Raw genomic sequence first — 68,321 nt, 5'->3', positions numbered from 1 at the left:
CTCAAGTCTAGTTCATGTTACAGGACTAATGCTTACAGGCTGAACTTGTGTGCAAAATTCACTTAAGCCACTGTCTTACTTACAGGGATAGTCCACAATCCTGCACTACAAAGGCCTTAGCGTGCTAGAGTGTGGAACTTAGACAAATTACTTTCAAGTTTTTTTTGTTGTTGTCCAGCCCAATTAATTATAGCTAGGACACTGGAAATCTGGCATTTAGATGTTTTAGTAAAGCAAATTATCTACACACACACACACACACACACACACACACACACACACACACACGCACACACACACACACACATATATATATATATATATATATATATATATATATATATATATATATATATATATTTTTTTTTTTTTTTTTTTTTTTTTTTTTCTCAAACTTGACTTTTGACCCCTATTTTGAAGTTACTGAACTCTGCCTTTGTATTGTTTGCAAAAAAAATAAAAATAAAAATTGAGGAGTCATGCCAAGGCAAAAGGCAGTAACTTCCATATTACCAATATTTGTTTTCTGATCACCATTTACAAAATCATTGTAGTAAAACATTTATAAAATCTAGTGATCATGGCATTTATTTTGGATGATTTACAATAGAGGGAATGCATGTGACGTCACCGTCAGCTGGAGCAACTGCGATTTGACCTACTGAGTGGCAAAAAGACTGAGAGGCAGCATTGGTTTACAGTGTGAATGCAGCGAAAACACTGAGTTGAACACAGTGTTGAACTTGGAATCCACTCACCGCTCGAGTGTTTGTTCAGGCGCTGAGTTCAGTTAACAAGCTGGTCTCTGTAAGTGCAGACATTGTGAAAATAAGAGATTCATTGTATACCAGCTTCACTGCGGAACTTTGTGAGATTGCTTTTATTGAATGAGTGACAGCTTTTAGTGATTATAAAGGGAGCACTCTTTGCACGCTGTCTGGGCAATATATTTTTTTTATTTTTTATTAATAGGTCTATAATATATTTAGAATTTGAATAAAAGTTTTGTTTTCCATTCGTGACAAGCGGTCACATAGACACTTCAATACACTGACCCATCCGCATATATATACCGGGATTCACTCAAAAAATGTGACAACTTACAGTTATAAACATAAATGTCAAAATCAGGCTCATAAAAATGTCAGGAAAACACGATTCCTGGCTGCATTTAATTATCCGTGGATCACCGAATCTGTGGTAAGTTGTAAGGACCACTATATCGAGCCCAAACGTTAGTTTAAACTGATAATCGTTTGCTCAACTCACATTTTCCTCTATTAACTCCAGTCATGCAGCAGCTCTTCTGCCACTAAACCCTGGCTGAGGGGGTGTGTTCCGGCGGGAAAGTGACGTTGATGCATTCCCTCTATTACTTATAGCCATCGTCGTATTACTATCATGTGCTTTGGTTGCATTCTGATGCCGTTTTTAAGACATTAGACATGACACAATACCTAGTAAAGAGTATCTTTAATTTGTGTGCAGCAAAACTTACAGGATGACTGCTAGGTGACACTGAATTATATGAATAAATACAAGATTAGCATATTTTTAATGAGTAAACATTTGGATATATAATACAAAGATATAACAGATAGAACAAAAACAGAAAAAATCATGTTCTAGTTTAAAATGCATGGGATTGGAATAAGAGATACATAGTTTGTGGATTGTCAAGTCTTAAGTTTGGCTATCACACTCTAATGACAGCACTGACTGGATTGGATTGGCCAATCATAGGGTACAACAGAGTAATTATTTATTGAAATGTTTTGAATGTTTGTATCTAGAACAAAAGGATACAATAGACTACATAGCTAAATTTCTTTTATATCGATTTGAATAAAAATACTAAAATGACGACTTTTGGATTGATGTGAACGCTAAGTACACATGAAAGCATTGAATTGTACCTATGTATGACTTGCAATAATGCGGGTGAATACATGGGGTTGAAAACATGGCACAACTCTTGTTTGTTCCAGAACTTATTTATTTATAGATCTTTTTCACAATAATACATTTTCAGTATTTGCACTAAAGAAGATTCCCCCTTTGAATTTTTGTAGCTTCTCTAGCACAACGCAAATGGGACGGTTATAATATGCATATGTAAAATAACATCATCATAATCATTAAACATCATATAAATCAGAACTATCTAATGTTACTGAATGAAATGTGGACCCTAGATGAGCTACAGGACTGTGCAAGCATTAGGAGTGTTGTTGGACTATCTATGTTTGTTTGGGCCCTGGCATGTCTATGTTTGTCTACTATCTTTGTTTGATCATCGGTCTGAATCTGATCTGGATACAGTTTTTTCACCAAAAAAAAAAAAACGTGAAAAAAATGAAAAGAAAAAAAGAATTTGCAGCTTTTTGTTCAAAATTTTGTTGTTCTTATGAAACTTACCCATATTCAAGTGTTGATTAAAAAAAGGAATGAATAAAGCTAGAATTAATATATATATATATATATATATATATATATATATATATATATATATATATATATATATATATATATATATACATGTGTGTGTGTGTGTGTGTGTATTTAAAAGAAGAGGGCCAGTTCTTTATTTTAATATATTGCATGCTAAGATATTCATTAAACAAAATATTCTTGGGGGCTATTCAATTTTTGTGAAAATTGTCAGAAACCCTGGCAACTTTAAAAAAAAAACGCTGGTGGGAAAAGAGTTGAGACATAATTTTCTTGAAAAAAACAATGGATTTGACTAACAATATTTATCCACATGATAAAAGAGGTATTGAATGTCTCAGATGTAAGAGAAAGAGAAATAAAGTCAAACCAAAAATTATTTACACACCAGATGTATTTTTGACTAGTGGGTGCAGGACACTATAGTTCATTTATGTAACTAAGTATAGCAAAATAAAGTATGTGACATATTACAGCCCAAAATTCTTCATACAGTGAACTAACAGTAAAATGTATAAATCTAATTGTGTACTTAAATTTAACAGCTGACAACTGATTGGTTGAATGTAATCCATTACATACCTTTCTATCAAAGTTATCTGACATGATCAAGATTAATTGGTTCTGACAGAGTTCTTGTCATATTGTATTGCCATTTTCTAAACTATAACGAATAAATGATAATGTGTTAATATATTGAAGATATATAATAAATAATAAATAAATGTCTGAATAAATTTTGATTTGGCGGTATATCTGATGCAATAAAGCCAATCTCCCTGTATCTCTTGCTACAATATAAAGCTGTTAGCAGTGAAATCATTTTAGTAACCAAATTACCCTGCTTTTGCTGCTAATTATTCATTATATTTATTTTATATAAGTTACATGCGTCATGCATTAAGCATTTATATTTTGACAATTAATTTTCAGGCTTTAATTTAAATTAGTATAAAGCTTTCAAATATATGAAGCTTTTAAAATAGCTAAACTTACTTGTTTTCTTTTAAGCTTATTGTGCCTATATACAATTTAAAATTAAATCAGTTGTAAATAAAAACCCGTCGGTGTTGCTGTTTTTATTGTTTTTGGCATATGCCTAACAACGGCCAGCAGCCATATCACCCTGTAGCCAAAGAAGGTATTCCACTGAAGCTAAGCAGAGTTGAGCTGGGCTGTGTTTCCATCGAATGCTTAAGTTGATCATAGGACAATTGTCACCAATGGTCTCTACGATCAACTTAGGCTTACGATGCTTTAGGGAAACGTAGCCTTGGTCAGTGAGCCCGATCTCATGAAAATACATGTAAATAGAACGAGTGTGCAATCTCGTGGAATGTATATGCCACAACTCATTTTGGCATGCATATGATACGCACTTTATGGCGTATTATACGTACGAACCACCCACCCCACCACCCCCAACCTACCCAAGAGTGTGTCATATGCATGCCATAAAGTGTGTATCATATTTATGCAAAAAACTGTGTAGCATATGCACGCCAAAACTCATTTTGGCGTATACATCTCACGAGATTTCACTCTCGTACTATTGATACACATTACCATGTGATCATGTTGGGTCAGTACCTGGATGGGAGACCTTCTGGGAAAACTAGGTAGCTGCTCGAAGATTTGTTGGTGAGGCCAGCAGAGGGTGCTCACTCTGTGGTTCGTGTGGCTCTTAGCGCATCAATATAGTGATGGGGATTAGAGTTTAGATTCTCTGCCCGAGCCCGAACCTGACCCGAACCGACCCGCAGGCCGGGTCGGGCTGAGATTTCCCTGCACTATCCTGGGGTTGGGTAGGGCCGGGCCTGTGATCAAGCGTTTGTTTTTTTTAATCATTAGCCTACTTTACTAGTCTAATTGGGTGGGCAGAAAGCTATGCTATAATCAGAAATTATATATATATATTTAGCAAAGTAAGAACTAATACAACAACTAAGAAACAAATTTGTAGGCTACAAAGTTGCACAAGTCAGAATTAGTGTAAAAATGCGTCTTAAACTCACAGCTCGAGCCTCGAGCAGTGATGGAGCGCAGCATTATAAACAGAAACACTCTGTGTCAAGAGCTGCTCGCGTCAACACTGCACTTGCTTAATTAAATATCTTTGAATCGTTTCGTTTAAAAGTGGTCATTTCAAGCTTTCTATACGCATATTTCTCATGTCTGTGAGGCGAGAAGCCTGCTGAGTTTCGGTTTATTTATGAGACGCGCGCTCCAGTTCATGAGCAATGAAAACAATCACTCCCACGACTACACCTCACGATTATAGTCTGCTATTTGCTTTTTATTTATTAAATCCAGGCAATTGGCCTAAGAAACCTTTTTTTAAATTAAGATACAACTAAATATAACCACCAAAATCATTTCTGACCCACTCGCATCTTTTCACTCATCATAATCAGATGAAATGTAAAAATAATATTATAATATTTAAACATAAATATGAAGGAAAAACACAATGTTTAATGGCTACAACAAAGTAAGCTACAGATAAAGGTCTGAGCTGGATTTAAGCAAACATCAGTTTACCGGTGAGCGGATCATGAGCGCGCGCCTGCGGTATTGAGCGGAGTCAAGTCAACTTTATTTATAGCCTATAGTGCTTTTACAATGAGCACAAAGTGTTAAACATGAAAATATTGCAACAAAATGTTATTCGGCTGTACAGTCACTGAGGAGAAAACTGAAAACTAAATGTAGTTTTATCATGAGCCTCACCAGTCCGTTTCGCTGCGCTTTGCTCATTACAGGCTCGTTCTCGTCAAAACGCCCACGTATTGAACAATGGTCGGGTTTAAATCGGGCTAGGGCTCATAATTACAGTTAATGTGTCGGGCCAGGCCGGGCCGGGCTCGGACACAACGTTCACGGGCTCGGGTAGGGTCGGGCTTGATTTTTTGAGCCCGATCTAACCTCTAATGGGGATACAACACTGTCAAAAAGCACAGTCCTTTAAATGAGATGTTAAACCGAAGTCCTGAATCTCTGTGGTTATTAAAAACTAATTTCCAGGATATATGTCACGGAGTGACTTAATGTGGCGGAACCTAAAATGGCGGAAATTGTCCGCCCGGACCGTTGTCCATGAAACACGCGACTAGTTCCGGTAACTCCGGGCAACTGAAAGGGAGGATTATTAAGAACAGGTGTGCGAATGGACGTGGCGATTGATGGTTGGACAATTTCGAGAAAAGGAGGCATATAAATAAGGTAACCGGAGAACAGGGAAGGGTGAAGTTGATTCCGGCAAATGGGGGCGGGGGGGTGAAGTTTATTCCGGCGACCGCGGTGGGTGAGACGGAGCGATCGGTGAGTAGGAGGGACGTCTTGAGGCGGATGGTACAGACTGGGCGAAGTGAGAACAGAGTACTGGGCTGAAGAAAACATGGAGACTTCCTGTTAGTGGCCAATGGCGTAAAGACGTGACTCCGGGGGCTCCTGCAGAAACTTTTTATAAAGACTATCAGGGTATTTTTTACCGACGCGGTGTGTACATATTTTGAGACCATAAAGCTTTTTTGATTGTATGAAGTGCCGACATGCCTCCGAAACCCAGAAATACAGACAACCAGACGGCACCGAGAACGCGGCCTAATGCAGGGGCTACATCCCCGGCCCAGCGTGATCCTGTCGGACCGCCGCCTCGCGACGCAGATGGCGTCGGTACCGCCGACACCGTCACAGTTCCAAATTTGGCTTTTGTGGACTTTAAGGCCGAACTTCTTATTGCTCTCCGAGAAGAGATGGTAGGCATTTTCAAGTCTGAGTTGCAGATAGCTATGACTGAACACTTATCCCAAATAAAGTCAGAATTACAAAATGTGAAAACGGAGCTGACGGCTAACCTAGCCGCTACAAAGTCTGACGTGGGTGAGCTAAGGGGGACTGTGATTGAGATGGAGGAATCGCTGTCAACTTGCACAGACGATGTGGCATACCTCAAAAGTAAAGTGGAGAGCCTGTCGAATAAAGTTCTGGCTCTTGAAAATAAATGTGACGATCTAGAAGGTAGATCCCGCCGCAATAACATCCGTATAATCGGGCTATCTGAGCAATGTGGCGCGATTACCGCGGCATCTGCCTCCGCTCTGCTTAAGGAAGCGCTTAAACTGGATAAAGCGCCTCTTATTGATCGTGCTCATCGGTCCTTAAACCCCAAGCCCAAACCCGGAGAGCGGCCACGTCCCATAATCGCACGTTTACATTATTACGCAGATTGTGCCGACATCCTTCAACATGCCAGGGCCCAGCAGCGGATCAAGATTGGGGACTCTACAATCTCCATCTTCCCGGATCACACAGCCCGGAGGGCGAGAGCACGCGCTGCCTTTAATGACGTTAGGAGGCAACTCAGGGACATTCCAGGTGTACGGTACGGTCTGATATATCCTGCTCTCCTCTGGATCACAACGAGTGGAGGTTTAACAAAGGATTTCACATCCCCTGGAGAGGCTGCTGTTTTTATCAAAACCCTTAAATAGCTATAGCTGATTCTGAGTGCCATCTGCCTACAAAATGACTTTGAGCGTTCATGTAACATCAAAGCGAATCTGACTTTGAGACATAAGTAACAGTGGCACCAACATTTTATTGTCTTGATAAGCAAATATCTTTCTCAGGATCACACAAGTTATATTGTTCTAGTTGAATGTATACCCTGTAATTTAAGGTACTTTTTTTCACTATTGTGCGGGAGCTCCTGTTGAGTTTGGAGAAGTATGAAGAGGACTGTTAGGGCTAATACACGGAGTTTAGCTGTTCTGCTATTGACTCCTAGTGGAGTCTGCACCGGTATCCTATCGTTTGGGGATGGGGTAATAGTAGGTGCGGGGGAGGGGGGTTTGGGTTTATCCACTATTTCTGCCTTGTTCTTGTTCCTTCCTTTTTTTTTTTTTTTTTTTTTTTTTTTCTCTTTCCCCTCTGTGTTGGAGGTCAAATTGTGGTTGCAATTCCGGTTATGATATAAACCAAACATGACAAGTACTAAAGCTTTAAATGCGAGATTTATCAGTTGGAATATCAAGGGTTTAGGGAGTGCTGTCAAACGCTCAAAGGTCTTCTCTCACTTAAAGCGCTTAAAGCCTGATATTGTTTTTTTGCAGGAAACACACATGCGAAATAACGATCAGACACGGTTGAGATGTCCCTGGGTTGCGGAGGTATTCCATTCCAGCTTTAATTCTAAGGCCAGAGGGGTTGCCATTCTGATTAGCAAATCAGTTCCATTTACACAGACCAAAATCATTTCTGACAAGGACGGCAGGTATTTGATCATTTTAGGCACTATATACCAGATTCCAGTTCTACTTATCAACGTATATGCACCAAATTTTGACAATCCTGGTTTTTTTAATAATCTGTTTAAGAAACTACCATCATTAAATGATGTATTTTTTATATTTGGCGGGGACATGAATTGTGCTGTGAATTCTCAGCTAGACCGTTCTAAAGTCAGCTTAAATCAGTCACAAATGGCTAGAACTCTCAGTAGCTTTATGTCCAACAACGGCTACATTGACCCCTGGAGGGTTCGTAATCCTACCGACAAACAATACTCCTTTTATTCACATGTGCACCAGACATTTTCCCGTATCGATTATTTTTTTATTGATACCAGACTGATGCCCAAAGTGACAGATATTCGTTATCATCCTATCATTATTTCAGATCACTTGCCTTTAACCTTGGACATTCAGTTCTCGTCTGAATCTCCTTACTACACCCACTGGAGATTTAACATATCTCTTTTGTCTGATGTCAAATTCCATAAATTTATCATAAGTACTATTGAGGATTTTATATCTCTCAACCAATCCGAATCGGAACCCATTTCTAAGACACTCCTGTGGGAATCTCTAAAGGCCTACTTACGGGGTCAGATTATTTCATATTCTGCTCATTTGAAGAAATTAAGAATGTCAACTATTCAGAAATTATCAGATGATCTGGAGTCTGTGGATCGACAGCTTGCCACTTCCACGTCTCCTGATTTATTAAAGCGGCGTGTAGTGCTGAAAACAGAGTTAGAATTGATTACAACTAATGAAGCAGAGCGGTTACTTCTACACTCTCGGGCCAAATACTACGAATATGGAGACAAATCTGGAAGATTATTAGCTCACCAAATGCGCCGACAAGCAGCCTCACGTTTAATACCCCGTGTCAGAGATGAGTCGGGGACGCTGGTGGAGGAACCCGACCTTATTAATTCAGTATTTTCATCCTTTTACAAATCTTTGTATAGTTCTGAAATTCCATCGGACTTGACTGATATGGATGCGTTTTTGCAAGATCTAGACTTTCCGGATATGAGCACAGATGCAATTGATCAATTGGACTCTCCACTGACCACGCAAGAACTTTCATTGGCTCTACAAAATATGCAAAATAATAAGGCACCTGGGCCAGATGGGTTCCCTGTTGAATTCTTCAAGGCATTCCACAATCAACTCATTCCGCTGTTACATGGTGTTTATGTAGAATCTCTGTCAAATGGCTCTCTTCCTTTCACTTTAAGACGGGCTTCTATTAGTGTTCTTTTGAAAAAGGGCAAGGATCCCGAACTTTGTACTTCTTATAGACCTATCTCTTTGATGAATGTAGATACCAAGGTTCTCGCGAAAGCTTTGGCACGTCGTCTAGAGAAAGTGCTTCCAACAATTATATCTCAAGAGCAGACAGGCTTCATAAAAGGACGTCAGCTTTTTTATAATGTCCGTACATTATTAAATGTTATCTATACGAAAGGAGCTGCTGCCACTCCAGAAGTTGTAATCTCTGCTGACGCAGAAAAGGCGTTCGATAGAGTGGAATGGAGTTACTTGTTCGCAGTTTTGAGGAAATTTGGTTTTGGTAACGTTTTTATATCATGGATACGCCTTCTCTATACATTACCTTCCGTCAGTATTACAACTAATAACTTTCAATCTAGTTCTTTCCCTTTGAATCGTGGCTGCAGACAGGGTTGCCCTCTTTCTCCCCTTCTCTTTGCCCTTGCAATAGAACCTTTGTCCATTTATTTGAGATCGTTCCCCATTTTTAAGGGCATTACGCGTTCCCTTGTTGAATTCAAACTTTCTTTATATGCTGATGATCTGCTACTATATGTCACAAATCCAGTGGGGTCGTGCCCTGTTATTCTTTCTTTTTTTCATAGATTCGGTTCGTTTTCAGGATACAAGATCAATGTCTCGAAGAGCGAATGCTACCCGGTCAATGACCTAGCAATACAGCTTTCTCAATCTGATATTCCCTTCAAACTGAGTCCTTCAGGATTTAAGTATCTGGGGGTTCATGTGGCCAGGTCCTATAAGTCTCTTTATGCTGTAAACTTTTCTCCCTTATTGACTGAGATTAAGGCCGATTTCCAAAGATGGGGGCCCCTCCCTCTTTCCCTGATTGGTAGAATTAACGTGGTAAAAATGAATGTCCTCCCAAAACTACTGTTTCTTTTCCAGTGCATACCTATATTTTTATCTAAAAGTTTTTTCAAAAGCATTGATTCAATTATATCTCAATTTTTGTGGAATGGTAAGACACCTAGAGTTACGCTAAAAGTACTTCAGAATTGTAAATTTAACGGCGGCCTCTCTCTACCAAATTTCAAAGTTTATTATTGGGCTACAAATATAAGTAAAACTATGTTCTGGCTAGAACTGGTCAACATACCTTGGTGTCAGCTGGAAACACAATCATGTCCTTCATCCTCTTTAATGGCGATACTGGCTGGCGCGGCCTCAGTCAACCCCTCTGGCTTTACCAGCAACCCAGTGGTCATTTCCACATTAAAGATATGGTTTCAGTTTAGGAAGCATTTTAAATTTCTTACTCCTGCCATATCAAGTCCACTGTTGAGGAACTATGCGTTCAAACCTGCACTTACTGACTCTAATTTCACTCTATGGCATGATAAGGGTCTGAAATGTTTTAAGGATTTTTATAAAGACGGGGTTTTTTGTTCTTTTACAGATTTGATTAACGAGTTCAGCCTCCCACCTTCGCATCTTTTTAGGTATTTTCAAATTAGGAACTGTGTAAAATCTTTATTTTCTAACTTTCCACAACTTCCTCCGGAGCAGACATGGGACAGTCTTTTAAGATTGAATTGTTCACAAAGATCTTTAATTTCAAAAGTGTATGGTATTATCCAGTCCTATGATGATCATCTAACCACAAGGACGAGGGAGGCATGGGAGAAAGAGCTTGGTTTGGCCTTTGAGGTTGACTGGTGGGACTGTGTTTTAAATGGCATTCACAAAGCCTCAATCTGTGCCCGCTTGACCTTAATACAATTTAAAGTGGTGTTCAGATGTCACTTTTCTAAAACCCGACTTTCACAAATTTTCCCTAATATAGTTGATGTCTGTGACAAATGTTCTGGCTCGCCCTGTAATCTTGCACATATGTTTTTCTTCTGCCCAACTCTAGAAAATATATGGCAAACTTATTTCGACACAATGTCTAAAGTGCTCCTTAAGACCATTGATATCTCTCCGCATATAGCCATTTTTGGTACTCCTCAAGAATACCACCGCTTTTCTTCAGTGCAGTTGGAGGTCCTGGCTTTCACTTCTTTGATAGTGAGACGCCATCTCCTTCTTAACTGGAAAGCAACAATTGCCCCGTCCAACACACTTTGGATCACTGATGTCATGTCCTTTCTAAAACTGGAAAAAATAAGATACTCCAAACAAGGGAATCTCGCCAAATTTTACAATAAGTGGCAACCATTTATGCAATTTTTCCAGACTAACTAGGCTTCACTCCAACACACCCCTTTTTTTTTTTTTTTTTTTTTTTTTTTTAACTGATTATTATTTTATTTAATTATTATTATTTGTTTTGTTTGTGTTTTTTATTTTTATCCTTTTTTTAATTTTTGTTTTTCTTTTTTTCTTTCATCTTTAAAAAAAAAAAAAAAAGTTGTACGCAAGTATGTTTGTTATTGTTATCCAAGTGCTGTCATTGTCCTTTGTGTGCATACCAATAAATATATGAAACAGAAAACATGGAGCTAAGTGTTTGAAGCATTCGTTGTTGAAACAACTGTGTTGATATGTATTATTGCTGCCTTGAAGAGATTGTTTACATTGAGAAGTCATTGGGAACGTATTGAAAAGAGGAAGGAGTGTGCTGAAAGGTCGTGGTCTTGACGTTTTCATATGGTCATCCTCTGCACTGACCCTTTCTACTATCCAGGACTTATTTCCCGGCCCAACGTGGTGATCCTGACCCTAATTCACCGTGAGTGTGTGTGGAGTACAGTGGGTGAGTCTTTTTTTGATGTGTGTCCACCTGAAGAATTATAGTGTTGTGCTGTGCAAACGTTGTCAGCGATCCCTCCCCAGGTCGAAGAGAAAGCCCTGCATTAGAGGAAGCGCTAAAGCCGACATCTGTCTAACTACGGAGCTGTGAGTTGTATCTACCCAAGTGGACCGCCTGTATATTCACTTGTACGTCCCAAGGCTAAGAGCCCAGTGTACCGCCTGTATACCCACCTGTAAGCCCAAAGCTAAGAGCCCAGGCCGGAGCGGACCGCCACTTAGCGCGAGTCCCGCTCCTCCCCCAGTTTCCACCCCGAGGAGGTCCCAGAAACACGCCAATGACCAGACAGACGAGGACAGGTAAGTTAAAAACAATGTTTATTAATTTAAAAAGAGATTTATAGGAAAGGGGGGGAAGGGATACTAAAAGAGGGGGAACCAGCCCTCTAGGACTGGGGCCTTGGGATCTGAGTCGCTTCTGACTCTCCGGATCTTCCCAGCTCTCTCTCTTCTTTGTACAAGCCTAGGCTTACAGGTGAGTATACAGGCGGTACACTGGGCTCTTGGCTTTAGAATCTGAGTCACTTTTGACTCTCACCGGATCTTCCCAGCTCTCTCTCTTCTTCGTACGAGCCTTGGCTTACAGGTGAATATACAGACGGTACACTGGGCTCTTAGCTTCAGGCATACGGGTGAGTATACAGACGGTACACTGGGCTCTTAGCTTTGAGCATACAGGTGAGTATACAGGCGGTACACTGGGCTCTTAGCTTTGGGCATACAGGTGAGTATACAGGCGGTACACTGGGCTCTTAGCTTTAGACGTGCAGGTGAGTATACAGGCGGTACACTGGGCTCTTAGCTTTGGGCGTACAGGTGAACATACAGGCGGTACACTGGGCTCTTAGCTTTGGGCATACAGGTGAGGCTCTTAGCTTTGGGCATACAGGTGAGTATACAGGCGGTACACTGGGCTCTTAGCTTTGGGCGTACAGGTGGGTATACAGGCGGTACACTGGGCTCTTAGCTTTGGGCATACAGGTGAGTATACAGGTGGTACACTGGGCTCTTGGCTTTGGGCATACAGGTGAGTATACCGGCGGTCCACTTGGGTAGATACAACTCACAGCTCCGTAGTTAGACAGACGTCGGTTTTAGCGCTTCCTCTAATGCAGGGCTTTCTCTTCGACCTGGGGAGGGATCGCTGACAACGTTTGCACAGCACAACACTATAATTCTTCAGGTGGACACACATCAAAAAAAGACTCACCCACTGTACTCCACACACACTCACGGTGAATTAGGGTCAGGATCACCACGTTGGGCCGGGAAATAAGTCCTGGATAGTAGAAAGGGTCAGTGCAGAGGATGACCATATGAAAACGTCTAGACCACGACCTTTCAGCACACTCCTTCCTCTTTTCAATACGTTCCCAATGACTTCTCAATGTAAACAATCTCTTCAAGGCAGCAATAATACATATCAACACAGTTGTTTCAACAACGAATGCTTCAAACACTTAGCTCCATGTTTTCTTCAGCCCAGTACTCTGTTCTCACTTCGCCCAGTCTGTACCATCCACCTCAAGAGGTCCCTCCTACTCACCGATCGCTCCGTCTCACCCACCGCGGTCGCCGGAATAAACTTCACCCCCCCCCGCCCCCGTTTGCCGGAATCAACTTCACTGTTCTCCGGTTACCTTATTTATATGCCTCCTTTTCTCTAAATTGTCCAACCATCAATCGCCACGTCCATTCGCACACCTGTTCTTAATAATCCTCCCTTTCAGTTGCCCGGAGTTACCGGAACTAGTCGCGTGTTTCATGGACAACGGTCCGGGCGGACAATTTCCGCCATTTTAGGTTCCGCCACATTAAGTCACTCCGTGACATCCTCCCCCGCCAAACCGTTCTAGTCCCTAGAACGGGAATCACCTGCCTAGTCGTCGTATCGACTTTACGGGCCTCGCCCGGAATAATTCTTCCCAGCACTCCGAGATTACGTTCATGCCCAGAAGGGCTCGATGGGTCCCCAAACAATGATCCTGGACAATGACTACCCCCTTCTGGGGCACGGTGATCTCATGGATCTTCAGATCAGTCAATAGGTACCTAATGTAGGGGATGTCCAACCCATTCGCTCCCTTCAATGTCAGCCAAGGGGCCTCAGTTTCCTGCATACTTCGTCTTCCAAACAACTCCTTCGACAGGCTCTCCGAAAACAGGGTGACTTGAGATCCGGTATCTACTAGACACTGTACCTTAGTACCACATACCTGGACCTCCATCACAGGGCTTTGCCCAATCAATCTATCCTTCGAGCCAGTTACTGGAGATGGGTCATCTAAAGGGGTCCCGACCACTCGACCCACAGTGGCCGGTTGACCTAAAAACCCCCTTCTGAGCTTCGTCGGGAGCCACACTGCCGGCTGTAGTGTCCGGGCTCACCACAACGGTTGCAAATGGGTCGTCCTTGTTCGTCCCACTCAAATCGAGGGTGGGCAGGCCGGCTTAGTTGCCTCCCTAGGTCTCGGCCTCCACCTGAATAGGCTCGCTCCCGAGGGGCAGGCTTTACCTCCTGTCTTAATGCGCCTAGCCGCAACTCCTCCAGGAGCGTCTTGGACAGCGCTGTCATTTGCTCGCGGACGTCTTGTAGGAGCTCCATCCGTAAGGTCTGTTTCCACTCTACTCCCTCAGGGGCTACTGCGGCTGCTGCTGCTCCACTTACGGCCGCACACACTGGGGGATCAACAACTTCCGCCTGGTCCGATTCCAGAGCCACCGCTTCCTTCTTTAACTCCTCAAAGGTCATCTCTGGATCTCGTCGAAACTGCACTCGCAGGCTCTGTCGCACCGGGCCTTCTCTTAGCCCTAGCAAGAATTGATCCCGCAACAGAGTTTCTCCCTCTCCCAACCCGTGGTCGCGTCTTCCTTGCAACCGGGTGAACTGCTCTCGCAGTCCGAGCGCATAGGCTCGGATGGGCTGCCGAGGGCCCTGTTTGCAATTAAAGAACTGTGCTCGGAGGACGGATACAGGCGTGGTGTCTCCATATCGTTCGGTCAGAAAGTTAAACACAGACTGTGCGGTGGCTCGGACGGCTTCTGGGGCGGCCTGGACTTCTCGTCGGCCTTCCCCCTCTAGGGAGTTCAACACAAACCGTTGATATTGGGACGCACTTAACCCTTGGATTCCGGCCAGATACTCTATCTGGGCTTTCCACTCAGACAATCTCACCTCTGACTCTGCTCCGCCATACTTCTGGATCCAGGGGGTGCCCATGAACACGGGCATGACTCGGAGTGGGGCCTCAGGTACCTCGTCGTCGGCCATTGGGGAATTTCGGTCGCTCAACTCGAGGTGGAATCCTGCCGACTACGCCAAATTCTGTCACAGGCCGGAGCGGACCGCCACTTAGCGCGAGTCCCGCTCCTCCCCCAGTTTCCACCCCGAGGAGGTCCCAGAAACACGCCAATGACCAGACAGACGAGGACAGGTAAGTTAAAAACAATGTTTATTAATTTAAAAAGAGATTTATAGGAAAGGGGGAGAAGGGATACTAAAAGAGGGGGAACCAGCCCTCTAGGACTGGGGCCTTGGGATCTGAGTCGCTTCTGACTCTCCGGATCTTCCCAGCTCTCTCTCTTCTTTGTACAAGCCTAGGCTTACAGGTGAGTATACAGGCGGTACACTGGGCTCTTGGCTTTAGAATCTGAGTCACTTCTGACTCTCACCGGATCTTACCAGCTCTCTCTCTTCTTCGTACGAGCCTTGGCTTACAGGTGAATATACAGACAGTACACTGGGCTCTTAGCTTCAGGCATACGGGTGAGTATACAGACGGTACACTGGGCTCTTAGCTTTGAGCATACAGGTGAGTATACAGGCGGTACACTGGGCTCTTAGCTTTGGGCATACAGGTGAGTATACAGGCGGTACACTGGGGTCTTAGCTTTAGACGTGCAGGTGAGTATACAGGCGGTACACTGGGCTCTTAGCTTTGGGCGTACAGGTGAACATACAGGCGGTACACTGGGCTCTTAGCTTTGGGCATACAGGTGAGGCTCTTAGCTTTGGGCATACAGGTGAGTATACAGGCGGTACACTGGGCTCTTAGCTTTGGGCGTACAGGTGGGTATACAGGCGGTACACTGGGCTCTTAGCTTTGGGCATACAGGTGAGTATACAGGCGGTACACTGGGCTCTTGGCTTTGGGCATACAGGTGAGTATACAGGCGGTACACTGGCTCTTAGCCTTGGGACGTACAGGTGAATATACAGGCGGTCCACTTGGGTAGATACAACTCACAGCTCCGTAGTTAGACAGATGTCGGCTTATTTTTTATTTATTTTTAATTAATGCCTCTTATATTGGCTAATAGAGAATAGAGAATAAGTAGTTAATTTGTTTTGATGTGTTGATTACACAGTATGTTTGTAGGGGTCATCTGGGTCTCCTGTTTTCTGAGTTCATTAGACAACTGTGGTGAGTTGGATTATTAAATAGACTTCATCAAACAACTGGTAAGTTTTAGATTCATCAACAAATACGGTAAGCCATGTCTGCTTCTCCTGTCATTGTCACTTGCACTGCATGCTACGTGTTTAGCATATCTATCTCCGTTGGCAAACAGGGCTTCACATGTGATAAATGTAAGGAATTAATCAGGCTAACGGAGAAGATTTCAGATTTAGAGACACGCATCCAATCTTTATGTGAGAAGGGTATCCCAGAGAGCAATACTCAGCATAGCGCTTTACAACCCTTGCTAGTGAGGGGAGTCTAACTGCTCAATCCAAGGATCTACAAAGCTCTTATGTTTCCAAGCACTAAGGAGACCGGACAGGCCTACGGATTGATCTAACAGGAAGGCCTCACTAGAGGCCTGCAACCGTCTGCTCAGACTCAGGTAGCTGTGTGCTCATAAAACGACCCTCAGTGAGGGGAGCACCTGAGCCTGCCTGGTGGGTGACCCCCAGCTGTAGGCTAAGCTACCAAAGGTTCTAATTCCATAAAGAACTGGTAATAGAAGTGCCTAATCCTGGGAACTTCACCTTCAAGGAGGCCCAGAGAGGCCTACTACCTGATAGCAAGTTTTCAAGGAGGCCTAAGAGAGGCCTACAACTTGATAGTAATTGATGCTGAATGCCAGAGCATCCAGTCTCGCTTTTATAGAGGCCTAGAGAAGCCTACCACCTCAAAGCAAGCCCTCAGGGAGGCCTGGTGAGGCCTCCTACCTGCCAGCAATGCATATTTACTCCCCAAGCAGCTGAGTTCACCCTCAGGAAGGCCTGATGAGGACTACAAACTGATAGCCCGCCACACCGAGACAGGTATCCCAGAGAGCAATACTCAGCGAGTGTAGCACTTTACAACCCTTGCTAGCGAGGGGAGTCTAACTGCTCAATCCAAGGATCTACAAAGCACTTATGTTTCAAAACATTAACTAACTACTTCACCTTCAAGGAGGCCTAGAGAGGCCTACTACCTGATAGCACATTTTTCAAGGAGGCCTACCACCTGATGGCAATAAATGATAGCCAGTCAGGCTAGCTGTCCAGATGTCATATGTCTGACTTCGCCATCAGGGAGACCTAGCGAGGCCTACTACCTAATAGCGAGTCACACTACCTTCAGGGAGGCCTGGTGAGCCCAACCACCTGATAGCCAGTCTCCAAGGAGGCCTGGTGATGCCTACTACCTGATAGCAAGTCATGCTAGCTGCTTGTACAGACTCGAGAACTTGCCTTCAGGGATGCCTGGTGAGGCCTACTACCTGCTAGCAATACCTGCTAACTGTCAAAGAGACTGAGACACGGGAACTCACATCCAGAGAGGCCTGGTAAGGCCTACTATCTGGTGTTACATCTACAGAGAATCCCAGAGAAGCCAACATCATTGGGAGCATGTCACCAACACATAACAGGGCCTACAGGAGGCCTCTCGAGGGTATCTCCTATTGCAGCTGCCACTATGCTCAAGCATCGAGACTCTATCCCAGGGAGGCCTGCTAAGGCTTACTACCTGTCAGGAGTCTACTTCATTCACATACCCCTAAACTCTATACAGGGAACGAAGATCTGTAGAGAAATATATGTTAGTGTTATCCACACAAAAAAATTACAGACCATATCACCTGCGGCATGTAGAGTGAAGACTCACCGCACAGTTCTCATATGACCATGGTGTCTACCACCCTTGCATGCCTGAAAGAGGCAATCTCACTGATCAAGCCAAGGCATGCCGATATCTTTCCACCCAGTCCCAGACATGATGTAAGAAGCACCGACGCTTCAAACAATGAAGAAGAAAGATGAAGGTCAGGTTTCATCTTCTTACAGGAGTCTTGCCTCCCATGCAACCTACTCCTCCTCCGAGGGGGCGCATGAGAGGCGATACTACCGCTTGCCAGGGTGCGGATCCTGGTACACCTGAAACACTGCCATGGTGTGCAAAGCTGTAACATCCTGACCTGCTGTCGTGTATACCCTGCCATTAATGCACAACATCGTATGAGAGGAAATTGCAGAGTTGGAGCTCTGTGTTGATGCCTACTCGTATAAACGTCTCTGCAATCGGCAGCATCAACATCACTGATGACGGTGATTTTGCATCGGGCCAAATATGGGTTCTTCCGTGACCTCTCAATCTCTGTAAGAAGATCAGGAAGGCTCAACTGAACCGATGGTTTATGGCCTGGGAGAAATCGATTGTCCACTCTAGCGCGAGCAATCGCTCCTCTAAAACGCCAACATTGGCAGCTGCAGACTGCCTGCAGCGCGTTCCATAACATCCATCAACTCAGCATACATGGTCAGGGTGGCTGAAAGGACCAATCTCACCAGCCATCCCTAAGAGCACTTGCTTTTATAAGTCTCCTCAGCCGCGAGATCATCTGAGAGGAATACACCCCTCTCATGACGATTGGCTAGCTCAATCTGGGAAACCCATGATGCGTGCCAGTGCCCAGCCTTGGCATGAGCGAGACCTGCATCACCAGTCCCAGATGCCGAGCCCCTTTCCCTCGAGAGGAGAGCCAGATGAGAACGGAGCAATCTCAGATTGAAAACCGCAAAACAGCTGTGTAAATGTGTAAAACACAAACTGACTGTGCATGCTCTTGATCCCAGGCAGTAAATAATGAATTTGTATTAATTAATTAAAGCAATTAACTCAAAGCAATTCAGACAGAACAGTCACTGAAAATGAAAAAAGATGGTGTCATGTTTACAGGGTGATGTCATGGGCTGTCGCCGGTAAATAGGATTGTTGTGATTCGATAGTAGCTTCAGACACCTGTCACACTGGAGGCGTTCCCCATAGCGTTCTAGGACGCAGTACGAGTTCCCTTTCAAATGGGAACTAACTTTGCCGCACTCCTAGAGCCCCCTTGTGGTCGGGAGCATTTCTGTTGTGTTGTGGTGATTCTGTTGTGTTGTGGCGATTTCGTTGTGTTGTGGTGATTTTGTTGTATTCTGGCTTGTTTCCGTTGTGTTGTTGCGATTTAGTTGTGTTGTGGCTTGTTTCTGTTGTGTTGTGGCGATTTAGTTGTGCTGTGGCTTGTTTCCATTGTGTTGTGGCGATTTTGTTGTGTTGTGATTTAATTCCATTGTGTTGTGGCAATTTCATTGTGTTTTGGTTTAATTTAGTACGGCTGCACTACTGGGCCACTGTAGCTATGGAACCTCTTCTAAAAAGAGTACTGAATACAACTAAATATTTCGGGGCCATGAATTTTTTTGTAAAAATTATAAAAGCTGGAAATGGCTGGAAATGCTGGCAAGGAAAGAGTTAAATAGCTCAATGTCCAGGCATAGCTTTTTTTTAATTAAACAGTACATTGATCCAAAACTTGATTCAGGTTAAACAGTTCATGAGTAAACTAATATAATACAGTGCAAAAAAAAAAAAAAAAAAGTTAGCAAATATTGTGTCTACAGTGTCACCGATATCCCATACAAATACATTTTTATTACCAAAAAATGTCCACATTTGCAGTATTTAGTATGTGCACAGTAAACATCATTTATCTCCATTTTTGAATTTTTCAGTGTTCTTCCATCTGTGTTCTGTGCATTGGTTGGTGAGGATAATGGCATGTCTAAATGAAAGTGAATGTCAAAAGTCAAATATAAATAATACCAACAACAAATACTAAAGTGGATATAAAACACTACTATTACTTCCTGGATATCTTGTATAGGTCTTTTCTGCTGATGTCAAAATGTGGGCTATTACTGCATTTTTACTATACTGTATTATTACAAAATGTAAAAAAAAAAAAACCTTGTTTATTTTTTCATCATACGTTTTTTGTCATTTTTCTCAGGTTTTAGAAGTACAATATAACATTTAGGAGCAAATATACACAGCAAGAGACCAAAGGCAGAAGCTAGAATAGCAAAGACATGGACAGCAACCATATACTTTCCACGAGAGCTCACATAAACTGGAATGAAGGTTATCCACACAGCAAAAAATATAAGCATGCTGAATGTGATGAATTTAGCCTCATTAAAATTATCTGGTAGTTTTCTGGCCAAAAATGCCATTAAGAAACACAAGCAAGCTAGGAGACCAATATATCCTAGTACACACCAAAATCCAATTTCAGATCCTACAGCACATTCAACCGTTATAGTTGCACTCATGAACTTGGTGTTATATGCAGCAACAGGAGGCTTTGTTGTTAACCATATGATGCAAATAAGTGCTTGCACAAAAGTACAGAGGATAACACTTGATCTCTGTTTAGCAGGGCCAAACCACTTCATGACATTGCTGCCAGGGAGGGTGGCCCTGAATGCCATTAAAACTACTACAGTTTTTGCCAAGATGCATGAAATACAGAGAGTAAAGCTGATTCCAAAGGCTGGATAGCGAATCTGGCATAACCAGTCAGTGGGCTTCCCTATAAATGTCAGGCCAATCAGAAAGCATGCACTGAGGAACAGGAGGAGAAGGAAACTTAACTCCATATTGTTTCCTCGTATGACTGGTGTTTTCCTGTACATTATAAACACACCGAGCATTGCTAATGCTGCACAAGCCCCAAATGCTGAAAATGCCCATAAGATTATTCCCAAGGGCTCCTGAAAAGACAAAAATTCTAATGTTTTTGGAATGCACTTGTCTCGGGCTTGGTTTGGCCATGTTTCCTTTGAACATGTGAAGCAATCATTTGAGTCTGTGGAAGAATGAATGAAAAGCGGGAGCATGAAATCTATTTATATTTGAAGACTTCAGATGCAAAACCCTCTAAATCTGTCTGATGTTTTTCTTTAAAATAAGCATTTTTGTCAGGCTTCCATGTATATATTTCTGCCTAAGTTCCGGTATTTCTGAATGGGCTGAGGCTCGGATTTAGTGGATTTGAAGTGAGAGTGTTTCATGAATGTATACTTAATGAAGAGAGCATTCTCTTCATTTTGACCGAAATGTTTTTTGAGGCTTTTGCATCTGAATTCATACATTTATTGATTGATTGGCTTTTATATTTTATATATTTATTTATTATTATTATTTATTAAAAATTCCATTTAGTGAGGAGCTGTTCACACCTGTTTGATTACTGATCTCTCCTTCAGCACATGGTATGCAGTCAAAGCAGCAAACTGGCTTTCCTTTTTGCCTGGCCTTCCTGGAGCCTGGCAGACAGCTTTGACTGCAAAATGAATCTGGCGCCTAATGACCACAGCAGATTAAGTAATATAAATGTAGTCTGAACTCATTGAAATTGATGTCACCACATGCTTTCATTGAATAAAGAAATATGCAATTTATAAATCTAAAATTTAGCCAGATAATTTATATTATAATTTTCATACTTTGGTAACACTTTAGTTTAGAGTACAATTCTCACTATTAACTAGTTGCTTATCAACATGCATATTACTAGGATATTCTAGGATATACTTAAACTTATCAACTACCTTATAAACTATTAATAAGCAGTAAATATATGTTTTTTGAGGCACAAGTCATAGTTCATAGTGAAAATTGTATATATAAATGTTTTGTACAAAATTAAATCAATTGTATATTTCCATTTAATGTTACAAAACTGGATTTTATATAGCTCAGCCATGATTATTGGGAAAAGTTGAAGACAAAACAAAAATAGCAAGCAATATCTGGTGATGAGTGGGATGGCACACACCTTCTCTCCTTTGTGCCACATGATTACTGACTCATTTATTATTAGGTCCTTGTCGTCTTTGAGAGAGGCATCATAGAATCCAACCCTCACTAGCTGAAGGGAGCCATCAGACCCTGTGTGCCAGTTCATCAGATCATATGATGCAATCGGATCACCGTTGTCATCAAACCTGACCTCTTCTCCCAATGTTGTGAAATGTGTTTGTTTCATGTAGTACAGGAGCTTAGGTGAACGTTGGCAGAAAGGATGATGCAAAGCAGAAACATTCAAATGCATGGATGAAAATACTTAGATAAATAGATATTATGTTTAACCGTTGCTTTAAAACTTGTACACTGTTTGATAATTCCTTATCAGCACTATAAATGCAGAGAATGTAAAATGGTGAGTAACACACACCTGCCATGGGAGAATTTGATACAGACTTCCACATGTCCCATTCTGAAAGGGGCCCTTTCCTGGGACACATGTACTCATGTCATGTAGTGCATGTGCTATGAGATACACAGCCTTATAAACATTGTAGGACACTCTGAGTTGTGACACGTCAGAATAAGGAGTGTACACTTCATCCAAACTCTCACTGCCATTGCAGGGTGGCCAGTTCTGTGCCTCTTCTCCATGGACATGAGTATTTAAGGACACGTTCAGCCGACAATGGAAAGTCTCTTCCCAAAACTCAGAGAGGAAATGGGACGTCTGAGCAACAGAAACATTTACTCTTCTGAGGTAACTGCCAAGATGCGGGATATAACCTCTCCTTATGGCAAACCCCAACGTTCCCTTTAACAGATCACCAAAATCCTCCCAGAGGGCTGTTGATGTGGCCCAGGCCTCACTGGCAATCCACTGAAGATGAGTAACATTTTGGCGTCTGCACTCTTTTAGTATACTATGTAGTTCTGATTCTCCTGAGAAGTTTACTGTGATTGTAGCAGACGAGGCTTTTAAAATGTTCACAAGCTCCTCTACTGCATCTTGCATAAGTACAACAGGATAAAAGTGGACATAAGCAGGACAAATATTAAATCTTTCTGACTCTTTCAGGAAGAGCTGGATGGCAAACCGAGCATAGTCTGAATCCACACCAATCACCCCGACCCATGTCCATTGAAAATAATGAACAAGTTTTACCAAAGCTTTAATCTGAAATAGATCACTTGGCATTGTCCGCATGAATGCTGGAAACTCTCTCTTGTTACTGAGACAGGAACATGATGCAAAGTAGCTCACCTAAAATATAAAAATACATTTCAGTAAAATTAAAAGTATTTTAATGTTGCTAAAAATTAAGTACAATGAATCTATCGATCAAACAATATTATAGCATTAAATCAATGCAACATTACAGCCATCATAACCAAGGCTATGCAATAATAATAATAATAATAATAATAAGTAATGTTACATTTTTACCAAGGGTATTTTGAATGAGGCTAGAGTTCTTAGAACAGCCATAGAGACTCCTGATGCAGCATCTCCCACGATTACAGGGCTCGGCTGCTTTAGTGTGTCTTCACAGCTTTGTCCACTGTCCCACTCTGGCTGTCCATTAACCAGAAGAAGAGACCTCTTTACAGATACAGGTATGTCATCACCACTGTCCCTGATGTGGTAGCCCAGAGAAAGGTTAGGCATAAGGTCTTGCCGCTGATTTATTTCTCTTACAGCAAAGATCATCGTCTGCATCCACCTCAGTGCTCGAGGGGTAAAGCTGCAATGGATTTAACACACACTTGTATTGATTGCATTGCATATTTGCTATACAATAGAGAAAATGAATACAATTTCTAAACATTTATATAGTTTAACACAACATCTATCAGATGATTAAAGCACACACAATTTATACTTGGTTGGCTTAGGTTTGGTCCTGAAAGAAAATAATGACGATATGGGGCTGGAATGCAAAGGAAAAATCCCTCCCAAAACTACATCTCCCGCCTGGTAAAAGCTGTATGTATCATCATCCCCCTGAAAGACACAGTTGTCCTTGCTTTTATGCAAACTAGTACACAGAGGCCAACATGTAAGCAACATTACATAAAGCCGTGCCATAACTGACACAGACAAATTAATTTAATGGTACAGCATATATAGATAATCTGCGAATGAGGGGTGGCCTTAACTTTTCACCTGAAAACAAGCAAACCAAAAGCATATGCCCCTCCTGCTGTTAGTCTTTAATGTAGCAAGCCCTTGTGAATTGACTTATTTTAACCAATGATAATGGACACAAAATCCATTTAACCACATTCACTTTCAGTTAAAATTATTACAAGTTTTGTTATCTTTATAGCAATTCTGGTTCATTAAAGTAGTAACATAACTTTAAATGTATTATTGTCATTGTTTTTTAGTTCTATTGTGGAGCTTATTTTACTGTGGACTGTAAACACTATATACATACACTATATTGCCAACAATTTTGGGACACCCTGCATATACATGCAGGTGAATTTTAATGACATCCCATTCTTAACCCGTAGGGTTTAATATGGAGTTTTTCTACCCTTTGCAGCATTACAAGCAGAAACTTTCTGGGAAGGCTATCCACAAGTTCTGGGAGTGTGTTTATGGAAATTTTTGACGATTCTTCTAGAAGCACATTTGTGAGGTCAGGCACTGATGTTGGACAAGAAGGCCTGACTCACATTCTCTGCTCTAATTCATCCCAAAGGTGTTCTATCGGGTTGAAGTCAGGACTCTGTGCAGGCCAGTCCTCCACACCAAAGTTGTTTTTCTTTATGACTTTTTGTCTGACTTTTTTTTCAACTTCACAACATAACCCCCCCTCCACCAAACTTTACACTTGTTACAATGCATGCAAACTTTCCAAAAATTAGCCAGTTTGCTAGAAATTATCTCTGCATTCCAGCCACAAGTGCTCCCTCGGAAAGGGCTTTCAGCACTGGAGGCAATAACGTCACCTGCCAAAGGGCATCTCTTAAGCCTGAGAAAGTGAATCAGCTGGTCTTCCTTTCTAAGAATTTGTGATTGTGATTTGTCATACTTTGTAATCTTTAGACATGTATATGTTCCAAAGCTGCTAAGTTTACAAGACTCAGGAATGAGGTCAGGAAGTATTTTTGTATCTTTATTTTAAAAAAAAAATGTTTCTGAAACACAAAAATCTATGGTACTTAACAGAGTACAAAAGGTTGTTTACAGTTTGTATGTTTATTTTTCTTTTCTAAGCCAATGTTTATTTTGGGAGTTATGCTAAAGTCTGTGCACTTGCATTGAAAGTTAATATTTTTATTTAAACTTTATTTAACTTTGTAAAAAAATAATAATATGCCATTTACATTTTTGAAGGTGATGCTGCGGATCTATGTATAATAAGCTATTTGATTTGTAGGACTTGTTAAACTAAGATTTGTTAGATTTGTTAAACAAATGTTAATTCGCGTTCAAGGAACTCAAGCTGCATCAACGCTATGGGAACGCCTCTGCGTGATTGCGTCGTGAAGGAAACTATAAAGCCTGCCGGCAAACACACGCCCCCAGCTTCTGTTGCCTTCAACAAGCGCTCTGTGTTTCATTGTCCAAATTGTCTCTGTGTTGTGTCTGAGTTCAGACTTTGTTGTTTTTTCACAAAATACACACATTACTGACAGTGGGAGATTATGGCGAACGAACCGTCGTTCAGAAGGTGTGTTCCTCACTGCTCGTGCTTCCTTACGAGCGGGGATACACACCCGATGTGCGTTGTTTGTTTGGGTGAACAGCACGCGCAGTCCGCACTCGAGGGTGCCGGCTGCGAGCATTGTAAGGCTCTGCCTCTCCGCGTGCTGCGATCCCGCCGGGCGCTCTTTGAGGAGGGCGTACCAGCTCGCGTTCCCCGCAGCACGGGCTCCTTGAACGGGAACGCTCAGATCGCGGGGTTCGCATATGGATCTGACGGAGGGGTGTGAGACGGGCCAACCCTTTCTCAGCCTTCACCTGTCAGATCCACTGCCGCTTCTCTGGGTTTGGGAGCCCGCACTGCGGTTTCTCCCGCTCGGGGAGCGGCCGCGATGCTGCAGCTGTCTTCCTCCAAGGAGGTGGATGTCTGCAGTGTCGAGGCAGGGGTTGAGGACTCGCCACTTCAATCCCCTGTCAATGAGGAGCATCATGAGCGAGTCTGTGTAAAGCAGGCTTGACGAGCGCGTTCTCCCCACGCGCTCTGCTCAGCCTCAGACTTCGGTCTATAGTAACACAAGCATCGGTGTACATGTGATACTGTTTGGGCAGTCAGTTCCTGAGGGTGCTGGCTGTGTTTATTGAGAAGTATCTCGATGCGTATAGAGGAAATACGTAAGTTTTTCGGGGATTTCAGTTATTATCTCAAGGAAGGCTGCGTCGAAGAAGTCTGTTCGCTACGGCATTCAGGGCTGTGAGGGTCATCCCCTCGGGGGGCAGACGGTGTTTACCTCATTACACGGTACCCGTCTGTCCTCAGCACCCTCACAGGGTCAATCCACCAACCCCGCCCAAGCGCCAGGGCGTGGAGAGCCCTCGCGGGTCATCCGAGGATAGCTTGCGCCCTCCGGGGAGGGAGGTGGCGCCGTCGAGTCAGTTGTTCCCTGCCGGTCAGCCGTTTCAGGGCGCTGCACTCGCGGTGCAGAGTACATCAGAGGCCAGCCTCGAGCGGCTGGTACCCTTAGTAGATATTCTGGCTTAATCTGCCATATATATCTCAGTGGGTCCTGCAGTTTTTAAGAAGAGTACGCCATTCAGTTTTGATGTCGTCCACCCAGTTTCTATGGGGTTCTGCCCACGGTGGTGGGCCCCGAGCAGGCTCTGGTTATGTCTCAGGAAGTACAGGCTCTGCTGCAGGGTTCCCCTGCCCAGCATGGAGTCACTTCATCGTGCCAAAGAAGGATGGAGGGTTGCGCCCATCTTAGATCTTTGCGTTCTGAAACGCTGTGTAGCAAGCTCAAGTTCAGGATGCTTTTACGCAAACAGATCGTGTTTCAGATCAGGTCCGAGGACTGGTTTGTCATGATAGATCACAAAGATGCATATTTTCATATCTCCATCCTTCCACAGCACAGGAAATACCTGTGGTTCGCTTCAGGGGAGAAGCTTACCAATATCGGGTGCTTCCCTTTGGTCTAGCACTTCACCCCGCACGTTCAACAGAGTGTGGACACGCATTAAATTGACGACTGGCTGATTCTGGCACAGTCAGCTCGTCTCGCGGTTCAACATCGAGATGTTGTTCTCGCCCACACGAGGGAGTTGGGCTGAGGCTCAACTCCAAGAAGAGCGCTCTTTCTCTAATGCAGAGAATAACGTATCTAGTTCGGTCTCTATGCAGGCCTGGTCAGAGCTTCGCATAGGGTTGACCGGCTCTCCTCCGGGGGCAGACGGTGTAACCTCAGTACACGGTACCCGTCTGTCCTCGGCATCCTCACAGGGAGAAGTGTCTCACAGGCTTTTTTTTCTGTAATAGACTTAACATGACAGCTGCATTTTGTACCTCACATGTTAATGTACTTGCCTATGCTCATTAAATTACGAGCAAACTTGTGCGGAACCAGTTTAGACCATCTGTTTAAACAAATTACAACTTTTCAATCCACCAACCCCGCCCAAGCGCCAGGGCGTGGAGAGCCCTCGCGGGTCATCCGAGGATGGCTCGCGCCCTCCGATGAGGGAGGTGGCACTGTCGAGTCAGTTGTTCCCTGCCGGTCAGCCGTTTCAGGGCGCTGCACTCGCGGTGCAGAGTACATCAGAGGCCTCAAGAGGGGTGATACTAGGCCAGTCGCTCACTGTGAAACAGTTTCAGAGGCTGTTGGGTCTCATGGCAGCAGCGTCCAATATCATTCTGTGCGGCCTGTTGTACATGAGGCCGCTACAGTGGTGACTCAAAACCAAGGGCTTTCCCCGAGGGGAAATCCTTTCCATGTGATCAAGGTTACGCAGCAGTGTCTCCGCTCCTTGGTCATGTGGAGGGACCCTTGCTTTCTAGGCCAAGGCCCATTATTGGGGGCACCATGCCAGCGGGTATCTCTGAGCATGGATGCCTCCCTTATGGGCTGGGAGGGGCGACCATGAGTGGTCGCTCGGTCCAGGGCCTATGGCAGGAACACCATCATTCGCGACATAATTGTCTAGAATGGTGGCAGTATTTCAGGTGCTGAAACACTTCCTGCCGTATCTCAGGGGCCATCATGTGCTCGTTCACACAGACAGCACATCGGTGGTCTCCTATATCAACCATCAGGGAGGTCAGAGGTCACGGCAGTTATACAAGCTGGCGCGCCTTATTCCCCTCTGGTCCCAGTGGAACGGCTCTCAGTGAGGGCTATGTACATTCCTGGGCGGTTGAATGTGGAAGCAGACATCCTGTCGAGGCAGGGGCCGAGGCCCGGGGAGTGGAGACTCCACACCGAGGTGGTGGAGCTCCTTTGGGAGAGATTTGGCAGGGCTCAAGTGACCTGCTTGCCACTCACGAGAATATGCATTGTCGTCTGTGGTTCTCCCTAGTGTCTCCAGTTCCTCTCGGACTGGATGCTATGGTACAGGAGTGGCCGAGGCTGCCTCTGTACATCTTTCCCCTGATTGCTCCGCTTCCGGGAGTTCTAGAGAGAGTGCGTTGGGATGGGGCCCATCTTCTGTTAGTAGCCCCATTCTGGCCAGGCCGAGTATGGTTCTCGGACCTTGTGTCTCTCCTCGACGGCTCTCCCCTGGAGATTCCGATCAAGAGGGACATTCTCTCTCGCCAGGAGTTGTGGAAACCATGGGCTTGGCCTCTGAGGGGGCCCAGCTCATAAATTCTGGTCTCTCAACCAAGGTTGTTGTGACCATTCTACACTCTAGAGCTCCTTCCACGAGGAAACTGCACACACTGAAGTGGAGGCTCTTCACCTTATGGTGCAGAGATCGCCTGTGGGATCCAGTTAACTGCCCTGCGAGCGCAGTGCACCTCCAGAAGAAGTGAGTGTAGTTTGAAATGCTTGCACGCTTCACGATGAATGCGGCTAAAGTTTACAGGGTAAGTTAAATTACGGAAAGCTTTTTATGTATGACGTTCTCAATATAATTCATAATCCCACGTTTATAATGAACAACGCGTTATGTTATGCTTATTGTTTTATAACAAACTGTGTTCACTGGTTTTAAAGTTAACGTGGAAGTGGTAACACTAAGCTTAATTATGTAGATGGTTTATAACTGTGTCTGTTACTGTAAAAAAAATCATGTTGTAACAGTTATTATAATGCATAGAAAACGTTACGCATCACTAACAAACCGACATTAACAGAAAAAAAAGTTTGTATTGGCATTAGGTGTAACATCAATCTGTCAATGAACTAACGTATACGTCAGTAAACACAGCATTCACGCTAACATTACCCTGCCAGTACATAAAGATAGATCAAAGGGACATTATGTTAACCAACCATTCAGAAACATCCTGTTTAGCCTTAATTGTCCAATTTCGTTGGAACTGTCATCTTGTCCTGGGTCCGACTCCAGTTTAAATTGATAAAGTTGCACAGATCTTTTTTACGGTCTATGATCTGTCCTCTCAGAGACTCATGTAGCCATTATTAAGCCTCTACTGTTGTCAATGCAACGACTCCTGGCCCACAGAACAGAGGGGCGGGGTAATTTATCATTTAAAGCCGTATACACTGAAATGCTGACTGATCTCATGAAATGGCGATGTATGACACGCCAATTCGTATGGCATTTTGGCGTGCTATCAAGACGCATAATCGTTTTTTAGCGTGTTTATCAACGCTGTTTCATTCTATGCCCCTACCCCTAAACCTACCCATCACACACACATCCCAAACCTACCCATCACAAGAAACATTCTGCATTTTTACATTTTCAAAAAAACATAATTTAGTATGTTTATAAATCCATTTACCTTGTGGACACACAAACACATATTCAGACACATTTTGAATGTGTAACTCAAACTCTTCCCTAAACCTACCCATTTGTGTATTATAAAAAACAGATTATAACAGGTAGATACAACTGCAGGCACAATTTATTCAACAGAAAGCACAAATATTCCAAGTGCTCGAAGGCCAATCCACAGCATTGGCTGTTGTGTGTCTAGTGACCAATTGCGTCATTATGTCAGCTTTGATTATAAAATGCCATTGGCTGTCGTGTGTCTCGTCACCGATTGTGTCATTCTAAACTTGTGTGTACAGTGCCTTGCTAAAGTATTTGGCCCCCTTGAACTTTGCGACCTTTTGCCACATTTCAGGCTTCAAACATAATGATATGAAACTGTAATTTTTTGTGAAGAATCAACAACAAGTGGGACACAATCATGAATTGGAATGAAATTTATTGGATATTTCAAGATTTTTTAACAAATCAAAAACTGAAAAATTGGGTGTGCAAAATTATTCGGCCCCCTTAAGTTAATACTTTGTAGCGCCACCTTTTGCTGAGATTTCAGTTGTAAGTCGCTTGGGGTATGTCTCTATCAGTTTTGCACATCGAGAGACTGAAATTTTTGCCCATTCCTCCTTGCAGAACAGCTCGAGCTCAGTGAGGTTGGATGGAGAGTGTTTGTGAACAGTTGTTTTCAGTTCTTTACACAGAATTTTCGATTGGATTCAGGTCTGGACTTTGACTTGGCCATTCTAACATCTGGATATGTTTATTTTTGAACCATTCCATTGTAGATTTTGCTTTATGTTTTGGATCATTGTCTTGTTGGAAGACAAATCTCCGTCCCAGTCTCAGGTCTTTTGCAGACTCCATCAGGTTTTCTTCCAGAATGGTCCTGTATTTGGCTCCATCCATCATCCCATCAATTTTAACAATCTTCCCTGTCCCTGCTGAAGAAAAGCAGGCCCAAACCATGATGCTGCCACCACCATATTTGACAGTGGGGATGGTGTGTGTGTTCAGGGTGATGAGCTGTGTTGCTTTTACGCCAAACATAATGTTTTGCATTGTTGCCAAAAAGTTCAATTTTGGTTTCATCTGACCAGAGCACCTTCTTCCACATGTTTGGTGTGTCTCCCAGGTGGCTTGTGGCAAACTTTAAACAACACTTTTTGTGGATATCTTTAAGAAATGGCTTTCTTCTTGCCACTCTTCCATAAAGGCCAGATGATTGTTGTCCTATGGACAGAGTCTCCCACCTCAACTGTAGATCTCTGCAGTTCATCCAGAGTGATAATGGGCCTCTTGGCTGCATCTCTGATCAGTCTTCTCCTTGTATGAGCTGAAAGTTTAGACGGCCAGGTCTTGGTAGATTTGCAGTGGTCTGATACTCCTTCCATTTCAATATTATCGCTTGCACAGTGCTCCTTGGGATGTTTAAACCTTGGGGAATCTTTTTGTATCCAATTCCGGCTTTAAACTTCTCCACAACAGTATCTCTGACCTGCCTGGTATGTTTCCTGTTCTTCATGATGCTCTCTGCGCTTTGAACGGACCTCTGAGACTATCACAGTGCAGGTGCATTTATACAGAGACTTGATTACACACAGGTGGATTCTATTTATCACCATTAGTCATTTAGGTCAACATTGGATCAATCAGAGATCCTCACTGAACTTCTGGAGAGAGTTTGCTGCACTGAAAGTAAAGGGGCTGAATAATTTTGCACGCCCAATTTTTCAGTTTTTGATTTGTTAAAAAAGTTTGAAATATCCAATAAATTTCATTCCACTTCATGATTGTGTCCCACTTGTTGTTTATTCTTCACAAAAAAGTACAGTTTTATATCTTTGTTTGAAGCCAGAAATGTGGCAAAAGGTCGCAAAGTTCAAGGGGGCCGAATACTTTCGCAAGGCACTGTATCATTTGAATCAGAAATATGAACAAGTGCGTGTGTTCTGTTCACAAAGGGTCACCATTTCAATGACTAAAACATTAAGATCAACTCTGTTCTTCACATGAAGCTATCGTATGACTTCAGAAGACTTGGAATGCAACATGAGTTAATACTTTTATACTGTTTTTTGGTCGGTTTTTGCAATAAATACATGTGACTGTACATTTATTTGCATGTAACGTGTTTTATATTGTTGAGAGTGGGTCGGTGTAGGGTAGGAGTGAGTTAGTTGCTCCAAAATATAAAATTAGGCTTTAAATATTAATTCTGTGAGATCATGTTGGCAGAATCACACGGCGTAACATTAGACATACACGCGGATATGATGGTTTGTTTAGGCATACCGTTAGACATACACACAAAATCACACGGCATAGACATACACACGGATGGATCAAAATGTGTACGATAACACGCCACTTGGCTTTAGAAAGTGGCGTGTATTTTTACGCAAAGTCATGTTGCTGAAATGGCTGGGTGAAAACAGAGCTGTTTTTGACTAGGTAAAATTAGTTTTCTTACAATACTAATGAGAATTTTTTTTATTAAAGTATATTACAAGTTTATCATTTATACACTAAGGAATCATATTAACTTGTGTAAAAATGGCATTATATGACCTCTCATACATAAATTGCATTTTTATGTATTCAAAATAAAATATATAGACTTTACTAAATGTCAGCTTGCTTATTAAGGACTTATAAGGCCACATATATCCTGCAAACAAGAAACTATGCTTCTACCCACAGGTCAAGAGCTGTCGTTGCAACCACACAACTTTGCGATGCTATTTGCGAATGTTCGTTGGAACAATGGTTTCGAGAAACACAGACTGATTGAACTACATATGTTGATAATGATGCAACTGTTGGCTAACGATGGCTAACAATGCTTTTGGGAAACGCATCCCTGTTTATCTCTCTCTCTCTCTCTCTCTCTCTCTCTCTCTCTCTCTCTCTCTCTTTATATATATATATATATATATATATATATATATATATATATATATATATATATATATATATATATATATATATATATATATAAACATTGTAACAAACGTCAGTGTTGTATACTCATTAAATATTTGGTACATTCAAATGATACAGTAATTATATCCCATCAATTATATGAAGATGCAGTTGCGTTTTGTGAGTTTATGCATATTTCTTTATTCATTTCAAATATTCACATATGCCACTGATTGTGAATAATTTGATTAATTAATCAGGACCTGTAATTAATTTGACTGACAAGCCTACTAAATAAACCACTATTGATATTGTACTTAAATGTAGTAATGTATATCTCTAACACAGACACTTAGGAGGGAGGCATTATGGAAAACCTGATCCAATATATAGCTCAGGAGGATTTCATGCATAATGATATGCATGAATAACATATAAAACCAAAGATAAGAGAAGCACCTCTCTGCCTTTTTTTCTCATAGAGGTTAACAGGATAATGATTCATATTTTTGTATCTGTATTCCACCTTTCTAGTGCAGCTGTGACTTCAAGCTGCAAACCACAGGGTGACTTTAATCTGCCAGTGTTCATGACTAGTGGAGACTTCACAATAGGAGGAATTTTTCCTTTACATTATAGAGTCGAGCTTCCACCAACAGACTACATAAAGAGACCTCTAGCAGCACAGTGTCAAGGGTAAGAATGTCTTATGTTTGTTTTCCCCAATGTCTTTCCTAACCTGTATTATATATATATATATATATATATATATATATATATATATATATATATATATATATATATATATATATACTTTTTATTTTCCCATTAAATAATTCTAATAAATCAATCCATTGTTTTACAAGAATTTCAACAAAGGTATTTTTATTTCTTACTCTTATTTATTTATTTTGAATGCAGGTTTGATCCAAGAGCTTTCCGCTGGGCTCTCAGTATGAGGCTTGCTGTGGAGGAAATTAACAACCGAAAAGATATTTTACCAAACCATACTCTGGCTTATAGTATCTTTGACTCTTGTGCCACTCCTGTGACGGCTCAGAAAGCAGTTCTGGCAGTACTGAATGGGCAGGATGTTGTTCAAAGTTTTATATGTCCTGGAGCTAGTCCTTTAGTGGGATTAATAGGGGAATCTGGATCTTCACAATCCATTGTTGTCTCCAGAACTCTGGAGCCTTTCAGAATTCCCATGGTAAAATTTGTATACATTAAGTCCTAACTTTATCAAGGTGACATTGGAACTTCCATTTGTTGACTTATAATGATGTCTTATAATGAAAGTATGTAAAATACTTTTGAGTTTTTTTTTTTTTTTTTTTGTACTGTCTATACATTTTTCTGTTATATATTTATAAAATTGGCTAACATTTGTTGCTTTTCTTTCTTCTTCTTCTTTTTTAAATTTATAGATAAGTTATTTTTCAACCTGCTCTTGTCTAAGTAATCGGAAGCAGTTCCCAACATTTTTCAGAGTGGTTCCTAGTGATGATTATCAAGTCAAAGCTATTGCACAGCTGTTGAAGAGGTTTGGCTGGACATGGATTGGTGTGGTCACTGAAGACCATGACTATGGCAGATTTGCTTTACAAGGCTTAAAGAGGGAAATTGAAAATACTAACATTTGTCTGGCCTATCACAAAATGATCCCTAAAGACTATACCCAGGAACAAGTCCTGAATATTCTTAAAGTAATAAAGGATTCCACAGCTAAGGTAGTTGTTGTTTTTTCAGGAGAGGGGGAATTTTACCCTTTCTTGAGAGAGTTTGTAACTCAAAATATCACAGGAATTCAGTGGATTGCAAGTGAGGCTTGGGTAACAGCTTCAATATTAGCAGAAACATATCCATTCTTAGATGGGACAGTTGGGTTTGCAATACGCCAAGGACACATCCCAGGTCTTCAGGAATACCTCAAAACAGTGACCCCAGAAAGGTACCCCTCAAACAGCCAAGTGCAGGAATTGTGGGAGGCTCTGTATGGTTGTTCCCCTTCCACATCCAACTTAAACAGTCATTTACCATCCTGCACAGGCAAAGAAACTCTCAGACAAGAACACTCTGCCTACATGAACACATCCAGCCCCCGTGTGACCTACAATGTGTATAAAGCAGTCTATGCCTTTGCTTATTCTCTACATAATCTCATTTACTGTAGGCCTGGAAATGGACCATTTGAGAATTCCTCATGTGCAAACCTCAACAATGTGTTTCCATGGCAGGTAAAAGTACCTCAGGGTTCAATGAGAACTGTTTTTTAGACAGAATTGCAAATTTATTGTACATAATATAATACATGTCTTAATATTTTGTTTCTTGTTGCTTTTTTCTACTCTAAAGCTTCAGCATTATTTACAAGAAATCTCATTTTCTGTTTCTGGAGAAGAAGTTAATTTTGATATTAAGGGAGATTCAATCCCATCGTACGATTTGATAAACTGGCAAAAACACTCAAGTGGAGATATTCAGTTTGTGAAAGTGGGCCTCTATGATGGTGCTCAGCATTCTGGTGGAGAACTGGTGGTTGAGGAGCAAGCCATTATGTGGTCTAACCAACAGAACAAGGCAAGGTGTTGACTGTGCACTGCACTGCCATCTGTTGTTATATTAAAATACATTCAACTATATGGTCCATTAGCTCCTATTAATATAAAAAAAAATATTTGAGTTTTATGAAGATTTGTATTTATTTATTTAAGCTCCAATACAATTTAAATGAGTCAAAGCACGTTTTACGTTATAATAAAACTAATTTTGATTTAGGTACCTGTGTCTGTATGCAGTAATGGCTGTACTCCAGGATTCAGAAAGGCTGTCCGTCGTGGGCAACCTCTGTGCTGCTTTGATTGCGTTGCATGTGATATTGGCAAGATCACTAATCAGACAGGTGAGAGCAACTTACTGCATTTCAGAAAAAGGCAAAGCCTCCATCATTTGATTTACTAATTATTTTATTGTATTTAATCTTTTTATTATAGATTCAATAGATTGTCTGTCATGCCCTGAAGATTATTGGTCTAATGAAAATGGAACAATGTGTGTATTGAAGATAGTTGAGTTTCTCTCCCATGATGCAATGGGAATCACCCTGACTGTGATAGCTATAGTGGGAGCCTTTCTGACTGTCATAGTACTGGTGATATTCCTGTACAACAGAGGAACCCCTATAGTCCGTGTGAATAACTCGGAGCTAAGTTTCTTCATCTTGCTATCGCTGACTCTATGTTTTCTATGCGCTTTGGTGTTTATTGGGGAACCCACATCCTGGTCCTGCATGCTGCGACACACTGCCTTCAGCATCACCTTCTCCCTCTGCATATCCTGCATTCTGGGCAAGACTTTAGTGGTGCTGGCAGCTTTTACAGCTACTCGACCAGGAAACAATATAATGAAATGGTTGGGCCCAACACAGCAGAGAATCATAATCTTCAGCTGCACTCTAGTTCAGGTGGTCATATGTACTGCCTGGCTTACAGTATCTCCTCCTTTCCCCTATAGAAACACTAAATATCAACAGTCCAAGATCATCCTGGATTGTAGTGTGGGCTCTGATCTGGCCTTCTGGTGTGTGCTTGGATATATTGGTCTCTTGGCTTGTGTCTGCTTTTTTCTGGCGTTTTTAGCACGGAAGTTGCCTGGCAATTTTAATGAGGCCAAATACATCACCTTCAGCATGCTTATATTTTGCGCAGTGTGGTTGGCATTTGTACCTGCATATGTCAGTTCCCCTGGTAAATTTACAACTGCTGTGGAGATTTTTGCAATTTTAGCTTCAAGTTTTGGCCTGCTCCTCTGCTTATTTGCCCCTAAATGTTACATCATTTTATTAAAGCCTGAAAAGAACACAAAGCAACATTTAATGGGGAAAGTTACAAAGTAAAATAATTTTGTCTAGACTAAATGCATATGAAAAAGAGCTACACTACTGATTTTAAGACATATTAAGGGAATTATAGCTATAAATAATTGTGGAAAACAAATAACCAACTTATATCTGTAATTTCTTACAATTTACAATGATAAAAATAGATTATACATTTTTGAAATATTAAATGTTAATATATGTATATAATTTTTATAAACAAATAAAATGTATTTTATTAAACAAAACATATTTACAAACTTTTTCCTGCCTTTAATAATATAAATTGAAAGATAATTTAATAATTTAACAAATATATATATATATATATATATATATATATATATATATATATATATATATATATATATATATATATATATATATATACCATGTGATGTTTGTTCTTAAAGATAATATAAACACACTTTTCAAATAAACTTTTGGTTACACTTCATTTACAGTGTCCTTTTTACATAAGTTACATGTACTTACCATAGTAATTCAGTAATTAAACAGTCAATTATGCATAATTACATGCACTAACCCTCGACCAAATCCTAATCCTACCCTAACCTTATAATAAGTACATGTTTTTAAATAATATTACTCAGTACATATAATTACACTGTAACAATGACACCATTAAATAAAGTGTAACCACAATTTTCACAAATGTTTGTTTAGAATGACTAAATTACTTATTTGTGCATCCAGTTAACTGCAAAAAATAAATTGTGACACTGAGTAATATAATAGCAAAAATTATTAATGAAACTTAAAAAAGATTTAGCATGATTTGCTTTCAGGTGACATTTAATAGTTGTATGTAATTCAGTGGAATATATAATGCACATAATAATATACATAAAAGTGTACATTTAAAACTTGCTGTTGCAAAATGTTAATAAAATAAAGCCTATCTGTACATCATGTATTTCATTTGGGACTTTTAATGTGGGCAAATGACATAGAGATCTCTGTTTGACATACTGTATGAAAGATGCCTGCAATTTGTCCTCAGGCTAGGGAATACAGTATATAACTGTGTTACTATATAGCTTTATGTCAGTATCACTTATTCCACATCTAGTTTCCCAGAGTTAGATTTGTGGCTACTGACATAAGATCTGGTCCATTGCTGCCTATTCTGAACAGCCCACTTAGAGAGGAAGATGCCTTCTCAATGATATGGATCTTGTTTTAGGGCAACCCATTGTGAACTGGTCATTTAGTTCAAATGTGTAGTTTGGTTTGCTTGGTTCATTCTGTATAGACCAAAAAATAATTAAATGAATAAATAAATTATGCCTTGTCTACTTAGCATCAGTGGTGGGCTGTCAGGGCTATCAGGGCCTTCTCTGCTGGCCCTGTCATAATAATAAAATAAAAAAATCTGAATGTGTCTAAATGCAATTACTGTCTATTTCAATACATAACAATTATATTTCCAAAAAGAATGTGGTTATTTTTTGTGAGGCCGAGCTGTTTTTTTTTTTTTTCATATGTCATCGTCTAAACGCATCACAGCTCCGTGGACCAACACTAGTAGTATAGCTAGCCTTCCGTAGAAGCTGCCGTTTAAGCTGCCTGATAGAACACTCTAGAGGCCCAGCTTCTGGCTGTGAGTGATCTATGTGGAATAAACTATGGCCGCTGTGGATGACGGGCTGTGTTATAATAAGCTTTGTGTGCATCCTGATGTCAAGCCGGTAACGTTAGCTGACAGTTTTTTTGATCCATGTTTTTGTTTGTTTGTTTGAGTATTTGTGCTAAAATTAGTTGATCTAACCCACCAAATTCGGTTAGTTTCAGCTGTGGCGGGTAAAGCAGTCACTCCCACTAGCCACTTAGGCTGGTTGAATATAATTTCAGCCTACAGTCAAATGAAATGCTAAGACCGTCGTATTACAAAATTACAATTCAATTACGATTCTTTATTAACTTGCAGTTAGTGAAGGCGGGATAGGTGGAATCGCGCTGAATGACACACAACAAAAGTGATCTGTCGCTTGCGCCATAAGTTCTCCTTGTGCCTGAATAGACAAATACACACACAGATGTCAAAATGTCCATAGTGTGGAGTATCTCACATGAACACAGTCGGTTATTGCTTAAAGGACAACTCCGGCAAATTTTTATGTTTATCTTGCTCGTTATACCTTGGTGAACAGTCTATAGAAAAAAAAAAAATGAACCGGATTGTTGCTTGCAACACGGAGCTATTACAGTTAAAGCCCAGAGCCCCCACTTAGCAAAAAAACGGCAGCTATGTGGGCATAAACGTAAAGGGTGTCTTTGTGCCTCTTAACAGACACTGATGAACAAACTGACAATGTCTTTCTTATTTAGGTTTAAATAAAAGGTAATGTGGTGGATAAACATTTGAAACCATTTTCTTATAACATTTTAAAGCCGCAATCGAAATACAGATTCATATCACACAAATATATAAAAGAACATTTTGATAAATAAACCTTTAAAAAAATACCTGCCTGGAAAAGAACACTTTGAGTGCATTTACACGCACGTTCTTAAGCCGATTATGCTTCACTCTAGTCACACTCTGGAGGCAAAGCTCAGCGTCTCCGGTATCTCACAACGGACTCATACATTATGTATGCGCAAGCTCAATTTTGAATTGAGTTCTGACAGAAGAGCTGCACGATGGGTGTATCTTGTAGTACAAGGTGAAATTATATTTTGAGGGAAATATAATATAAATTTAATATAAAACCTTGAAATGGTGCTCTGTGGCATGTCAGGATTTTAAACAAATTCCTGAGTCGTCGCCGGTGTGCATACACTCATTGAAATCGTGTTCGAATTTTAAAGATGTGGCGTGGCGCTGAGCTTCGCGTCCGGTGTGCTACACGAAGCTCAGCGCCCTTAAAGGAGTCGCACAATAGACGCAAAACTCACACTCTAAAAACGCCAATTGATAAAATGTTGGAAGAGCAAAAAAATATATGTTGAACTAATGTTCTTACTTGTGGTTAGTTAAGAAGACATATTATATTAAGTCTGCACAAATATATTTGAAAAACATTAAATTAATTGATATTTTCAAATCCAGTTAACTTTTAGAATTGCAAATGTAGAAGAAGATGGATCCTACAACACTTCTATTACATATTTAATATAAATATATAAATCATGAACGTATGTAGCTAGTTTGTTGCATTTAATCTGCCTAATTTTAATGAATACATACAAGAGCTCGTCTGACTTCTCTATCATGCGGAAGGATCTGTATTTCTCGTTTGATTTCGCGGAAGGATCTGTTTTCGCGGAAGAAATTTGTTACAGATACAGATCAAAGGACTTTGCACAGTTTGCGGGTTTCACCAGGAGACAGCAGCAGCAATTGTGACAACAGCAGTAAAAGGGTGCAGTTCACGCGTCAGGTAAGTGGTAATGATAAAATTGCAGACAAATGTGTCGAAAATATTAGGCTTGTGTGGATATTTAACATTAGAAGTGAAGTAAGTAAGTTAGAAGTAAATATATCCAAGGGAAATAGGGATTAGCTACTTAAGTGATGTCTCTCAAGTTCACTAGTCAGAGTAGTCACTGAATTAATGCTCATATGAAACTAACGTCTTTCTCTCATTAGCTATAGGCCAAGGTGTTGATTTGTATACGAGCAAATTTACTGAAACATGTCAAACGTCTAATGTAGGCCGCTATTTAGGGTTACGTGGTTGTGTTGAACGTGATTTTTCATGTTCCAACTTGTGAAATTGTCCCATAAAGTTAAAAGAACGAGATAACCACGAATACTATGATAAAATGCCGCTTGTTTTCAAGCGGGAGTGCGGGACGAATTCTAAACAGCATAAGAGAAAGAAAGACATGTGTTACAATATAGGGTAAAAAAAACTTTAGTTTGCAGTTTTAGTTTAGCGTCACGTGCAAGTACATTCTTAATGTTGATAAAATGTTTAAAGAGCATAATTTGATTTTGTTTATAATTCATTTTTCCCTTTCTTTCTCCAACAGGGTGTGACCAAGATATCCATTGATGCTGTCATCATTGCAAAGTTTCTCATCCAAGTCAGTCAGTTCTTCTTAAAGGGATAGTTCACCCAAAAATGGAAATTCAGTCATTTACTCACCCTCATGTTGTTCCAAACCTGTATGAGTTTCTTTGTTCTGCTGAGCACAAAATAAGATATTCGGAAGAATGTTTGTAACCAAGCAGATAGAACAACAATTCACTAGCATAGTAGGTGAAAAATACTATGGTATAGTGAATAGTTGCTCCATCTGCTTTGTTACAAACATTCTTCCAAATATCTTATTTTGTGCTCAGCAGAACAAAGAAACTCATACAGGACTTGGAACAACATGAGGGTGAGTAAGTGATGACAGAATTTTCATTTTTGGTGAACCATCGCTTTACCATCTGAAACACTGACAAGAAGCAAGAATGCTCCACTGTATCTACTTTGACTGTGTGTGTATTTTCAAAACTAAAGGTGCATTAAAGACATTAAAGAAAAGTGACAAGGGCTTTGGTCATTTTTTTATTTTTTTATTTTAAAGAAATTTGAAATTAATTGTTATGAAAATGTATTGTTTGTATGACAAATGTTATAAATGCAGATGATACAATGTGTTTTCATTTGTTTTTATCCTCACTAAAGCAATTTATGCATTTATTACATAACTATTACACAATAGTTCCACTGCAATTTATAGGAAAGATTAAAACCATTTAAAAATGAAACCCCTAATTAAAATGTTTTCAATGAATTAATTATAAAACAGGTTAAGTAAACGTACATTTTAAAGTTGAAGTCAAGTTTGAGCCAACTCAAAATTATTAATTGAATTCACTTTAAAAATAATTGAGCAGACGTACATTTTAATGTTTAAGTCAAGTTTTGCCAATTAAAAAAAATTTAATTCAGGTAACAATTTCTAGAATGAAATTGAGTGAACCTAAAAAATCTGTGGAACTAGTTACTAAATAATAATTAGTGGAAAGCACTTGAAATTTTTTTACAGTGCAGCGCCGCTCCAGGGGCTCTATTTTAACGATCTGAAACGCAAGTGTCAAAGCGCGAAAAGCAAGTAACTTTGTGGGCGGATCTCGGCACTGTTCCTTTTTCCCCGGCGGGATAAATGGCTCTTGTGCCCGGCGCAAATCTAAAATGGGTTGGTCTGAAGTAGCTTCATTATTCATAGGTGTGGTTTGGGCGTAACGTGCATAAACCAATCAGAGCGTCATCCAACATTCCCTTTAAAAGCAGGTGCACAAGTTCCATTTTGGATTGCTATGATTATGGCGTATTTACATCTTCTTATTACTATCATGTGCTTTGGTTGCTTTCTGATGCCATTATTAAGACATTAGACATGACACAATACCTCTTGTAAAGATTATCTCCATTAGTGTGCAGCAAAACTTACAGGTTGATAGGTGACACTGAATTATATGAACAAGATAAGCTTATTTATAATGAGTAAACAAATAGAACAAAGAACAAATCATGTAAACATTTAAAATGCATGGGATTGGAATAAGATAAATAGCAAATAGTGCCGATGGTTAATCAAGAGTTAAATTTGGCTATCACGCTCTAATGACAGCGCTGACTCAATCGGATTGGCCAATCATAGGCTAAACAGAGTAATTATTTATTGCAATGTTTTTTATCTAGTAAAAAATTATATATTAGGCTACATAGCTTAATTACTTTTACATCGATTTGAATGAAAATTACCTCACCTAAGAGTGTCATGACTGAATACAGGAAGCAAATGCAAGTAAGCTCATTTATTGTCAACAGTAAAAAGAAGTAACAGACACAGATGACGTTGGGTGGCGCAGGGACTAAGACGGTCAACACACAGAACAGATGAGAATTGGTGAGTCGTTGATCAGGTGCAGGTGCAGTTGGAATCCAGCAAGAGCATTATCCACAGGAACACCGAGCAGGAACAAGAAGCACGAGACTGGAACGCCAAACAGGACCGGGAGACACACAGCACAGAAGACATCAACAACGATCTGACAATGGAGATGAGAAAATGTAGGTGAGAGTGATTAGCTGCAGCTGGTGCTGTAATAACGATCAGCTGAGCCTCTGATCAAACAATGAGTATCAGCCACGCCCACTCACACACACATAACAACACAGACATGAGACAAGCAGGAAACAATGCATTCATAAACCGTGACAGTACCCCTCCTCCTAGGAACGCCTCCTGGCGTTCCCAGACTCCCTTACCTGTCGATTGTAATCATCGATAAGGGAGTGATCCAGAATGTCTCTAGCAGGTACCCAACTTCTCTCCTCTGGACCGTAACCTTCCCAGTCCACCAAGTACTGGAACCCACGTCCCCTCCGCCTAGAGTTCAGAATGCGATTGACCGAATAAGTGGGTTCCCCATCTACGAGTCGCGGCGGGGGAGGAACCGGGACTGGCGGATTAATATGAGAATGAAACACGGGTTTTACTTTGGATACGTGGAAGACGGGATGAATCCTCCCGTACGCAGGAGGGAGTTTGAGGCGGACTGCCACCGGACTAATGATCTTGGTGACAGTAAACGGACCAATAAATTTAGGAGCAAGCTTATTAGAAACGGAGCGGAGAGGAATGTTCTTGGTAGAAAGCCACACCTTTTGACCAATGACGTATACGGGAGGCCTTGACCGGTGGCGAATGGCCTTGGCCTTGGTGCGCTCCCTCACCTGGAGCAGAGTCTCACGGGTTCTAGTCCAGGTGCGGTGACACCTCTGGATAAAGGCGTGAGCAGAGGGGACCGCGACCTCGGGTTCCAGACTAGGAAAAATAGGTGGCTGGTAAGCTACACTACACTCAAACAGAGATCGGCCCGTGGATGACACTGGTAACGTATTGTGGGCGTACTCCACCATAGACAGTTGCTGGCTCCACGAGGAAGGATTCTTAGAGACCAGACATCGCAACGCTCTCTCCAAATCTTGGTTGGCTCTTTCAGTTTGGCCATTGCTCTGGGGGTGAAACCCTGAGGACAGACTGACAGTCGCTCCCAGTAACCTACAAAATTCTTGCCAATATTTGGACACAAATTGGGGTCCTCTGTCGGAAACCACGTCCGTCGGGAGGCCATGTAAGCGAAAGACGTGATTAATGACTATCAACGCTGTCTCCTTGGCTGAAGGTAATTTGGGCAAGGGAATGAAATGAGCCGCCTTCGAGAACCTGTCCACCACGGTTAAAACCACCGTGTAACCTTGAGAGAGTGGAAGGGCGGTGATAAAATCTAGCGCTATATGGGACCAGTGTCTCGAAGGGACAGACAGCGGTTGAAGTAACCCATCAGGGGGTCGATTGGAAGTCTTACCAGTGGCGCAAACTGAACGAGCCAAAACAAAACTGTGAACGTCTCGAGCCGTAAGTGGCCACCAGAATCGTTGCTTGACTAAAAATTGAGTTCGTCTGACTCCTGGATAGGGATGGGTACCGAAAACCGGTATTAAACGGGCCCCGGGGGTGAATTTTAAAAGACCGTTGTATCGATAAGCTCGGACGTTATCGGTTCTGCTGTCGGTACTTTTGAAAATGCACGTGACGAGAGAGAGAGAGAGAGAGAGAGAGAGAGAGAGAGAGAGAGAGAGAGAGGCGCAAACGACAGCCGAGGACAGAACAAAACATTCAAACATAGCTGGTTACACTTTAGATCTGTGATAGTCTGATTTTATTTTAGATTTTGGCTTCCAAACATTATAATAATAATAATTTATGTCTAGCGCAACTTAATTCCCTTTGCAGCAACGCTGTCATTTCTCCCTAAAACTCAAACGTAGCCTAATGACAGAATCAGCACGATCAGGGATTGTTGTAAAATACAGTCTAGCTACTGTTGGTTGTGGGGTGCGTTTAATAATAAAAAGAGCGATTAAATGCATAAAAATGTGCGCAAAAGATTGTTCCCAAGTCGGCGCGCGCTCTGAAACAGCCGCAACGAGATGAGCAAATTACACTTTCGGTTTCACAATCGCATCTAAACGATCAAATGTACACAAACATCTATGTCAAAATGACCGGCTTGGAGAGTCTCTTAAACACAGTTTGTGTCTAAAATGGACGTAGTTATTATGGATAGTTGGGAGAAAATGTAGTGCATCTGCCTATTATCAGTCGCCTATAGATCTGCACATCTGTCTTAAAGAGGCAGTGGTGTAAATAAACATGCTGACGAAGTACTGCGAATTAAACAACCAAATGCAAAGAGCAAATCACTCACAGCTCTTGAATTAATAACTTCAGCCTTAATAAGCATTAATTTAGGCTATTTATAATAAACTATGCAGTTATTTTACATTTGATTACTAGAATATATATACTAGAATATATATATATATATATATATATATATATATATATATATATATATATATATATATATATATATAAAAATCTCAAAAAGTACCGATAAGAATACCGTTAAAGTACCGGACCGATAAGCAGTATCGATAAGAGTAGTAATACCGTTAAAATCTTAACGATACCCATCCCTACTCCTGGATGACAAGCCACATTAGAACAATGCCCCCACTGAATAACGTTGGACCGCAATTCCTCCGGCACAAATAACCGATTCGGTGGGCAACCGGACAGAGGCGTTACCCCTTCTAAGGCCTTCTTGACCTTCGATTCGACCTCCCATGTGAGTGTGGAGACAACTAGGGTCTCAGGTAAAATGCACTCGGGAGTAGACGGGCGTTCGGAACGGTCCAAAATGCGCGATAAATAATCGGGTTTGATGTTCTTGGAACCCGGGCGGTACGAGAGAGTAAAATCAAAATGACCGAAAAAAAGTGCCCACCGAGCCTGCCTGGAGTTCAATCTTTTAGCAGTTCTAATGTATTCCAAGTTCTTGTGATCAGTCCAAACGATAAAAGGCACCCCCGAGCCTTCTAACCAGTGGCGCCATTCCTCCAATGCTAACTTGACTGCCAACAACTCTCTGTTACCAATGTCATAATTCCGCTCGGCAGAGGATAAACGGTGGGAAAAAAACGCGCAAGGGTGCATCTTGTCGTCTGTGGGAGAACGTTGGGACAACACCGCACCTACCCCCACCTCTGACGCATCGACCTCCACCACAAACTGACGTGATGGATCAGGGGTGATTAAAATGGGGGCTGAAACAAAGCAACCTTTCAGTTTGACAAACACAGCCTCGACTGTGTTTGACCACCTGAATGCAGTTCTGGGGGAGGTCAAGGCGATCAGAGGTGCGGCTAGTTGGCTGAAGTTGCGAATAAAACGCTGGTAGAAATTGGCGAATCCCAGAAACCTCTGTAGGGCCTTACGGGAATCTGGACTTGGCCAATTTACCACAGCCTTAACCTTTTCGGGATCCATACGCATTCCCTCAGTCGAAACGATGTACCCCAGGAAAGGAACAGACTGTGCATGAAAAGCGCATTTCTCCGCCTTGACAAAAAGCCCATTCATTAGCAACCTCTGAAGCACTCGTCGAACGTGTTGCACGTGTTCCTGGAGAGAAGAGGAAAAAATCAATATGTCATCCAGGTAGATATATATGAACTGATCGACCATATCTCGCAGCACGTCATTGACGAGTGCCTGGAAGACCGCTGGGGAGTTGGACAGGCCGAAAGGCATGACCAAATATTCAAAGTGCCCCCTGGGGGTGTTAAAAGCGGTCTTCCATTCATCCCCCTCCCTAATGCGGACCAAATGATAAGCGTTTCGTAAATCCAATTTTGTGAAAATCGACGCTCCCTGCAACCTCTCGAAAGCTGAAGACATCAACGGTAAAGGGTAAGTATTCTTTACCGTGATGTTGTTCAGCCCCCGGTAATCAATACAAGGTCGCAGAGATCCGTCCTTCTTCCCCACAAAAAAGAACCCCGTCCCCGCTGGAGAAGAGGAATGGCGGATGAACCCTGTTGCCAGTGAATCAGAAATATATTTCTCCATAGCCTCCCTTTCTGGAGCAGAAAGTGAATATAACTTGCCTTTAGGCAGAGATTTACCTGGCAGTAAATCTATGGCACAGTCATAGGGACGATGCGGAGGGAGAGAAGCAGCCCGAGACTTACTGAACACCTCCTTCAGGTCGCAGTACTCTGCGGGCACGTTAGACAAATCCACTGCTTCCTCCTGAAAGACAGAGACAGAAACAGACGGACATGCAGACACAAGACAGGACTCATGACATTTATTGCTCCACACCAAGATCTCTTTCTGATGCCATTCCACTCTAGGGTTGTGATGGATGAGCCAGGGGTGACCAAGAACGATGGGTGAAAGAGGAGAGTCCAGAATATAAAAGGAGATAATCTCAGAGTGGTTGCCTGACGTGATGAGGGTAATCTCTCCAGTGGTGAGCGAAATGGTGGGAAGTTCTTGACCGTTAAGGGCATGTACAGCGATCTTGTTAGTGAGGGGTCTGAGTGGAATCTGAAGCTTGTGTGCAAATGTGTGATCCATGAAGTTACCTTCAGCCCCGGAGTCCAGAAGTGCCTGACAGTTGTGGGTGTTGGTTGACCATCTCAGTCTTACCGGGAGGAGTGTAGATGTAGATGAGGTCTTCTCGGCGGAGATCCCACCCGATAGTAGCCTCATACTTACTATCGGGCTTGGCCTTTTACCGGACAGTTGTAAGCGTAATGGCCCCCTCCCCCGCAATAGAGGCAAAGGCCTTGAGATCTCCGCCTCTCCCTCTCCTCCCGGGAAAGCCGAGCTCGCCCCACCTGCATGGGTTCGTGATCGTAGACTGGACTGACCGCGTCCCCGCCGCTGAAACGTGGACCCTCAGCTCCTCCAGGGAAGCGGCTGGGCAGGCTCCGTCGCTCGACTCTGGACAGTCGAGCATCCACTCTTAGAGCCAGCTCGATAAGTCCATTAAGTGATGTCGGAAGGTCCAAGGTGTAAATCTCCCTCTGGACGCGGTCAGCCAACCCATGCTGGAAAACGTCCCACTGCGCCTCCTCGTTCCATTGACACTCTGCTGCTAATGTTCTGAACTCAATGGAAAAGTCAGAAACTGATCTCTCTCCCTGACGAAGATCCACAAGTATTCTGGCCGCCTCTCTCCCGGCGACGGCCCGATCAAATACTCGTTTCATCTCAGCGGAGAGTGTCTGGAACGAGGCACAGCACGGATCTTGGTTCTCCCACACCGCCGTTCCCCATAACGCCGCTCTCCCAGTCAACAGCGTCAGGACAAATGCAACCTTGGCTCGTTCACTGTTGAAGGTCCTGGGTTGAAGAGAAAAATGCATGGAACACCGTGTTAGAAATGCTCTGCAGTAACTGGGTTCACCTGAATATGCCTCAGGAACTGGTAGACGTGGCTCTGACTGGGAAGGGCTCTCTGGTGGTGTGGGGGGAACGGCCGGTGTGGGCGGCGCAGTGGGAGCTCGCAGAAGTTGAAATTGCTGGGTGAGGTCGGACACCTGCGCCACCAGGGCCTGGACTGCGCGACCCGTGTCATTAAGATTCTTCTCCTGGGAATCCATACGACGAATACTGCAGTTAACAAAGTCCTCAAGCGCTGTAGATGGATTACTCGCTGCTTCCATTGCTTGGTCAGATCGTTCTGTCATGACTGAATACAGGAAGCAAATGCAAGTAAGCTCATTTATTGTCAACAGTAAAAAGAAGTAACAGACACAGATGACGTCGGGTGGCGCAGGGACTAAGACGGTCAACACACAGAACAGATGAGAATTGGTGAGTCGTTGATCAGGTGCAGGTGCAGGTGCAGGTGCAGTTGGAATCCAGCAAGAGCATAATCCACAGGAACACCGAGCAGGAACAAGAAGCACGAGACTGGAACGCCAAACAGGACCGGGAGACACACAGCACAGAAGACATCAACAACGATCTGACAATGGAGATGAGAAACGGATGAGTATATGTAGGTGAGAGTGATTAGCTGCAGCTGGTGCTGTAATAACGATCAGCTGAGCCTCTGATCAAACAATGAGTATCAGCCACGCCCACTCACACACACATAACAACACAGACATGAGACAAGCAGGAAACAATGCATTCATAAACCGTGACAAAGAGGACAACTTTTAGATTGATGTGAACGACAAGTAGGAATAATTCTCAGAATGCTTGTGGATTAAACATCTCCGATGACGTTTTTAAACGAAAAGGTAGGATATGGATGTAATTGCGAACTGTTACTACTGATTGTATATGTGTGATAGCACGCTGTCACGGCATTTGAGTACACACTCGTGCAGCGGGTAGCCCCAGACTGTCTGACAGCTCGCTGAGTGAATATTCTGCATTGTGAAAACATGTATGACAGTACACAGGCTACATCGTAACTTACACGCGACAAACTTTTAACAGACAGTAAAACAAAGGTGGGACACCATAACTGGATGTCTGCAGTGTAACTTAATTTTGACGCATGGCTAAACAAAGGCAGAGTACCGTAACTCAGTTTGAGCATTCCAAAACAAAGGCAAAGAGCGGTAACTGCTGCGGTGTGCTGCCTTGGTTTCTCCTGGGCTTTTGGAAGTTAGTGTTAAGACAATCCCTAATTTTCTCGAAAAAACAACGAAATTGACTAGTGAAGTTAATAAACGTAATTTCGGGAGGAGTACGCCCATCTAATCTTTCAATTAATACCAGGGTATAAAACCAGCAGCTTACCTCTTCCCCTTTTTAGTTCCTGAAGCATCCCTCCTCCTCCCCTGCTCCTCCCTTTTGTACAATTTTGTATACCACATTGGTGGTGGTTGAGGAGAGATCCCTGACACGAGTGTAAAGCGCTTTGGGTGTACAGTAGTACATATGAAAGCGCTATATAAATGACTCATTCATTCATTATTTTATTCATTCATTTTTTCTGTTATAGGGGGACAATCGGAGCTCGGGTAGAATATCCTCTCCGAGCCCCTCTATAGCAGACAGCAAGCCAAATCTGTTTACCACTTTCACTAAGATTATATGGGCACACAAACTCGTGAAATGCTATTTATCCACATGATAACTGTCCCAAAAATGTCAATAACTCATTTTCGACCAAAAACGAAGTTATAACATTTTGTCTTTGCACGGTAGTATAGATCTGTGGGAGGTCACCTTCTTACTGGCATACACTATTTTATTAACTTATTAAAACTTCTTGGAGGTTTGTATTTTACCAGATGCACTGAAACATTTCAAATGATACTAAACACATATAGTTTTTTATTGTAAACACTTAATGTTATTTAGCTTTTGTATGTGTCTTCCTGGAGGGGGAAAGGTGGTAATATGCAGAGTGTGAGGGTGAGGTGTGAGTGTATCGGTATGGTGTCACAGGAGAGTGTTTAAATGTTAATTCTTAGGAGAGTCCTTTGTTTCTCTGGCCAGAACCCCTGGCACCAGCCTTACACTCATATTGCCCATCCTTGCCCACCTGCACATACCAGCTGACCTAATATACATTGTAGTCTTGTGGTCACTCACTCTGCATTTGAAAGTTTGAAAGGGTTTTTAATCTTCAAAATCAAGTAAAATGACTCAGTTATTTATTATCCAAGTAATTTAAATCCAAAGTCAACTTTAGATTGTGGCCAGTAAAAATGCTAAGTTGTATTTGAATTTGACTTTCTAACCAATGTTTTTTTTTTTTTTTTTTTTTTTTTTTTTTTTTTTACAAAAATTACATACAAACAGTTCTGCTGAAGAGCCTTCCTCTAAATCATAAATAATTATAATAGGCTCAAAGAGATTTAAGGTAATGTAAAAACATGGTTTGGAAAATGGTGGTATGATGTACTTGCTTACTTTTTAAATTGTTCTCAAAAAAGTTCCATAATATAGCTTGACGAGGAATAATATTTAAAATAGGGTTTACATAATAATTTCTTCTTTGCTGCATCATCGGTGGTATTACACTCTACCTGATTTAGAAATTATGTAACCCAAGGAGACGTCATACATAATGATATGCAAAGTGACTAACCATTTAAAACCTTGGGAAATAGAAACATATCTTATCTCTCTTAGTTTCTTTTGGAGCTTGATAGAACAATGATTTACTTGTTTGTCTCTGTATTTCACCTTTCCAGTGTAGCTGTGACTTCATCCTGCTCTCCACAGGATGACTTTGATATTCCAGTGTTCATGACTAGTGGAGACTTCACAATAGGAGGAATTTTTCCTTTACATTATAGAGTAGAACTTCCCTCTACAGACTACAAAAAGAGACCTCTAGCAGCACAGTGTCAAGGGTAAGGGTATTTGTTATTTTCCAATATTTCTGGGCAATTCAATATTTTATCTGCTGTTTAATTTTTATTCTGTTTGCCAAAATAAAATAATATGTTAAACAAATGTTCAAAAAGCAGTTTATTCTTTTTTATAAAATAAGTTATTTGTGTGACTTTAAATGCAGGTTTGATCCAAGAGCGTTTCGCTGGGCTCTTTCTTTGAAGCTTGCTGTGGAGGAGATAAACAACAGAAAAGATCTCCTGTCAAATCATACACTGGCTTACAGGATTTTTGACTCTTGCTCCACTCCTGTAACTGCTCAGAAAGCAGTCCTGGCAGTATTAAATGGACATGATGTTGTTCAGAGTTCTATGTGCTTTGGGGCTGGCACTTTATTAGGAATAATAGGGGAATCTGGATCCTCACAATCCATTGTTCTTTCCAGAACTGTGCAACCCTTCAAAATACCCATGGTAATAGGTGTTGTATTATTCTGTTCATATATGTTCTGTATTTTTGAGACATAAGCTTAATATATATATATATATATATATATATATATATATATATATATATATATATATATATATATATATATATATATATATATATATACCTACAGCTCTGGAAAGAATTAAGAGTTAACTCCCCCTCCCTGTTTTATAGATAAGCTATTTCTCAACCTGCTCTTGTCTAAGTAATCGGAAGCAGTTCCCAACATTTTTCAGAGTGGTTCCCAATGATGATTACCAGGTCAAAGCTATTGCACAGCTGTTGAAGAGGTTTGGCTGGACATGGATTGGTGTAGTCACTGAAGACCATGACTATGGCAGATTTGCTTTACAAGGCTTAAAGCGGGAAATTGAAAATACTAACATTTGTTTGGCCTATAATGAAATGATCCCTAAAGACTACACCCAAGAAAAAGCCCTAAAGATTCTTAAAGTAATGAAGGAATCCACAGCTAAGGTAGTTGTTGTTTTTTCAGTTGAAGGGGAATTTTACCCTTTCTTGAGAGAGTTTGTTACTCAAAATATCACAGGAATTCAGTGGATTGCAAGTGAGGCTTGGGTAACAGCTTCAATGTTAGCAAAAACATATCCATTCTTAGATGGGACAATTGGATTTGCAATACGTCAAGGACACATCCCAGGTCTTCAGGAATACCTCAAAACAGTGACCCCAGAAAGGTACCCCTCAAACCCCCAAGTTCAGGAGTTGTGGGAGGCTCTGTATGGTTGTTCCCCTTCCACATCCAACTTAAACAGTCATTTACCATCCTGCACAGGCAAAGAAACTCTCAGACAAGAACACTCTGCCTACATGAACACATCCAGCCCCCGTGTGACCTACAATGTGTATAAAGCAGTCTATGCCTTTGCTTATTCTCTACATAATCTCATTAATTGCATGCCTGGAAATGGACCGTTTGAACATTTCTCATGCGCAAACCTCAACAACTTGTTTCCATGGCAGGTAAAACTGTTTTAGGGTGTGATAAGAACTGGTGAATTATAATGTATTTAAATCATATTTCATCTTATACTTGGAACATTTTCAATTTAGGCTACCTTTTTCATTGCAAATGTAATTGTGAAATTTCTCTGGTCTTTTCTGCCACCCCATTGTACTCCAAAGCTTCAGCGTTATCTTGAGGATGTTTCCTTCTCAGTATCTGGTGAAAATGTTAACTTTGATAATAAAGGCGACTCAATTCCATATTACGATTTCATAAACTGGCAAAAACACTCAAGTGGAGATATTGAGTTTGTGAAAGTGGGCCTCTATGATGGTGCTCAGCATTCTGGTGGAGAACTGGTGGTTGAGGAGCAAGCCATTATGTGGTCTAACCAACAGAACAAGGCAAGGTGTTGACTGTGCACTGCACTGCCATCTGTTGTTCGATTAAAATAACTCACTGTCTTTGAGCTTCTTTCTATCAGACACATTTGATAATCTATGCTGTGTATAACAGGATATATTAATATAATGTTTGGTTATATTTACTTTTTTCATAGGTACCTGTCTCTGTGTGCAGTAATAGCTGTGCCCCAGGATTCAGGACGGCTGCCCGCCGTGGGAAACCTCTGTGCTGCTTTGACTGTGTTCCATGTGAAAGTGGCAAGATCAGTAATCAAACAGGTAGATGAACCTTACTGTATGTTGAGTGATACATATTTATAATTTGGATAAATATTTACTTGCGTTTGTTAAAACTGTTATTAATGTAATAGTTTTTATTTTCTTTTTTTTTCATTTATTTAGATTCAGTAGATTGTCTGTCATGCCCTGAAGACTACTGGTCCAATGCAAATGGAACAATGTGTGTCCCGAAAGTAGTTGAGTTTCTCTCCCATGATGCAATGGGAATCACCCTGACTGTGATAGCTATAGTGGGAGCCTTTCTGACTGTCACAGTACTGATGATATTCCTGTACAACAGAGGAACCCCTATAGTCCGTGTGAATAACTCAGAGCTCAGTTTCTTCATCTTGCTATCACTGACTCTATGTTTTCTATGCGCTTTGGTGTTTATTGGGGAACCCACATCCTGGTCCTGTATGCTGCGACACACTGCCTTCAGCATCACCTTCTCCCTCTGCATATCCTGCATTCTGGGCAAGACTTTAGTGGTGCTGGCAGCTTTTACAGCTACTCGACCAGGAAACAATATAATGAAATGGTTGGGCCCAACACAGCAGAGAATCATAATCTTCAGCTGCACTCTAGTTCAGGTGGTCATATGTACTGCCTGGCTTACAGTATCTCCTCCTTTCCCCTATAGAAACACTAAATATCAACAGTCCAAGATCATCCTGGATTGCAGTGTGGGCTCTTATCTGGCCTTCTGGTGTGTGCTTGGATATATTGGTCTCTTGGCTTGTGTCTGTTTTTTTCTGGCGTTTTTAGCACGGAAGTTGCCTGGCAATTTTAATGAGGCCAAATACATCACCTTCAGCATGTTTATATTTTGCGCAGTGTGGTTGGCATTTGTACCTGCATATGTTAGCCAGCCTGGTAAATTTACAACTGCTGTGGAGATTTTTGCTATTTTAGCATCTAGTTTTGGCCTGCTTCTCTGCTTATTTGCCCCAAAATGTTACATTATTTTACTGAAGCCTGAGAAAAACACCAAGCAACATCTAATGGGAAAAGTTATTAAATGATGGGATGCTGAATTTGAAAAGTGTCCAAAAAAATTGAATTCAAATTAAAATATGTTACCAATTATGTTTATTTAATGTGATATCTTCATATGCAGATATATAGGAAACAGACTTTGTAAATTTGTGTACATGATACTTTATACAAGTGCTTTCATGTCCTGAAACAAATGTACTCTCTTTCTAATAAATGCACTGTATATGATCATGGGTTGTGCTACTGTTGTAAAAAGGAATCATATTAATAAAGCATATTTATGAATATTAGTATTTTGAATCCTACTGATGACATATGACCATGACGCATAATGAGATGCATGAAGACCTGTGTCTGGTATATATAACATGGTGCCCTGCCCACTGTAGTCATGCTGAGGGATGCAGGTTTTAGAGAGCATGACTGTCCTTTTCCCGTGGCTTTTGATTTACCATCTCAGTGCACTCACTCCTGGAGATGCTTCCAGATGTGTCCTGCAAAGTGACTTCAAACCAGGCCTTACGGCTAATGGGGATTTTCTAATAGGTGGCATTTTTCCTTTGCACTACAATCAGGAAATGCCAGACCTCAACTGTACTTACAAACCGGGGCCAGTCAAATGTAATGGGTGAGTGCATTTTTTTTTTTTTTTTTTTTTTTTATTGAAAAGATAATATTATATTTGTACGGTTTTAAATATCTTGAATGGGTGTTTTGATAGATATATTTAAATCTGCATACAACTTAAGTTTGAATGCATTTTATGTCCTTCTTTTTACTTCATCTGCAGGTTTGATCCAAGAGCTTTCCGCTGGGCCCTTACAATGAAACTTGCTGTAGAGCAAATAAACAAACGAGACGATATTCTACCTAACTACACTCTGGGTTATAAAATCTTTGACTCTTGTGCATACCCTCTGACTGGGCAGAGATCAGCAGTAGCTGTTCTAAATGGGCCAAATGAGCAAGAAAGCCCCATGTGTGCAGGTACTGGTCCACTGCTTGCTGTCATAGGAGAATCCGGGTCAGCTCAGTCTATTGTAGTTTCAAGACTTTTGCGGCCTTTTGCGATACCAATGGTAAGTCTAAAATGAAACCTTTTCAATTATGTTTGTATTAATTTAAAGTGCATTGTTGTTTGTGTATGATTTTTTGTGAAATAATTATAGTATATTCTAAAATAATTATAGTATATTCTATTTTTAAGTAATGGAGAGGTCACCATGTTATCTGTGTACAGTGGAATCCTGAGATCTAATAATATTATTTTTACAGAATTTTCTTTTTTTCTCTCCTGACAGATAAGTTATTTTTCATCCTGTGCATGTCTCAGTGATAGGAGAGAATTTCCTACATTCTTCAGAGTCATCCCTAGTGATGCTTATCAAGTAAAGGCCATTGCAAAACTACTGCTACGTTTTAACTGGACCTGGGTGGGAGTGGTAAGAGGGGATCACGAGTATGGTCGCTTTGCCCTTCAGGGCTTGCTGAAGGAGTTGGAGGGTACAGGCATATGTGTTGCTTATCAGGAGATGATTCCTCTTTTATATGAGCGTCAGAGGGCGTTAGAAATCATTCGAGTCATGAGCCACTCCACTGCTCGGGTGGTAGTGGTGTTTTCAGCTGAAGGGGAGCTCACACCCTTCTTAAGAGACTACATGGAACAGAATGTCACAGGGATACAGTGGATTGCTAGTGAGGCATGGGTTACAGCCTCTGTGTTCACAGGAAGTGAATATTACCCTTTCCTTGGAGGGACCATTGGATATGGCATACGTCAGGGCCAAATTCCTGGTTTAAGAGAGTATCTCAAAACAGTGAACCCAGAAACGTACCCCTCAAATCCTCTAGTTCACGAGCTGTGGGGGGCTTTATATGACTGTTCACCCTCCAGTTCCAGCTTGAATAATCATCTGCCCTCCTGTACAGGGAAGGAGACTATTAGGGTGCAGCACTCTGCTTACTTTAATACTTCCAGCCCCCGTATTTCTTATAATGTTTATAAAGGAGTGTTTGCCATTGCACATTCCTTGCACAACCTTCTTCACTGTACACCTGGAAAAGGACCATTCAGTAACTTCACATGTGCAAATGTACATAATGTCTACCCATGGCAGGTACTCAAAATAATGAGTTAATTAAAGCCAAATTAACTCTGTACAAAGTTATGACTTGAGATATTGCAAACAATCTTGATTTTATCTCTTAAATGCAGTTACAGCAGTATCTCCAAGAGGTGTCATTCACTATTTCAGGAGAAACAGTTAACTTTGACATGAAAGGCGATTCTATCCCATCTTATGACCTCATAAACTGGCAGAGGGGCTCAGCTGGAAATATTGAGTTTGTTAATGTGGGCATGTTCGATGGTGCACAAGAATCTGGCCAAGAACTGGTTATCCAGGAGAAGGCTATCATGTGGCCCGGCCATCAGACTGAGGCAAGCTGTTCTCACAGTGTATTTCAGTGCATGAGATTCCATGTTCTGAAGTTCTGTAGGGTCAAATGGAGGTAAGTATCCATATGAAATAATTGTTCATCTGAAGATGGCAGATCTGTCTATGGGAAGAAAATGCAAAAGGCAAAATTAGTCTAGTTTTTCAATCAGTATGTCCTATACTCATTATTTATTCAGGTTGGTTTTATTCTAGCTAATTATTTTCTTGTCAAGTAATTAATAATTCAATTGACCTGCAGGAACACTATTAATTCACACTAATATACATTACTAATATATGTGTGGCTGTGTTGGTTAAGCAGGTGCTGGTGTCTGTGTGCAGCAACAGCTGTACTCCCGGATTCAGGAAGGCTGTCCGGCGTGGTCAGCCTCTGTGCTGCTTTGACTGTGTACCATGTGACAGTGGCAAAATCAGCAATACGACAGGTTGAAGAATAACTTAAATAATTCAGCAAAAATAAATTAATAATAATTCTGTGAGCCTAATCCTCATTGTCATAGTCTTTCCCTCTCTTTAGATTCATTAGAGTGTATGACCTGTTCTGAAGATTACTGGTCAAATGCTGATGGAACAGTGTGTATTCCAAAAGTGGTTGAATTCCTGTCCCATGATGCAATGGGAGTGACCCTAACAGTAATAGCTATAGTGGGGGCCTGTCTCACTTTAGCTGTGTTTGCTGTATTTCTCTATTACAGAAACACTCCTGTAGTACGCATAAATAACTCAGAACTCAGTTTTTTCATCTTGCTATCACTGACTCTATGTTTTCTATGCGCTTTGGTGTTTATTGGGGAACCCACATCCTGGTCCTGCATGCTGCGACACACTGCCTTCAGCATCACCTTCTCCCTCTGCATATCCTGCATTCTGGGCAAGACTTTAGTGGTGCTGGCAGCTTTTACAGCTACTCGACCAGGAAACAATATAATGAAATGGTTGGGCCCAACACAGCAGAGAATCATAATCTTCAGCTGCACTCTAGTTCAGGTGGTCATATGTACTGCCTGGCTTACAGTATCTCCTCCTTTCCCCTATAGAAACACTAAATATCAACAGTCCAAGATCATCCTGGATTGTAGTGTGGGCTCTGATCTGGCCTTCTGGTGTGTGCTTGGATATATTGGTCTCTTGGCATGTGTCTGTTTTTTTCTGGCGTTTTTAGCACGGAAGTTGCCTGGCAATTTTAATGAGGCCAAATACATCACCTTCAGCATGCTTATATTTTGTGCAGTGTGGTTGGCATTTGTACCTGCATATGTCAGTTCACCTGGTAAATTTACAACTGCTGTGGAGATTTTTGCCATTTTAGCATCTAGTTTTGGCCTGCTCCTCTGCTTATTCACCCCCAAGGTGTATATAATTTTATTAAAGCCTGAGAAAAACACCAAGCAACATCTAATGGGAAAAGACAAATAATACAAATTATCATGTTTTGAGTCCAGTCCAAACTGAATGAACTAATATAATAATATGAATAAATAATAATAATATAACCAAAAATAGCAAATCGACAGTAATTGAATAAACACTGAATTTATCATTTTTGCTTACTTTATTCATATCTTACTGTATACATATTACGGCTATCCAGTTAATTTATTTTTGTTTTGTTTTGGAGAGAGAGAGAGAGAGAGAGAGAGAGAGAGAGAGAGAGAGAGAGAGAGAGAGAGAGAGAGAGAGAGAGAGAGAGAGAGATAAAAACACTTTAATTATACACATTACACACACATATATTATTTATGTAAATACAAACATTTATTTTGGATGTAATTAATCACAATACATTTTTCCCATGCACTTATATAATATAGTGGATTCTCCTGAATACTACACACTTCATATCTTGTAGAATACTGTGTTTTTGAGAGACTTAGACATGAATGCATACCCCTTATAAAAATAATAATATTAATAAAAATAAAAATACTACTTCTACAAATAAACTAAAAGAAGAGAAGTTGTCCAAATAAGTAGGATGGTGAGAGTAACACATATAATAATTTATTTAGAATATTCCTTGTGAGATTGACAGGGGTGGGGATACAAGAAGGCAGGTCCTGTTTTGAAGTTAAGAAACTTTATGAACACCCACAGCACATAAGGACACTAATTATGACGAAACATTAAATTATATTAACCACACCTCTTACATTTTCCCTTGTAAATTCAACCATGGCTATTTAAACATGGTGCAATGTTCACCTGATATTTGAAAAGCTCAGTGTCCTAACAATAGAAATGAATGCTTTATTAATGTTTACAGTACTTTGCATTGGCAGGCTTTGCCCTGCAATGTGTGGAGCTAATTTAGGCACCTGCATCCTGCAAGGAGACCCACAGCCACCTGCTCTTTTCAAGGAAGGAGACTTTATCATTGGAGGGGTTTTCTCTATTCATGACTATCTGAGGACTGAGAAGCACACCTATACTAGACAGCCACAACCACTAGAGTGCAGTGGGAGGTTAGCATATGTAGTATGGAATGGAATGTCATAATGTTGGTATTAAAATTGCAAAATAATAATTATTTAATATATTATAAAAATACTATTATCTATTGTTTGTAATCATGTTATAAAGTAATGAGAAATGTGCAACTGTTTTCATGTAATGGTTTATTTTATTTTTTAATGTAATAATGTTTAGTTATTGTGTTTGTCTCAACAGCGTGGGTTTCAGAGAGATGCGCTTTGTTCGCGCCTTTGAGTTCGCTATCGAGGAGATCAACAATAGCTCTGATCTCTTACCTGGTGTAACTTTAGGGTATCATATATATGACTCCTGTGCCTCTGTGCCAATGGCAATTAAAGTAGCCTTTCAGCTTGTCAACGGACTAGATCTCATATTTAACGACACTGATTCCTGTGCAAAATCTGCAGCTGTTACAGCCGTAGTTGCAGAATCTGGCTCCACGCCATCTATAAGCATTTCAAGACTTCTAGGTCCATTTGGAATCCCACAGGTGCTGGCTGAATATGATTAATTTGTCACTTTAAAAACAAATGAAAATGTTTTTTGTATATATATATATATATATATATATATATATATATATATATGTGTGTGTGTGTGTGTGTGTGTGTGTGTGTATGTGTGTATCATTGAAAACACATACTGTATGGCTTTCTACAACAGGGTCCAATGAACATTTTTAGAAAAAAAAAAAGTGTCTAAAATCTTTAGTTTACTGCATCATTACAATAAACAATAATTACAATGTGGAGTGTGTAATTAACTTTCTTTGTTTGCTTACTTTTTTACTTTCCCTTAATGGTGCATTAGGTAAGTCATTACGCAACATGTGCGTGTCTCAGTGACAAGCGGCAGTATCCAACTTTCTTCAGGACCATCCCCAGCGATCACCATCAAGCGTCCGCACTAGCACGGATGGTCAAGCATTTTGGATGGACGTGGATTGGGGCTGTGCGTAGTGATTCAGATTATGGGAACAATGGTATGGCATCATTCCTAAAGGCTGCAGAGGAGGAGGGAATATGTGTGGAGTATTCTGAGGCCTACTACAGGACCCAGCCGCACAGTAAACTGAAAAGAGTTGCAGATGTCATTCGCAGATCAACGGCTCGTGTAATTGTTGCCTTCCTGGCCTCAGGTGATATGAGACTTCTTTTAGAAGAGCTGAGTCAGCATCCTCCACCCACGATGCAGTGGATTGGCAGTGAGGCATGGGTTACAGACCCAGAAATGCTACGGTTTAACTTGTGTATCGGTGCTGTAGGCTTTGGAATCCCACGGTCTGTTATCCCGGGTTTTCGAAACTTTCTGCTTGGCCTGTCTCAAGAACAGGCTCTGAAATTTCCCCTGCTGACAGAATTCTGGGAAAGCTCATTTAGCTGTAGTCTAAAACGGCAGATGGGTTCTTCTACTGGTATGCCAGCATGTGATGGCACAAAAGACCTGCACACATTACAGAACCCATACACAGACACGTCCCAGTTGAGGATCACTAACATGGTGTACAAAGCCACATATGCTATAGCTCATGCCCTCCATGGCATTGTATGTAAGGAAAATCATTGTGACAAAAACATAATAGCTGAACCTCAGCAGGTAAGATTTATCATCATTGGACAAACTAAAAAAGATACATTTAAATTCAATAAAACACTAATTATCTGCTTGTGTGTCTAAACTATATGTTCAGAATCGTACCCAGTATTTCTGGACTGATTGCTTAAAAAATGATATTTCAATCAACACAATTTTGTCAACACAGATACTTGTCCTACATCCTGCAGGTTTTTGATCAGCTCAAACGAGTTAACTTCACTAAAAATAATTATCCTGTTTCATTTGACACCAATGGAGACCCTGTGGCCACTTATGAACTTGTGAATTGGCAGCTTCAGGGAAACGGTTTGATTGATTTTGTGACAGTGGGTCAATATGATGCATCACAGCCTAAAGGACAAGAATTCAGTTTGATCAAAGCTATCATTTGGAATGATGGCCAGGAAATGGTATACTCAGTGTTTTTTTGTTTGTTTTTTCATTTGTAACTGAATATCTGAGTGATGTGTTTTCCTGTCACCTGCAGGTGCCTTTGTCCGTGTGCAGTAAGAGTTGCCCTCCAGGCACTAGGAAGGCTGTGCAAAAAGGAAAACCTGTCTGCTGTTATGACTGCATTAACTGTGCAGAAGGAGAAATCAGTAATGAGACAGGTATTTTGATTAGGTTTATACTGCTACAAGAAAGTATCTATAATATTTTGCATCTTGAATGCCCAGCAAAAGAACATTTCTTGCTTTTCTATCCACGGTTGGCCATTTTAACCCACAGTATATTATAGTATTTACATTTTTCTCTATTATCTTTTGTGTGAGGGTCCATCGCATGGCCAACATGTCTGGGTGTAATTTAACAATTAATCTATTTTTCAGATTCTGTAGATTGTTATCCATGCCCTCCTGAGTCCTGGCCCAACAAAGAGAATGACAAGTGTCTTCCTAAACCAGTGGAGTTTCTCTCTTGGGATGAGATCCTCGGTGTCATTCTCACTGTTTTTTCTATAGCCGGGGCTTTAGTGGCTTTGAGCATAGCTTTAGTTTTTTACAAAAACAGGGCATCTCCGATAGTAAGAGCCAACAACTCAGAGCTGAGCTTCCTGCTGCTCTTCTCATTGACTCTGTGTTTCCTCTGTTCACTTACTTTCATTGGTCGGCCCACTGAGTGGTCCTGTATGTTGCGTCACACAGCATTTGGAATCATTTTTGTCCTCTGTATTTCCTGTGTTCTGGGGAAAACACTAGTTGTGTTAATGGCCTTCAGAGCTACGCTTCCAGGAAGTAATGTCATGAAATGGTTTGGGCCTCCTCAACAGAGACTCAGTGTTTTTGGTTTCACTCTTGTACAGGTTCTTATCTGTGTGCTTTGGTTAACACTATCCCCACCTTTTCCTTACAATAATATGCAACACTACAAAGAAAAGATCATTTTAGAATGTAATTTAGGATCAGCTATTGGTTTCTGGGCTGTACTGGGTTATATTGGCCTCTTAGCTTTCCTTTGCTTTATTTTAGCATTTCTGGCCCGAAAGCTGCCTGATAACTTCAATGAAGCTAAATTCATCACATTCAGTATGCTCATATTCTGTGCTGTATGGATCACATTTGTTCCAGCTTATGTCAGCTCTCCCGGGAAATTTACTGTAGCTGTGGAAATTTTTGCCATTTTAGCCTCTAGTTTTGGTCTGATTCTCTGTATTTTTGCCCCAAAGTGTTTCATTATAGTTTTTAGACCAGAGCAAAATACCAAAAAACATTTAATGGGTAAAGTACCATCAAAAGCACTTTGAAACACACACAACTCTCGTGCCAATTGATTAATATAAGATTTCAATACGTCAGCTTTGACATCAACTGATATGTGACAGTTGATGAACTGAACTGTAAAACATAAAAAGATTTCATATTAGCGCTGTACTGTACTATTTTTTCAAAAAAAGTTTAGCACATAAATCTTATCAAAGAAATTCAAGAAATGTTGCATTGTTATAATTTTAAAATTACACAAATTGTCTTAAAATATGTATAATCTTGTGTACTTCATTCAGCATTTCTGAGTTATACAATATACAGATATTAGTGCTGCCAATCAATAAAAAAATAAAAAACGAATTAATCACACATTTGGCATATTTGTTTGTTATGTTAATTCAAGCGCGAAAGAGAATGTGGTTCTGGCACGCTGTCTGTGCGCACAATACCGGCACGCATTTTGTGTGTCACATAGATAAGACATTAACAGACAGCACTTCTTCTTTTTTTTTGACTTCCCGGTCACTTGAATGCTTTAAAAGCATTTGCATGAATAAGAGTGTGATCATATACTTTAACACTAGCCAAAGGATGAGAGAAAAAAATGGATGCCGCATTAATTGCATTACATATGTTTAATGCATTGAACCGACAAAAAATAATAACATGCATAATTATGACAGCACTAACAGATATATAAAATACAATTTATTTTAATAAAACATTGCTTTATGATATCCTAATATTTGCGATGTTATACAAATAAATATAACTTTAAAAATACAGGAATACAGTTGTTGTTCTTTTACAAAATGTAAATACATACCTTTATATATATATATATATATATATATATATATATATATATATATATATATATATATATATATATATATATATATATATATATATATAAAAAAAAAAATAATCAAATGCATTATGTTTCCAGTGTTCTCTTGTTGTGATAAAATTGTTTGTTTTTTCAACTTCTTGAATAGGAAGTTATTTATATATATATATATATATATATATATATATATATATATATATATATATATATATATATATATATATATATATATATATATAAATACAGCAAATTTTATGTCAGGTTTACTTAATTTTAATCTAGTTCTAATGCTAGTTGACTTGACATATGTTAACCCTCTAAACCCAAAGAATGCACCTGTGTGTTTTGCTGGATTTTTCCTCATGAAAGTGTAACACAACTTAAAATACTCTGTAATTTTTCCCTCACAGACATGAATAATATGTCTTTACAAAGACTGAAGTGTCTACTTTATTTATGTACATTCAAAATAACTAAATAAAGAAAACAAACAGGATGCACATTCTCCTGTCTGTCTCACTGAGAAGTCTTTTCTTAAATGCGTGTGAAAATATATTCAGAACTCAGACATTTCGGTAACGCTTACAGATTGGAAAGTACTGCATAATTAAAATGAATTTACAGCATAACTTTCAATTGTACTTAACTTTCTGTAATTATAGTGTAACTATAAAGTAAGTACGTGTATGTATACTATATGGGAACAATATGCAATATTGGGGGAATAAAGGGGTAACTATCTAGCCTAGAAATCTAGACGCACCTTAGCGGCAGCAAATCTAATCTGCCCGCGAGTGTCGTCTAGCAACTCTCAATACCCTTCTGAGCTGTAATCGCCAAACTCTTGCCGGGCAAATCACATTGTGTATAGAGTCGGTGGGCGGGGCCATAATGACGAAGGCCTAGTTGCGTTTGCGTGCTTCTAGTAAACACAGAAACTAGCGAACGGAGGTCTTTCGAATCAGCTTTGACCACGACTCTGGAAGACTTGGAGTTAAGTGTTTCTCTGAGAAAAGAAAAAAGAACGGCACTGAAAGTCATTCTTAAAAAGGGAAGATGTGTTCGGAGTTTTGGCGACCGGATACGTCGAATGTTTAATCTATCAACAAGCTCTGTTTCACCTTCGTTGCTCTGGTTGGTTGTAGCACTATCCTATTACGTGCAGAGGGAGTTTGAAAGACAACCGTTTATCCCGCCCCTCGGATTGAGCCCTGTCAATGGTGAGTTTCCAGACCAAACATCTTGATGTGGATCTGGCTTGTTAGGCTAGTAACTATCGGGAAAATTAACTAATTATTATACTCTAAGTATTTTTTAATTAAGGGGTAATTATCCGTGTAGTTACGGGGTAAGTATCAATGTGCGGGCTGTTAAATTAAATTAAAGTGACTCTTGTTCCCCTCGTTTCATGTAATTACAGGGAAAGTACAATAAAAACACAAATACTGATCTGATATCTGATACAGTGCGCAGAAATGTCCTCACCGTTTACTCGTCTTTACTCTCATGCCATCCGAGATGTATACGACTTTATTTCCTCAGATGGACACAGAAAAATAAATAATCTCTGCTAATTAAAACTCATTTTGGTTTCTAAGAGTTAATTCATCAAACAGCACATACACCAATAACTACAGTAATCTATACAATTCCAATGGATGAATCAATGTCTTCTAAGTATTTGTAAGACAATATATCGCATCCGACCAGCAGTCATCTGCCTGTGCATGCGAGGGTTGATTTCATGCTTGACGTAACTTGAAGCGTGACATGTGCGCTGAAAAACTACAATATATCGCATCCGACCAGCAGTCATCTGCCTGTGCATGCGAGGGTTGTTTTCATGCTTGACGTAACTTGAAGCGTGACATGTGCGCTGAAAAACTCTGGTCATGTGGATGTCTGATGCTTATGCATCGCCGCGTGACTTTGATCGTGGGGAGTGGATTTCCCCTCGGGGTGAACCCTTTGGTTCTGAGCCACCACTGCAACGGCCTCATGTTCAGCAGGCCAAAAGGTATCACGTTGGACGCAGCCGCCATGAGGCCTAACAGTTTCTGGAACTGCTTTACAGTGACAGCACAGTCTAGCTTCAGTTCTTTCACTGCTACCAGGATCAATGCTATGCGTCTCGGCGATAATTGCGCCCGCATTATTACCTAATCCCAATTCACTCCTAGAAAAGAGGTCCTCTAAGCCGGAGACAGCACACTTTTCTTTGCGTTTAATCTCAACCCCAACCTCGACATGTGCGCGAGAACAGCATCTCGATGCTGAACCGCCATCTGCTCGGAGTGGGCTAAGATCAACCAATCGCCGATATAATTGAGTATGCGGATGCCCTGCAGACGCAACGGCGCCAGAGCTGCATCCACACACTTGGTGAAGCTGCGGGGTGACAGTGCAAGACCAAAGGGAAGTACTCGATATTGGTATGCCTCTCCCCCGAAGGCAAACCTCAGAAACTTCCTGTGATGTGGAAGGATGGAGACATGGAAATATGCGTTTTTGAGGTCTATGGTCACAAACCAATCCTCAGATCTGATCTGTTACACGATCTGTCTGAGTGTAAGCATCTTGAACTTGAGCTTCGCCACAGAGTGATTTAGTAGATGCAGATCTAATATCGGGCGCAACCCCCCATCCTTCTTTGGCACAATGAAGTAACGGCTGTAAAACCCTGACTCCCTGCCGGGAGGAGGAACCCTTTCTATAGCCCCCTTTTGCAGGAGTGTCTCTACCTCTTGTGCCATAACCAGAGCCTGCTCCGGACCCACCTCTGTGGGTAGGACACCACTGAAAGGAGGTGGACGCCTTCTGAACTGAATCGCGTACCCACTTTCTACTATCTGCAGGACGAGATATATTCGAAAGACGTTTCCACTCGTCTAGAAAATCTACTAAGGGAACCAGCCTCTCGAGGCTGGCCTCTGGTGTACTTTGAGCAACAAGTGCAGTGCCCTGAAATGGCGAACCGGCAGGGAACACCTGACTTGACTGCTCGGAAGCCCCCTGAAGAGGGAGCGGACCACCCTCGGGTGGCCCGCGGGGACCGTCTGCGCCCCGGCATTGCGGCGGGGTTGGCAGCGTGGCCCCGAGAGGGCACCGCAGGAAGATGGGTACCCTGTGCTGAGGTAAGCACCGTCTTCCTGCGGAGGGGATGACCCTCAGCGTTCTGACCCTTCTGGCATCAGGAACGCTTTGACGAGCCCTTCTTGGCGATAAGGACTGTCCTCAGATCAGCCCTACCCCTCGAAGGCCTCGTCTGAGAGCGCCGCCCCACCTCCCATTCTCTCTGGGGAGGAGTGCGGGTGGCAACGCTCTGCTTCTGTTGCGCCCTATGTGAGGAGCTCGTACCCGGCCTCCCTGGGACTTGGATCCGTAGAGGGAGAAATTGCGCCGCTGCCTGCTTTTTTGACTCCTGGAACCTCTCGGTGACTGATTGTACAGCATCACCGAAGAGGCCCGCAGGGGACAGCGGCGCATCGAGCAGAAAGCTCTTCTCCCTCTCCTTGATTTCGGTGGGGTTCAACCATATATGCCTCTCCGTGGCCACCAGGGCTGCCATAGAGCGGCCCACACATCTGGCCGTCTCCTTGGTGGCCCGGAGAGCGAGATCTGCCGAGTGTCTTAACTCATTAATTATGTCTCCCCCCACCTCATCTCTACCATCCAAGTCCCTAAGCAGGTCGGCCTGATATGCCTGCATAATTGCCATCGTATGCAGGCATGCCACGGCCTGACCTGCCGCCGAGTACGCTTTACCCACCAACGCTGATGTTGTCTTGAGCGATTTGGTGGGTAAAGTCGGGGCCTTAAGGGACGACGCCGATGATGTCGAGAGATGGCTCGCAAGCGTCTCTTCGACCTTCGGCATCGCCCCATATCCATACTGTTTTAGCCCTACGATGTTACTATATGTGGATGTTTTAGGACTAAAAACTCTATATGAAGCCGGCTTCCACGACCTAGACACCTTGGTGTGCAAGTCGGGGAAGAACGGCAGGCCCCGTTGTTGAGGCTCCACTGCACGAGAGGCAGGAATTGCTCATCTAATTTACTTTTCTGTTTTCGATGGGATTTTCTGATCGTTCTGCCGGCCAGTCGATGTTTAATCTGGCCACAGCTCTCGTGAGCACCTCAATAAGCTCCTCACTAGCGGGTGACTGAAGTGGCGAGTCTTCAGTCGTGATGCTCTCAACGTCCACCTCCTCGGAGCTGGATAGTTGGAGCACCGGTGCCCCCCCGGGGAGGAAGAAACCGCAGGACGGGCATCCAAACCCCGAGACGAGGCACTGGACGGGGCAGATGAGGGCTGAATTAAGGCTGGGCCCATCTCAAACCCCTCTGCAAGGTCCATTTGTGAACCCCACGACTGAAGCCGCCGCTCTGCCTCGGCAGCAGCGGGACCCGAGCCGCGGGGACAAAAGCCGAAGCACCCTCCTCGAAGAGTGCCCGTCAAGAAAAAAGAGTCAAAAAGAGTTCTTAACAGAAGGGGTTCGCGTCCTGAACTATCTCGACGACTGGCTCATACTGGGCCACTCTCGGGAGCGGGTGTGTGAACACAGAGACCTGGTTCTCCACCACTTAGCTTGTCTGGGCCTTTGGGTCAACTGGGAGAAGAGCAAACTCTGCCCCGTGCAGAGGATCTCTTTTCTCGGTATGGAGATCGACTCGGTCGCCATGTGCGCGAAGCTTAAGCCGACTTGCCTCCGGTTCCACTGAAACTGTTTCAGAGGCTCCTGGGGCATATGGCATCCGCAGCCACGGTGACGCCACTCGGATTGCTTCATATGAGACCGCTTCAGCACTGGCTTCGTGATCGAGTCCCGAGATGGGCATGGCAGTCTGGGACGCTCCGGGTCCCAGTGACTCGGGCCTGCAGACAGACACTCACCCAGTGGTCAAACCTCAGCTTTCTACGGGCAGGTGTGCCCTTAGAACGAGTTTCCAGGCATGTTGTTGTGTCAACAGATGCTTCCACCACGGGTTGGGGTACCATGTGCAATGGACATGCAGCCGTGGGCTCCTGGACAGAGAGCCAGCGCTGCCTGCATGTCAATTGCCTCGAGTTGCTGGCAGTGCGGTTCGCCCTGCACCACTTCCTAGCGTTGCTGAAGGGTCAACACGTACTAGTCAGGTCGGACAACACGGCCGTTGTAGCATACATCAACCACCGCCCTGGTCTACGCTCCCGCCACATGTCCCAACTCGGAGAATGTGGCCTCCTCTTGGGCTTTAGCACATGGCGCTCCGCTGACAGACATCTGCAGAGCTGCAGGCTGGGCGACACCAGACACATTCGCCAGATTTTACAATCTCCGAGTGGAGCCTGTATCCGACTATATACTC

General features: G+C 41.6%; 5 protein-coding genes across 5 annotated transcripts; 4 read left to right on the top strand and 1 right to left on the bottom strand.

The window, feature by feature from the left end:
• Nucleotides 1-20,016: 20,016 nt before the first annotated feature.
• LOC137043531 (extracellular calcium-sensing receptor-like) lies at nt 20,017-23,942 on the bottom strand. The gene is made up of 6 exons (XM_067419832.1): nt 23,728-23,942; nt 23,301-23,598; nt 22,284-23,117; nt 21,885-22,106; nt 21,286-21,409; nt 20,017-20,912 (listed from the first exon to the last, which is right to left on the bottom strand). Exons 1-6 carry the CDS (start codon nt 23,940-23,942, stop codon nt 20,017-20,019), a joined length of 2,589 nt encoding a protein of 862 aa, XP_067275933.1.
• A 9,223-nt stretch (nt 23,943-33,165) lies between these two features.
• Nucleotides 33,166-36,564, top strand: LOC137043321 (extracellular calcium-sensing receptor-like). Its single transcript, XM_067419565.1, has 6 exons — nt 33,166-33,365; nt 33,591-33,879; nt 34,097-34,906; nt 35,025-35,249; nt 35,448-35,571; nt 35,663-36,564. The coding sequence occupies exons 1-6, from the start codon at nt 33,166-33,168 to the stop codon at nt 36,562-36,564; spliced, it is 2,550 nt and encodes an 849-aa protein (XP_067275666.1).
• A 14,001-nt stretch (nt 36,565-50,565) lies between these two features.
• Nucleotides 50,566-53,912, top strand: LOC137043602 (extracellular calcium-sensing receptor-like). Its single transcript, XM_067419897.1, has 6 exons — nt 50,566-50,765; nt 50,930-51,218; nt 51,412-52,221; nt 52,384-52,608; nt 52,764-52,887; nt 53,011-53,912. The coding sequence occupies exons 1-6, from the start codon at nt 50,566-50,568 to the stop codon at nt 53,910-53,912; spliced, it is 2,550 nt and encodes an 849-aa protein (XP_067275998.1).
• A 375-nt stretch (nt 53,913-54,287) lies between these two features.
• olfcv3 (olfactory receptor C family, v3) lies at nt 54,288-57,761 on the top strand. The gene is made up of 6 exons (XM_067419617.1): nt 54,288-54,514; nt 54,677-54,965; nt 55,188-56,003; nt 56,102-56,326; nt 56,647-56,770; nt 56,863-57,761. The coding sequence occupies exons 1-6, from the start codon at nt 54,288-54,290 to the stop codon at nt 57,759-57,761; spliced, it is 2,580 nt and encodes an 859-aa protein (XP_067275718.1).
• Nucleotides 57,762-58,577: 816 nt separating this feature from the next.
• LOC137043218 (extracellular calcium-sensing receptor-like) lies at nt 58,578-62,157 on the top strand. Its single transcript, XM_067419406.1, has 6 exons — nt 58,578-58,807; nt 59,013-59,307; nt 59,628-60,413; nt 60,602-60,823; nt 60,901-61,024; nt 61,244-62,157. The coding sequence occupies exons 1-6, from the start codon at nt 58,584-58,586 to the stop codon at nt 62,155-62,157; spliced, it is 2,565 nt and encodes an 854-aa protein (XP_067275507.1). The 5' UTR covers nt 58,578-58,583.
• The last annotated feature ends 6,164 nt before the right edge of the window (nt 62,158-68,321 follow it).

The sequence above is a fragment of the Pseudorasbora parva genome, chromosome 16 (genome assembly GCF_024679245.1).
Source record: "Pseudorasbora parva isolate DD20220531a chromosome 16, ASM2467924v1, whole genome shotgun sequence".
Classification (NCBI taxonomy): domain Eukaryota; kingdom Metazoa; phylum Chordata; class Actinopteri; order Cypriniformes; family Gobionidae; genus Pseudorasbora; species Pseudorasbora parva.
The sequence above is the reverse complement of the archived record's forward strand: the minus strand, read 5'-3'. Positions and strand labels throughout refer to the sequence as shown.

Bases quoted from the DNA above. Each gene is read 5' to 3' on its own strand.
- LOC137043218 (XM_067419406.1), top strand. From the start codon at position 58,584: ATGAATGCTTTATTAATGTTTACAGTACTTTGCATTGGCAGGCTTTGC. The intron at 58,808-59,012 runs GTTAGCATATGT...TTGTCTCAACAG, and splicing joins CCACTAGAGTGCAGTGGGAG to CGTGGGTTTCAGAGAGATGC. The intron at 60,414-60,601 runs GTAAGATTTATC...TACATCCTGCAG, and splicing joins TAATAGCTGAACCTCAGCAG to GTTTTTGATCAGCTCAAACG.
- LOC137043602 (XM_067419897.1), top strand. From the start codon at position 50,566: ATGATTTACTTGTTTGTCTCTGTATTTCACCTTTCCAGTGTAGCTGTG. The intron at 50,766-50,929 runs GTAAGGGTATTT...CTTTAAATGCAG, and splicing joins CTAGCAGCACAGTGTCAAGG to GTTTGATCCAAGAGCGTTTC. The intron at 51,219-51,411 runs GTAATAGGTGTT...CCTGTTTTATAG, and splicing joins AACCCTTCAAAATACCCATG to ATAAGCTATTTCTCAACCTG.
- olfcv3 (XM_067419617.1), top strand. From the start codon at position 54,288: ATGCAGGTTTTAGAGAGCATGACTGTCCTTTTCCCGTGGCTTTTGATT. The intron at 54,515-54,676 runs GTGAGTGCATTT...CTTCATCTGCAG, and splicing joins GGGCCAGTCAAATGTAATGG to GTTTGATCCAAGAGCTTTCC. The intron at 56,771-56,862 runs GTTGAAGAATAA...CCCTCTCTTTAG, and splicing joins CAAAATCAGCAATACGACAG to ATTCATTAGAGTGTATGACC.
- LOC137043531 (XM_067419832.1), bottom strand. From the start codon at position 23,942: ATGGCACGGCTTTATGTAATGTTGCTTACATGTTGGCCTCTGTGTACT. The intron at 22,107-22,283 runs GTGTGTGTTACT...CGTTCACCTAAG, and splicing joins ATCAAATTCTCCCATGGCAG to CTCCTGTACTACATGAAACA. The intron at 21,410-21,884 runs GTGTGTGCCATC...TGTGGTCATTAG, and splicing joins TGTGGCACAAAGGAGAGAAG to GCGCCAGATTCATTTTGCAG.
- LOC137043321 (XM_067419565.1), top strand. From the start codon at position 33,166: ATGATTCATATTTTTGTATCTGTATTCCACCTTTCTAGTGCAGCTGTG. The intron at 34,907-35,024 runs GTAAAAGTACCT...TCTACTCTAAAG, and splicing joins ACAATGTGTTTCCATGGCAG to CTTCAGCATTATTTACAAGA. The intron at 35,572-35,662 runs GTGAGAGCAACT...TTTTTATTATAG, and splicing joins CAAGATCACTAATCAGACAG to ATTCAATAGATTGTCTGTCA.